Source organism: Muntiacus reevesi, chromosome X (assembly GCF_963930625.1).
Source record: "Muntiacus reevesi chromosome X, mMunRee1.1, whole genome shotgun sequence".
Taxonomy (NCBI): Eukaryota; Metazoa; Chordata; class Mammalia; order Artiodactyla; family Cervidae; genus Muntiacus; species Muntiacus reevesi.
Window position 1 is genome coordinate 48,048,222 of NC_089271.1, and position 72,089 is coordinate 48,120,310.

Consider the following 72,089-nt stretch of genomic DNA (forward strand, 5'->3'; position numbering starts at 1 on the left):
GGGTCACAAAGAGTCAGACACGACTCAGTGACTGAACATAACAGGGGCATTACAGTAAATATTATAAAAATTTTTTAAAGCTTATGAAAATGCAATGAAAAAATTGTATACAAATATATTAAATAATATAGATGATTGAATAAATTTCTTAAAACATAGAAACTACCACAATTGACTCAAGAAAAAACAGTCAATATAAATAAGCCTATAACAGGAAATTGAATCATTAGTCAAAAACCTCCCAACAAAAACTGAGCATCACATGGCTTTATATGTGAATTCTACCAAAATTTTAAAGAAAATTAATATCAATTCTTCTCAAATTCTTTCCAAAAAATTGAATAGAAAGGAAGACTTCCTAACTCATTCTATGAAGTCAGTATTCCTCTGATAACAAAGTCAGATAAACACATCAGTAGAAAATAAAAACTATAAACTAATATACTTTATGAATAATAATAGAAGAATCCTAAACAAAATACTAGCAAAGCAAATTTAGCAGCATATCAAAGAAATTGCAGATGAAGACAAAGTGGAGTTTCTCCCCAGAACACAATATTGAATCAAATACAAAATAAGTAAAAATGATCTTATATGCAAGACAGCAAAGGAGACACAGATGTAAAGAACAGAGTTTTAGACTATGTGGGAGAAGGTGAGGTGGGATGATCTGAGAGAATAGCATTGAAACATGTATATTACTATATGTAAAGAGATGACAATTATCCTCCAATTAAAATAAATTAATTAATTTTTAAAAATAAAAAATTAGACAGTAATATGCTGAAAAAAAATGGGTAGGTCGATGTGAAACAAACACAATCATCTCACTTGTTTCAGAAAAAATATTTGACAAAATTTAACACTCTTTCATAATAAAAACACGAAACAGATGATGAATGAAAGGAAACTTACTTAACATGATAAGGAAATTATATAAAAACACACAAGTAACCTCATAGTCAAAAACAAGATAAGAATCCCTAATTCTTCACTTCCACTAAACACAATATTGAAGTTCTAGCTGGATCACTTATGCAATAAAAGTAATAAAAGATATCCAAATTGGAAAGAAAGAAGTAAAAGTATATTCACTTAAGACATGATTTTGCAAAGAGAAAATCACAAAGATTTCACAAAAAGTTTAATACTGCTAATAAGTGAATTCAGAAAATGACACAAGATGTATACAGTAACAATGAAGAATCCAAAAATAAAGTTAAGATACAAGTCCTTTTAGAAACACAGAGAAAATAATAAAATACCTGCGAATAAACTTAACCAAGGAAGTGAAAGACTTGTGCACCTAAACATACAAAACATTGCTGAAAGAAATAAAGAAAACCTATATAAATAGGAAACACTCCATTCTTATGGATAAGAAGGTTTAATATTGTTAAGATGTCAATTATACCCCAAACTATCTGTAGATTAAAATTAATTCCTATTTGAACCAGTTCTAATGAGATGGATAAAACTGGAGCCCATTATACAGAGTGAAGTAAGCCAGAAAGATAAACACCAATATAGTATACTAACACATATATATGGAATTTAGAAAGATAGTAATGATAACCCTATATGCAAGACAGAAAAAGAGACACAGATGTATAGAACAGACTTCTGGACTCTATGGGAGAAGGCGAGGTTGGGATGACCTGAGAGAACAGCATCAAAACATGTATATTATCAAGTGTGAAACAGATCACCAGTACAGGTTGGATGCATGAGACAAGTGCTCAGGGCTGGTGCACTGGGATGAACCAGAGGGATGGGATGGGGAGGGAGGTGGGAGGGGGGTTCAGGATGGGGAACACATGTAGATCCATGGCTGACTCATGTCAATGTATGGCAAAAACCACTACAATATTGTAAAGTAATTAGCCTCCAACTAATAAAATAATTGGAAAAATAAATAAACAAAATTAATTCCTATAAAATTCCCAATGATGCCATCTTTGTGTATATTAAAAAAAACACATCCTAAAATTTATATGGAATCTCAGTCAGTTCAGTTCAGTCACTCAGTCGTGTCCAACTCTTTGCAACCCCACGAATCACAACACACCAGGCCTCCCTGTCCATCACAAACTCCCAGAGTTTACTCAAACTCATGCCCATCAAGTCGGTGATGCCATCCAGCCATCTCATCCTCTGACGTCCCCTTCCCCTCCTGTCCCCAATCCCTCCCACCATCAGGGTCTTTTCCAATGAGTCAACTCTTCGCATGAGGTAGCCAAAGTATTGGAGTTTCAGCTTCAGCATCAGTCCTTCCAATGAACACCCAGGTCTGATCTCCGTTAGGATGGACTGGTTGGATCTCCTTGCAGTCCAAGGGACTCTCAAGAGTCTTCTCCAACACCACAGTTCAAAAGCATCAATTTTTCGGCACGCAGTTTTCTTCACAGTTCAACTCTCACATCCATACATGACCACTGGAAAAACCATAGCCTTGACAAGATGGACCTTTATTGGCAAAATAATGTCTCTGCTTTTTAATATGCTATCTAGGTTGGTCATCACTTTCCTTCCAAGGAGTAAGCGTCTTTTAATTTCATGGTTGCAGTCACCATTCGCAGTGATTTTGGAGCCCCAAAAAATAAAGTATGACACTGTTTCCACTGTCTCCCCATCTATTTCCCATGAGGTGATGGGACCAGATGCCATGATCTTAGTTTTCTGAATGTTAAGCTTTAAGCCAACTTTTTCACTTTCCTCTCACTTTCATCAAGAGACTTTTCAGGATGTAGCAAAAGCAGTGCTAAGAGGGAAGTTTATAGCAATACAATCCTACCTCAGGAAACAAGAAAAACATAGACAACCTAAATTTTCACCTAAAACAACTGGAAAAAGAAGAACAAAAAACCCCAAAAATTAGTAGAAGGAAAGAAATCATAAAGATCCAAGCAGAAATAAATGAAATAAACAATAGTAAAGATTAATAAAACTAAAAGTTGGTTCTTTGAGAAGATAAACAAAATTGACAGAGATTTAGCCAGACTCATCAAGGAAAAAAGAGGGAAGAATCAAATCAACAAAATTAGAAATGAAAAAGGAGAGGCTACAACAGACAATGCAGAAATACAGAGGATTATGAGACTATTTTGAAGAACTATATGGCAATAAAATGGATAATCTGGAAGAAATCAACAGATTCTTAGAAAATTCAATCTTCCAAGACTGAACCAGGAAGAAATGGAAATTATGAACAACTCAATTACAACCACTGAAATCGAAGCTGTGATCAAAAATGTCCCAGAAAACAAAAACCCAGGACAAGATGGTTTCACGGGAGAATGCTACCAACCATTTAGAGAAGAGTTAATGCCTATCCTTCTAAAACTCTTTCCAAAAATTGCAGAGGAAGGAACACTTGCAAACTCATTCTACAAGGCCACCATCACCCTGATACCAAAACCAGACAAAGAAAACACAAAAAAAGAAACTTAGAGACCAATATGACTGATGAACATAGATGCAAATATCCTCAACAAAATTTTAGCAAACAGTATTCAACAATACATCAAAAAGCTCATACACCATGATTAAGCTGGGTTTATTCCAGGAATGCAAAGATTCTTCAATACATGCAAATCAAATAATGTGATACGCCACAAGTTGAAAGATAAAAATCATGTGATCATCTCAATAGATGCAGAAAAAGCCTTTGACAAAATTCAGCACCGATTTATGATTAAAACTCTTCAGAAAATCGGCATGAAGGAACCTACCTCAACATAGTAAAGGCCATATATGATAGTTTAGTTCAGTTCAGGCACTCAGTCGTGTCCGACATTTTTCGACCTCATGAACCACAGCACACCAGGCCTCCCTGTCCATCACCAACTCCCAGAGTTTACCTAAAATCGTGTCCATTGAGTCGGTGATGCCATCCAACCACCTCATCCTCTGTCATTCCCTTCTCTTCCTGCCTTCAATCTTTCCCAACATCAGGGTCTTTTCAAATGACTCAGCTCTTTGCATCAGGTGGCCAAAATATTAGAGTTTCAGCTTCAACATCAGTGCTTCCAATGAACATGCAGGACTGATTTCCTTTAGGATGGACTGGTTGGATCTCCTTGCAGTCCCAAGGGACTCTCAAGAGTCTTCTCCAACACCACAGTTCAAAAGCATCAATTCTCCCATGCTCAGCTTTCTTTGTAGTCCAACTCTCACATCCATACATGACTACTGGAAAAACCATAGCCTTGACTAGATGGACCTTTGTTGACAAAGTAATATCTCTGCTTTTTAATATGCTGTCTATGTTGGTCCTCACTTTCCTTCCCAGGAGTAAGCGTCTTTTAATTTCATGGCTGCATTCACCATCTGCAGTGATTTTGGAGCCCAAAAAATAAAATCAGCCACTGTTGCCCCATCTATTTTCCATGAAGTGATGGGACCAGATGCCATGATCTTAGTTTTCTGAATGTTGAGGTTCAAGCCAACTTTTTCACTTTCCTCTTTCACTTTCATCAAGAGGCTCTTTAGTTCTTCACTTTCTGCCATAAGAGTGGTGTCATCTGCATATCTGAGGTTATTGATATTTCTCCTGGCAATCTTGATTCCAGCTTGTGCTTCATCCAGCCCGGGTTTCTCATGATGTACTCTGCATATAAGTTAAATAAGTATGGTGACAACATACAGATTTGACGTACTCCTTTTCCTATTTGGAACCAGACTGTTGGTCCATGTCCAGTTCTAACTGTTGCTTCCTGACCTGAATACAGGTTTCTCAAGAGGCAGCCTACAGTAAACATTACTCTCAATGGTGAAAAACTGAAGGGATCCCCCCTAAGATCAGGAACAATACAATGGTGTCCACTTTTGCCACTATTATTCAACATAGTTCTGGAAGTCCTAGCTATAGCAATCAAAGAAAAAAAAGAAATAAAAGGAATCCAGATTGCAAAAGCAGTAAAACGCTCACCGTTTGCAGATGACATGATACTGTATATAGAAAACCCTAAAGAGAGTATCAGAAAATTACTAGAGTTAATCAGTGAATTTAAAAAAGTTGCAGGATATAAAATCAATACACATAAATCACTTGCATTTCTATATACCACCAATGAAAAGTCAGAAAGAGAAATTAAGGAATCAATCCCATTCACGATTGCAACATAAAGAATTAAATATCTAGGATAAACTTACCTAAGGGGACAAAAGAACTGTGCACAGAAAATTATAAGACACTGGTGAAAGAAATCAAAGACGACATCAACAGATGGAGAGGTATTCCATGTTCCTGGGTAGGAAGAGTCAATATTGTGAAAATGACTATACTACCAAATGCAATCTACAGATTCAATGTGACCCCTATCAAATTACCAATGTCATTTTTCACAGAACTAGAACAAAAAATTTCACAATTCATATGGAAACACAAAAGAACCTGAATAGTCAAAACAGTCTTGAGATAGAAGAATGGAGCTGGAGGAATCAACCTTCCTGATTTCAGATTATACTACAAAGTTACAGTCATCAAGACAGTATGGTACTGGCACAAAAACAGAAATATAGGCCAATGGAACAAGACAGAAAGACTAGAAATAAACCCGTGCACCTATGGGTACCTTATCTTTGACAAAGGAGGCAAGAATATACAATGGGGCAAAGACAGTCACTTCAAAAAATGGTGCTGGGAAAATTGGACACCTGCATGTAAAAGAATGAAATTGGAACACTTTGCAACAACATACACAAACTCAAAAAGGATTAAAGACCTAACTGTAAGATCAGACACTATAAAAATCTTAGAGGAAAACTTAGGGAGAACACTCGATGACATAAATCAAAGAAAGATCCTCTATGACTCACCTCTTAGAGTAATAGAAATAAAAACAAAAGTAAACAAGTGGGACCTGATTAAATTAAAATCTTTTACATGGAAAAGGAAACTATAAGTAAGGTGAAAAGACAACCCTCACAAAGGGAGAAAATAATAGTAAATGAAACGACTGAAAAATAATTAATTTCCAAATTATACAAGCAGCTCACACAACTCAATGCCAGAAAAACAAACAACCCAATCAAAAAATGGGATAAAGACCTAAACAGACATTTCTCCAAAGAAGATATACAGATGGCTAACAAACACATGAAAATACGTTTAACATCACTCATTATTAGAGAAATACAAGTCAAAACCACAATGAGATATCATCTCACACTGGTCAGAATGGCTATCATCAAAAAGTCTTCAAACAATAAAATGCTGGAGAGGGTGTGGAGAAAAGGAAATCCTCTTGCACTGTTGGTGGGAATGTAAACTGATACAGCTACTATGGAAGACAGTATGGAGATTCCTTAAAAAACTAGGAATAAAACCACCATATATCTCAGCAATCTCACTACTGGGCATATACCCTGAGGAAGCCAAAATTGAAAAGGAAACATGCATCTCATTGTTCATTGCAGCACTGTTTACAATAGCTAGAACACAGAATCAACCTAGATGTCCATCAACAGATGAATGGATAAAGAAATTGTGGTACATATACACAATGGAATATTACTCAGCCACAAAAAGGAACACATTTGAGTCAGTTCTGATGAGACAGATGAATCTAGAACCTATTATAAAGAGTGAAGTGAGTCAGAAAGAGAAAGATAAATATCATATTCTAACACACATATACGGAATCTAGAAAAATGGTACTGAAGAATTTATTTATAGGGCAGCAATAGAGAAACAGACATAGAGAATAGACTTATGGACATTGGGAGAGGGGAGGAGAGGGTGAGATGTATGGAAAGAGTAACATGGAAACTTACATTACCATATGTAAAATAGATAGCCAACAGGAATTTGCTGCATGACTCAGGAAACTCAAACAGGGGCTCTGTATCAAGCTAGAAGGGTAGTATGGGCAGGGCAATGGGAGTAAAAGGGAGGGGATAAATGTGTACCTATGGCTGATTCATGTTGAGGTTTGACAGAAAACAACAAAATTCTGTAAAGCATTTATCCTTCAGTAAAAAATAAAAAATAAAAAATTTTTAAAAATCCATTGAGGGGTAGAGTCATGATATGTGTATTTTTCTGTATGTATCTTATACCTCAGTTTAAATTGTGCCTAAATAAAGATTGTGAGTTACTTGAAATTGGAGTTTTATTAAGTTCTGAGTACATCATGTAAGATGCCAGGGTGGAAGAAACTCAAGCAGGAATCAAGATTTCTGGGAGAAATATTAACCACCTCAGATATGCAGATGGTAACACCCCTATGACAGAAAGTGAAGAGGAACTAAAGAATCTCTTGATAAAGGTGAAAGAGGAGAATGGTAAACCTGGCTTAAAACATTCAAAAAACAAAGATCATGCCATTCAGTCCCATTGCTTCATGGCAAATAGATGGGGGGAAAATGGAAACAGTGACAGACTTCATTTTCTTGGGCTCCAAAATCACTACAGACTGTGACTGCAGCCATGAAATTAAAAGATGCTTGTTCCTTGGAAGAAAAGCTGTGAGGAACCTAGACAGTGTATTAAAAAGCAGAGACAATACTTTGCCAACAAAGGTCTGTATAGTCAAAGATATGGTTTTTCCAGTAGTCATGTATTGAGGGAGTCATTTCCGAGGCAATTTGATATGAAGTCTAGGGGTCCCCATGGAGAGAGGAGTCTGGAATTCTCAAGGAGGAAGAAAGGACAAACTTCCCCCCCCCTCTATATTACTTAGGATTATATAACAATAATGTATCCTAAGAGAATTAAGCCCCAAGAGAATTAAACCTATACTAAATCATCCCTTACCTATGACTTTAAGACAATTGAGAGGATTTTTGGGAATCAGAGGTTACTGTCACATTTGGATTCTGGGTTATGGGGAACTTGCCCAGCCTTTATATAAACTTATAGCTGAAACTCAGCAGGCTCAAACCGAAAAACTGGTTTGGTCTCCAGATACTCAAAAGGCTTTTAAGGTTCTTCAGACTGCTCTCCTGCAAGCTCCCACTCTGAGCTTGCCCATAGGGTCATAATTTAATTTGTTTGTCACTGAAAGAAAAGGTGTGGCCTTGGGAGTTTTGACACAACCCTGAGGGCCTCACCAGCAATGTATTGCTTATCTAAGCAGAGAATTGGATATAGTTTCACTTGGGTGACCCCACTGCCTAAGAGTAATTGGGGCAGTGGCTTTATTAGCACCTGAAGCTTTAAAAATAATTAATGGACGAAAACTTACTGTACTGACTTCCCATGATGTGAATGGAATCTTAAATTCTAAGGTTAATATTTGAATGACAGAGAGTAGGCTTCTTAAATATCAGTCATTGTTGTTACAAGGACCAGTAACTAAGCTTAAAGTTTGTGGAAATTTAAATCCTTCCATGTTCCTTCCTGAGAGGAAAATGAAACACCTGATCATGATTGTTCCCAATCCCTAACTTTAAACTATGCAGCTTGGGAAGATCTAATGGATACCCCATAGGACAATCCTGACATGGAAATATTTACTGATGGCAGTTCTTTTGTTAGGGATGGAAAGTGTAAACCAGGTTACGCCGTGGTGACTGCTGAACAGGTTTCAGAAACAAAATCTCTCTCCCAGGGAACCAGTGCCCAGTTAGCAGAGCTTGTGGCTGTGGCTTATTTGACTTTACATGCTCATGCTGCAATATGGAAAGAAAGACAGCTTAAAACAGCAACAGGAGAGCCTATTAAACATTTCAGAAAGATTGAGAGACTTTTAACTGCTACATATTGTCCTAAAGAATTAGCTGTTATGCATTGCAAAGAACACAACAGGGATGGGAGTAAAGTAGCTGAAAGTAATCAGCTGGCTGACTGTCAAGCCAGAAAGGTGGCACTTTAAGAAACCTCCTCACTACTGACAATTTTGATCTGGACAGGTCCTGTGGAACAGGAAAAACCACAATATACTGAGGAAAAATTAGAAAGATATGAGAAAAGAGGAGCAAAGATTACTGATAAAGGATGGTTACAGTCTGAGAATGGGTGATTCCTAAAAGTGTTCAATGGAAAATTCTTAAGGGTTTACACCAGAGTTTTCATTTGGTTGCAGAGAGTACTTACCAGATGGCTTCTTGTTTGATTGAAGGTAAAAATGTAGTGAAAACTTTAAAGAACATTATCAAAAGGTGTGAGGTTTGTCAGAAAAATAACCCAAAGACTGAAAAGCTAGCAAAATCTGGATTACAACGAAGTGGATAAGAAGGTTATAAAGATTTTAATCCATGAAATTATCCCCAGGTTTGGGCTGCCATGGAGCCTTCAGAGTGACAATGGTTCCGCCTTTAAAGCTGCTGTAACTCAGGGGGTGTCTAAAGCTCTAGGAATAGAGTATCACTTATACTGTTCCTGGAGACCCCAATCCTCAGGAAAGGTCGAAAAAGCTAATGATGTTATCAAAAGACATCTGAGCAAATTAACTCAAGAGACGCTGGACAATTGGATTAAAGACCTACGCATAGATTTAATGAGGGCTCGAACTGCCCCAAAGAAGGAGGGACTGTCCGCCTTCGAATGTATTTATGGAAGGCCTTTCTTACACACAGACATTGTTATAGACCCTGAAGCCTTGGAATTAACTAATTATGTAACTCGGCTCTCAGCTTTTCAACAGGCATTAACAGAAACCGGGAGACGACTCCTGACCCAGACTCCGAGTCAAACAAGCCTCTATTTGAGCCAGGAACCAAGGTCTTCATAAAAACATTGGGATTTGGGGGCCCATCCCTTGAACCCCTCTGGGAAGGCACTTACCAGGTTATTCTTTCTTCTCCCACAGCTGTCAAAGTGCCAGGAATTGATTCGTGGGTACATCACACTCGAGTTAAGAGGTGGCACCCTGACCAGAACTAAGTGATTTCATTTTATGTCTTTACTTTCTATGCTCTGACTTTGTACATTTCAGGTGGGCCTGATAATCTATGTGAGCCTACTCCTGCTGACTCCAAAAGTCCTGAGTCTGCCGTTTGATCCTCAAGACAATTCCTTCCTGTCCTGGGCTCACTCCTATGCAGCATTTCACAATCAGTCTAACTGCTGCCTCTGTGGAGCACTCCCCTCTTCATCAGTGGAAGGCTTCCCGGGGTGGACATCTCCACTTCAAGGAACAGACTTTCTCCAAGTCTGTGAATACCTTCGAAAACAATAATATGTAATGCCTCTTCCTAAACTGATGACATCTAACATCCCTAAAATGGACTGATGCAACACGTTGTACTTTAACTATGGACATAATATGACTTTTAATTTTGATTATACATTGTCTCGGTTCAATGACTATTTTGCTACACATAAGGCAAATAGGTCTAGATCTAATGGGTTTTTACCTGAAGTTTATCAAATATGAGATGAGGTTATATGGTTAACTCCTGAAAAAGGACGTCTAATATCTACTGCCCCTATATGCTGGAAACAAATAGAGCCATCCCCAGAAGTTAGTCAACAACTTAATTATAGTGATTGGGAACACTTGGTATTTTTTGCCTCAGGAAATATGCAATGTAATCATTCCCGTGTTTTCCAACCCCAATTCAGGTCCTCCCTTTGTCTGGCCAGGCACTGATTGGGATTGCATATCTCAGTCACGCTGGCTTGCTCCAAACGAGACTTATTGGATATGTGGCTCTTAGCTATGGGCATGGCTTCCCCGTGGTTGGATAGGGAGAAGCACCCTGGGTCTAGCCTTTACTCACAGCTTTATATTTTCAGAGCTTCCAGAAAAGCCTGCTAATTTACCCCACCTTAAAACTCGGTGGGTAAGGTCTGTATTTCACTGGTATGATTATTTGGTTGCAGTGTTTGTTCCCTCTTTGGGAACTAGAAATGTTATGCTACGAGTGTATGCTTTGACTAATTTTACTCAACAGGCATTACAAGATTCTCAAAGTCTATTTCAGCTCTTAATGCTGAACAAGCACAAATTAGAAAGGTGGTCTTACAAAACAGATTAGCTTTAGATATTCTGACAGCTGCATAAGGATGAACCTGTGCCATTATTCATACCCAGTGTTGTACTTATATACCTGATATGAGCACTAATGTTACTCATTTTACTAAACACATGACCAAGATGATTGGGGCTATGGATACTCCTGAAGCCTCAATTGCCTCACTTTGAGAGACGTTAACTAGTTCCCCATGGTGGAAAACTATCTTAATTACAATAATTCTGATTGTTTTATTTTTGCTGTTTGCTCCCTGCATCTGTAACTGTGTAATTGGATTTGTTTCTAGTCACATGAAGGCTTTTAAGTTACAAATGGTTGTCCAAGCTCCTATGTATGCCACAGTCTCTTCCAAATATTACTTGGGGCCCCTGGATCAGAGACCCTCAATATGAGGGTTAGGAGAATATGTTGCCTTAACAATTTAGGGACCATGCCCCTAAACAGCAGGAAGTAGTTATGCAACAAAAACAATGCCCCTTTCCCTTGGCAACAAAATTCTCCTAAAAGAAAAGGGGGGAATGAGAGAGTCATTTCCTAGGTAGGTTGATAGGAAGTCTAGGGGTCCCCATAGAGAGAGGGGTCTGGAATTCTCGAGGAGGAAGAAAGGACAAACTTTTTTTTCCCCTCTGCATTCCTTAGGATTATATAACAATAATGCATCCTGCTTGAGGACAGTCTCTGGAAAAAAACCTTCTGGCTAATTCTGTTATCTCAAAATGTAAATTATGAGAGTAGGTCTGGTGAGGTTTTTACGACCTCCAGACATTCTTTTGATTCACTGTAATAACTAATTGGAGAGTATATAATTCCAGTGCTAAGACTAACAAGGGGGTGTACTCTTTCTGCCTCCTTCTGATGTCTATGTCAGAAGCTTTCTCTATCCCTTTTATACTTTAAAAACTATTGCACAAAAGCTCTGAGCGATCAAGCCTCAGCTCTGGCCCCGGATTGAAGTCTTCTCCTCCGGAGACCAAGAATCCCGGAGTCTTTTCATGGGTTCAGCAACAACCTTTCAGTATGGATATGAGAGTTAGGCCATAATGAAGGCTGAGCACTGAAGAATTGATGCTTTGGAACTGTGGGACTGGAGAAGACTCTTGACAGTCCCCTGGACAGCAAGGAGATCAAACCAGTCAATCCTAAAGGAAACCCGTCCTGAATATTTATTGGAAGGACTGATGCTGAAGCTCAAGCTCCAATACTCTGGCCACCTGATGGGAAAGGCTGACTCATTGGAAAACAACCTGATGCTGGGAAAGACTGATGCCAGGAGGAGAAAGGGGTGGCAGAGGATGAGATGGTTGGATGGCATCACCAATTCAATGGACATGAGTTTGAGCAAACTCTGGATGATAGTGAAGGACAGGGAAGCCTGGTGTGCTGCAGTGCATGGAGTCACATTACTGAGCAACTGAACAACAACAATAGAAAAAATTGAAGCATCAGGTGGGTGTTTTGAAAATATGATCTTTCATAGCCTAAGGAATCTGACTGTGAATTGTTTCAAGTCACTGACATAGCAAATATGACAGTTTGAAAAATTTAGGGTGAGATCTGCATGTCTTGGGGGCTTCCAAGGTGGTGCTAGTGGTAAAGACCCTGCCTGCCAATGCAGGAGGCATGAGAGATGTGGGTTTGATCCTTGGGTCAGGAAGAGCCCCTGAAGAAGGGTTGGCAACCCACTCCAGTATTCTTACCTGGAGAATCCCATGGACAGAGGGGCCTGGCAGGCTACAGTCCATTGGATCACACAGAGTCAGACACAACTGAATCAACTTAGCCCGCATACTGCATGTCTTTAGGAAAGAAAGGATAGTCGGCCTATTCCACAAGACTTCCCAGACTGACACTGTCTAGGTGAACTCACTGAGATCAAGAGTTTCTCCTCTCCATGTATATCTGAATATTTGATTGAATGAGTTAGTTCTTTAGGTTTCATGGTCCTCAGAAGTCTATCAAGCTGAGAGAAATTAGAGGATAGTGACATATTTACACTAGTACCCCAGTTTTCAAATTTACTACATGAAATATAGCTCACAGGGGGGCATCCTTATTGCCCCTATCCACTTAGTTAACTTTTTCTTAGTCTAAAAGATTCTTGGAGAGTATGAATTCAGAGGTAGGGGAGTGAATTTTATGATTTTAACATCTAACATCACTGGGATCTAATAGCATTAAACGTCAAAACAGAGATTTACAGGTAAAAGCATTTTCTTTGCTAATGGGCACCATCTCTTACCTCAGTTAATCTTTCTTTAATGTTTATTTGATTCACCAAACCATCTGATTGACATGTTATACATTCACTTTATAGAAATATTAAAGACTTCAGTTAATCGAAGCCTTGGAACCCATCCAATCTCATCTATTGTGTTTTGTTATTATAGCTTTATCTCTCAGGATAATTATTTCCTAACCAGGGAATTAGCCAGGTACTCTATGTAAAGAGTTGAGATCTTAGTGGCCAAAGTTGAGTAACATGAATTATCTATCCAACATGACCAGGAGTGTGATGAGTCAAGACCAAGGGAACATTACAAGCCAAACTGGGGATGCTACTTTCCTTCCTCAATAAAAAGAGGTTTTATAGGTGGGGGGGGGGGGGTGAACAACAAATTAACTCCCCAGTTTCTACTGGAAAGCAATATATAAGAATCCAAAAGAGAAAGGAAAAGTACATCTACTGAACTGTCGAAGGTAATAAATGAAGACAACACTAAAACATCCCGCTGATTCCCCTAAATGAGATGAGGGAGAGGTAGAAGACTGAGCGAGCTTACAGAACAACAGAGAACACTAAATTTGATGCCTAACAATATTTCTCCTATGCTCTCCCTCAGGCCCAGCAATGTTCTTCAAGAAAAGCTGAGATAGAGTCTCGACCAGAGGTTGGAAGAGAAAACATTTTACTAAGCAGGGACATGTTTCCATCTTAGAACTAGCCTAAGAATAAGAGGGACAAAGACAAAAATGTAATGACATGGATGACATCATTAAACATGTAGATCTCACATGTAGATCAGTGACAATGAAAGTGTCAGTCACTCAGTCATGTCCAACTATTTTTGACTCCATGGATTGTAGCCTGCCAGGCTCCTCTGTCCATGGGATTCTCCAGGCAAGAATACTGGAGTGGGTTGCCATGTCCTTCTCCAGGAGATTGTCCCATCCCAGGGATAGAACCCATGTCTCGTTTGTCTCCTGCTTTACCAGGTAGGTTCTTTACTATTAGCACCACCTGGGAAGCCAGATTAGAGTGGTTATCCATTCCCTTCTCCAGGGGAACTTCCCAACCCAGGGATCAAACCTGGGTTTTCCACATTACAGGCAGATTATTTACCATCTGAGCCACCAGGAAAGCTCCATGTAGATGAGTAGATCATGGTATACCCAAATTGGTCTCAATTATTTAGGTGAGGTTTGTCGCCTGATACTTCTCCCTAGACCAGTTGGCTGCATTTCTAGGAAGAAGAGAGGAGGGTTCTGAATACTGACTTTCATAATTTCTGAGTTTTCCATACGAGTTGTATACTAATCATTCTGGATGTATGAATACAAGTAATTGACAAAAATTCAGATATTTGAGAATTAAAAATTAAGCAAATAATTCTAACTGTACAAATTCTAAGTGAAATATTAGTGAATCAAATCCAGGAGCATACTTCAAGAATACACCATAGTGAAGTAGAGTTTAGGCCAAAAGCACAAGGATGAGTCAACATACCAATAATGTAAATCAATACATTTAGTATGTAAAAAAATGCCATATGATTATTCTGAGATCCCCAAAATAAACAATATTCAAGTTTTATCCTTGACTTGAAAAAAAATCTGAAATTAAAAAGACAAATTTCTTAACTTGATGAATAGCATTTTAAGAAGTTACCTGAAAGTATATTTAAAGATGATACATCAAATCCATTTCTAGTAAAGTCAGGAACAAGACCAGGTTGTCTCCTATTCTCACTATTATTCAACATTGTTTTGAAAGTTCAAACCCTAACAGTAAAAGTCCAATAAATATATAAAGTGCATTAAAAAACTTAACTGAGGTACACAAAGAAGGCAAATGGAGAAACTTAACACATTCCTCAGGTGAAAACCCAGTCCTGCAAAAATGTCAATTATCTTGATATCAATCTACATATCTAATATAATTCAAGAAAAAATGTAGAATTGCCCAGGAAGATTTAGCAGATGAACTGCTGAGAGGGCACTTCCCTTACCAGATGCTAAAGATAGTATCAAAATAATTACAACAGTCTCCATCTGGGAAGAAAAAAAAAACAGACAAAAATATCACTAAAACACAACAGAAACTGCAGAAACAGATGCACATATATAGGAATTCAATACAAGATGAATATGGGATTTCAAATTAGTGGGGAAAGGATAGGTTTTCCAATAAATGATGTTAGTAAAACTGACTATACATTTAAAACAAATATTAAATCCCTACCTCTCACTATACAAAATAAGAAAATATAGAATAAAAGAAAAATTTAAACATTAAAAAGCCTAAACTAAAATGATTTCTACAATTGGTAGTGGGAAGTGTTTAAAAATTGAAGCAACAACAACAAAAAGAAAGAACTAATATACTTAATTTATGAAGATCTCTATCAGTGCAAGAAAAAATCCCTTAATAGAAAAATGGGCTGAGTATGAACAGCTTATTCATAATATAAACAGTAATACAAATGGACATTAAACATATAGAAAATTCTTAACCTTACACATTATCAAAAACATGGAAAGTGAAACACCAAAGATGTATTTGTTTGCATATAAAATGGTCACTGATGAAAGCAGAGAAACTCTTGAGAAAGAAATTCTACGTTTTTGGTAGGGGTCTAAGTGGATACTGCTTTTCTGAAGGGCAGTATGGTATTATCTATGTATCTTTTAAATGTATGAACATTTTTTACCCAGTCATTCCACATCAAGCAAAATTAAATGTATGATAACCAGAGCAAGACTTATACAGAAAAATCGAGACCATCCTAAAGGCCCATTAACAAGAAATTAATAATGATGAAAAATGAAGTAAAACTCTATTTTCTGACTTGGAAATTTTTATATTCATAACATTTTATCAATATGAAAAAATAATATCCTAATAGGAAAATGGAATGTAAATATGGTGTGTATATATGTATATATATATATATACATATATATATAGTACATATCACATATATTAACTAAAATGTTAACACGTTTCCCCATATTCTTGTTGTCCTTAACCAACAAAGGTCCATATAGTCAAAACTATGGTTTTTCCAGTAGTCCTGTAAAGATTCAACAGTTGCAGCATAAAAATGACTGAGTACCAAAGAACTAACGTTTTCAAAATGTGGTGCTGGAGAAGACTCTTGAGAGTCCCTTGGACCATACGACAAACCAGTCAATCCTAAAGCAAATCAACCCTAAATATTCATTGGAAGGATGTTGCTGAAGCTATATCTCCAATACTTTGGCCACCTGATGGGAAGAGCCAACTCATTGGAAGAGACTCTGATGCTGGAAAAGATTGAAGGCAAAAGGAGAAAGGGGGCAGCAGAGGACGAGATGGTTAGATAGTATCACTGACTCAATGGTCATGAATTTGAGCAAACTCCAGGCAATACTGGAGGACAGAGGAGCTTGGCCATGAGGTTGCAAAGAGTAGGACAGGACTTAGTGACTGAACAGCAACAAAGGATAGGATTTTCTCATTTATTCAATTCTGAAACTGCTTTTGTTTTTATAAGAAATATAAGGCACTTTTAAAATTTAAAACTGAAAATCTGGGAATGAAAGAAAAAAATGTTTCTCACAATAAGCTAAATTTAAGATTTAAAAATTGTATTTATAGTATATCAAAAAGTTTACCTTCATTATATTTTACCTTTTAAATTTATTTTACAAGTATATATTTCTTTCATAATAAAGTGATTATTTTTTAAAGGTTAAAAGGTAAGTGTGAATTTGGAAAATGGGAGATCAGATGAAAGAGACTGTAAATGTTTATAGCAACTTTATTCATGATCATCATACCCAGAAGCAACCAATAAGTCTCCTTCAACAGGTAAATAGGTAAACAAACTCTAGAACACTAATACAATGGAATGTTATTCAGAGACTTAAAAAAAGTGAGGTATCAAGCCAAAAAGAGACATCAATGAATCTTAAATTATTAAATGCAAATTGCTAAGTGAAAGAAGTGACTCTGAAAAGGCTGCATACTGTATGATTACAATTATGTTATATATAGTGATACCAGAAACTATAAAACTCCTAGAGGAAAACATAGGCAGAACACTCTCTGACATAAATCACAGGAAGATCCTCTATGGCCCACCTCCCAGAATATTCGAAATAAAAGCAAAAATAAACAAATGGGACCTAATTAAACTTAAAAACTTTTGCACAACAAAGGAAACTATAAGCAAGGTGAAAAGACAACCTTCAGAATGGGAGAAATTAATAGCAAATGAAGCAACTGACAAAGAATTAATCTCAAAAATATACAAGCAGCTCATACAGCTCAATTCCAGAAAAATAAATGGCCCAATCAAAAAATGGGCCAAAGAACTAAACAGACATTTCTCCAAAGAAGACATACAGATGGCTAACAAACACATGAAAAGATGCTCAACATCACTCATCATCAGAGAAATGCAAATCAAAACGACAATGAGGTACCATCTCACACCAGTCAGAATGGCTGCTATCAAAAAGTTTACAAATAATAAAGGCTGGAGAGGGTACAGAGAAAAGGGAATCCTCTTACACTGTTAGTGGAAATGCAAACTAGTACACCCACTATGGAGAACAGTGTGGAGATTCCTTTAAAACCTGGAAATAGAACTACCAAAAGACCCAGCAATTCCACTGCTGGGCATACACACCAAGGAAACCAGAACTGAAAGAGACACGTGTACCCCAGTGTTCACTGCAGCAGTGTTTACAACAGCTAGGACATGGAAGCAACTGAGATGTCCATCGGTAGATGAATGGATAAGAAAGCTGTGGTACATATACACAATGGAATATTACTCAGCTATTAAAAAGAACACATTTGAGTCAGTTCTAATGAGGTGGATGAAACAGGAGCCTGTTTTACAGAATGAAGTAAGTCAGAAAGTAAAACACCAATACAGTATACTAACGCATATATGTGGAATTTAGAAAGATGGTAATGACAACCCTATATGCAAGACAGCAAAAGATACACAGATATAAAGAGCACACTTTTGGACTCTGGGAGAAGGCGAGGGTGGGATGATTCAAGAGAATAGCATTGAAACAAGTATATTACCATATGTGAAACAGATGAACAGTCCAAGTTTGATACATGAAACAGAGCACTCAAAGCCAGTGCACTGGGACAACCCAGAGGGATGGAATGGGGATGGGACACACATGTACACCCATGGCTGATTCATGTCAATGTATGGCAAAAACCACCACAATATTGTAAAGTAATTAGCCTCCAATTATAATAAATAAATTAATTTTTAAAAAGAGAATAAACAATGGGCCCAGTCAAGGGCAGGACAAGCTAATCTCTTTATAGCCAAAAAGGTTCATAAACCCTAACCTAGTGTCCCATTTATTTCGAGTAACATTTAGTACATAGAGTGTTTTTTTTTTTTTTCATTTATTTTTATTAGTTGGAGGCTAATTACTTTACAATATTGTAGTGGTTTTTGCCATACATTGACATGAATCAGTCATGGATTTACATGTGTTCCCCATCTGGATACCCCCTCCCACCTCCCTCTCCATCCCATCCCTGTGGGTCTTCCCAGTGCACCCGCCCTGAGCACTTGTCTCATGCATCCAACCTGGGCTGGTGATCTGTTTCACTCTCATAGAGTGTTTGAGTTGGGAGAACCCTTCTTTAAAGGCAGGATTTAGAAATATTAGGATTTCAAATATTAGGATAAAAGGTAAAGCTCATATTCAGTGGGGAAAAAAGTTCAATGGCTTCCAGGGACTCAAAGGACTGAATAGATGATGCACAGAGAATTTTTAGGGAAGGAAAACCATTCTACACTTTACTGTAATGGTAAATCTTAATGCATATAAATTTAAAAAATCATTTAGGAGATTGGGGCATGCCAGGATGGAATGTGGAATGTGACAAAACGATATAAACTCTATTAGAAATGTATGAAAAAACCTCACTGAAAGGTATGAGAGAATGGTGTTGTCTCAAGTAACTTTGAAAATAAGTAGCGTCTGTAAGATTAAAGGTAAAATAAGCTATATATAAGCACCTTATTCTAGCTAATAGTTGTTTCCCACTGGAGTAGGGGTTAACAATTTAGATAGTGATGTACATATATACAGGAATTAAACAACTGTGTAAATGTATGGCAGATGGTGGGAGCCAAGTTTCTCACTTTTGGAGTGGAATGTTACAGACAAGTAAGAGGAGGAGACTTGAATGATCCATATGGATTATTAATGTTCCTTTTAATGATGGATTATAATTGAAGATATCAGCAATATCTCATGTTTATCTTAATATAGATACAATTCTTACATATGAAACAAATATTTATAGATACATGTATATATGTGGTTTAGTATACACACGCTTATTTCTTTGCTCAGTCAGCTGAGAGGGCCTCAAAGCAATGAAGTCCTAGTAATAATGAGCACATCCAGCACTAATGTCTTGGCTTTAATATCATTCTCCAATAAATGGAACTATGGTTCCCAGAAGACGTTGAGCCAAGAAATATATAGTTGATCCTGGAGTGTCTTGAATGCCAGAAAGTAAGAAAATGCTCAAAAATAAAATGATGGAAGTATTTCAAAAGACCTTGAGTCAACAAAAGAGCATTCAATGGTCAAAGCTGTAACAATTTTGAGCAACGAGATAAAGTGGTATTGGATTATAATCCAAAGTATAAAATAAATATCCATGAGTCTGTACTGATATAAATACATTAGTTAATAAATAAATGAGGAGAGAGACAAATATCTCATGCAGAATAATTTCTGATAAACTGTGTAGATACTTCACCTTCAGAGAAGTGGAGCACAACTCTCCACTTCGTGTGGGTTGCACGTAATAAATTCCTTCCAAGTGTACAGTACTGAAGGGAGGGGGAAAGTATCTTTGCAGTGGATAGAACTGATACACATTACCTCAAGCTAGGTGATCAGGTCATATCAAAAATTATACATCATAATGATAATATGTATATTTGATATGATGTGATGAAAATGGTACTCTATTGCCATGATTTTCCTCTTCAAAATATTTAACTCTAGATTGATCATGAGGAAAATATTGGACAAATACCAATTGAGGGATACTCCACAAAATGCCTGTCTAGTACTCCTCATTCTATCAAGATCATCAAAAACAAGGAAAGTCTGAGATGTCAGAGGCAAGAGCAGCCTAAGGAAACAATGACTAAATGTAATGTGGTATCCTGGATGGGATAACTAGAGCAGAAAAAAGACATTATATAAAAACTAAGAAAATCTGAATGAAGTATGAACTTGAGTCAATAACAATGCTTCATCAATGTTTCATTAATTGTAACAAATATACCATACTATAAAATGTGAAAAATAGGGGACAGTTAGTCTGGGGTATATAAGAATTTTCTATATTGTCTTCCTAATTTTTCTGTAAATCAAAAACTATTTTTAAATAAAAAGTTTATTTAAAAACCATCTAGGCATAGGAATACATCCAGAAATGGAAGCAAGGGTGTAAGAGAAGCAAGAAGACCATGACAATTTTGCTATAGCCTCTGGTCACATGATATGTGGCTAACCCAAGTTAAGGCTCATGGAGAAGGCAAACATCTACATGGGGAATGCATCAGGAGAATATATCAGTAAAGGCATACGTGGATGGGACTTTGATTTAGCTGGCAAAAGAAGTATTATACACACACACACACACACATATTTGAGATTCAATTTACATCTGTTAAATAAGGAAATTGATGTGCTTCTAGTATAAAGATACTCTTTTCTAGACTCTTCGGAGTCCTAGGGTAAGTTATAAAGAATACAAAGCATAATAACTCAAAATCTTGATGTCGTTCATCTAATGGAATAAAATCCATGGTATCATGTAAAACATATCAGTACAAACGTTTTTTCTGCTCCAAAAGGATCAGTCTAACTAAAGAATTATACATGAAATTACATATACATATATATATATATACACACACACACACATATATATACACACATATATATATATATATATACACACACACAGATACACACACTGCTATCATTATCACATCTTACATACTAGTGTTAATTCCAACTTCCTCATATCACATTAACCACCATGGTGAATGACAAGGGTAGGAGAATATTATCAAGAGAAACAGGAGGACAGAATGCCACTGTAATCTTCATTTTCAAACCAGAATCCTTCAACTTCAGGCATCCACTCCTATTTCCTCCGCCCAAAGCTCTCAGCATGTTCCAACATTCATTTCAAGATTTTATTTGAGTACTTTTCCCATGGTAGCATCATGAAATAAAACAGTTTATCTAAATTTGTTGTCAACAAAGATGTGCTGTCTGATTTGTATTTATTAAAGTAGGAAATTCAGGATAGAATTTTGTAACATGACTTCATTCGAGAACAACTTTGACCTCAGACCTTGCAACTTCAGTGAGAAGCTGAAGAGTCCATTGGGAAAGTATTAGCTTTAGAAGGAATCTTGAAGGTCTTCTAATACATAGTTCTACCTAATGCATAAAACTATTCTTGAACATTTCCAGCAAATGGGCTTCCATTTAAACAGCTCCAGTGAAGAGGGTATCTTCAATTTTTGCTAGAAAGTTCCTAAAAGTAAGCCAAAAATCTGACTTATTGTAAAATCTGAAATGATTTGCCCTCTGGAGCTACCCAAGTAAATGTTACCCCTCTTCTATCTGACAAGGCCTTCAATTACTTAAAGAAAATATCCACAACCCCAGTCTTTAGACTAAAGCACTCTTGACACTTTTAATAATTGTTCTATTTGTAAATGAGTTACCATCTTGGTCACTTTCCATGTTATCTGTGTCCATCTTAATTGTGGCACTCTGAAATGATCCAAATCTCCTAACATGAATGATCAAGTACAGAATAAAACATTATGAAGGACTTCCCTTTGCTGGACACCATGCCTCTATTAATGAAGCCTGAGACTTTAGTACAATTGTGTGCTCAAATGGTGGGCTCATGTTAAACTTACAATAAATTAAAACCACTGAGTCTTCTTCACAAATGCTATTTTTAAGCTATATAATCCTTTTCCTTTATTAACTGAAGTTTTGATACAAGCACAGGTCTTTACATTTTATCCTATTCAATTTAATCCTGCTAAATTTGACTATATTTTTTCTTCAATCTACTAAGGACTTTTGGATCTTGTTAGTGACATCCAGTGCATTTATTCTCCCTTCTAATGCTATACTATTTGCCATGGGATGGGCAAGCTATACTTTCATACCTAGTCATAGAAAAATAACTTCAATGGGACAGAACTGAAGTTAGAAACCTCTTGTTTACATTGACACTTCATTTGACACTTTAAATTTACTAACCCATCTACTGGCCTGTTATTATCTAGCTCATGTTACTACATTTTTACTCTTAAGGGCATTTTGAGAAACTGCCAAATACCATGGTGAGGTACACAATGTTTACTGCCTTCTGAGGTCTCTGGGAGGCAGCTCAACAAAAAGGCAGGCATCCTCCAGAGCAGCTGAAGCACAAGTGGCCCATGTGATTGCCAATTTGGAGGCATACCATATGTATTAGGACACTGGAAAGATGTACTGAAGGATAGTCTCAAATATTAGCCATAACTCAAAAGTCAGAAAGCCAAACCTCCAAACTGCAGTTGTGATGACAGAGTTGATTATCACACATGCATTTTTATGTAACCTGTACCAGGGTGAACAACAACAGAGATGCTTCATTTAAAAACAACTAATGTTGCCACAACAACACCCAGGAGGCAAGTGAGTACATAATTTATAATAAATTCTCTTTTATAAATAGACTAGTATATTTTAATAGGTTCAGGGGAGAGCAAAAGTGTCAACTGGTTCAGTACACACTCTGGAATCTCAGAATTGGGTTCAAATTTTGACTCAATCACTTGATAGCAGTGAGACTCCAGAAAATTAATCTCTTTTAGTTTATTTCCTTATTTGTAAACTGGGGAAGATAATAGTAGTACTACCTTATAGGGTTGCTATGAAAATTGAACATAAGCATGAATATATTAGCTATTATTGTCCTTCTAATCTAATAGAAACAATCTTATGAAATCCATGCTGAAGTTGAGTAATCAAGCACATCAACAATTTTTTTAATAATAAATTACACAACATTTTCCCTGAAATTACCTTAAACTCGCTAATCCTCACATTGGGCTAAGAAGTTCTGAAGCTGAATTTTGGAAGTGTTTAGGGAATCCAAATCTGTGCATAGATATCTCAGTATAGCTGAAGCTATATGAGTCAATATATATCCATCTGATGAATAATGTTTTCTTTGTACATCAGGACAAACAATTCCTTATTTGAGAGTGGCTTACTCAAACTTTGGAGGTGTTGGTTTAGCATTAACTTTTGCCAATGGTAATTAATATCAAAATGTTCAAAGCCTTGGTAAGAAAGTACACCACCTGACAATATTGTTCTTTAAGGTGGCTTCAGTCTGATGTCTGCCAAATCATTTTTCTCCTTTCTATTTTTAGAACATTGTTTTTCCCCTAAGTTTCCTAACAGACTTCTGGGAAGATGGTAGCAATGGAACAGGTCCCCAATTCTTGCCCCCCTCCCACAAATCAATAGAAATTACCACAGGCAACATGGCTGATTCATGTCAACGTATGACAAAAACCACTACAATATTGTAAAGTAATTAGCCTCCAACTAATAAAAATAAATGAAAAAATTAAAAAAAATTGAGCAAAACCTGTACAAACAACAAGGGCATTAGAATTCTCAAGGAAATTTCTTTAAGACATGATGCTGATGGGGCCATATTGAAAGATATCACCCATCTGAAGTTCTGTAATATATTTACAAATCAAGAAAATCATGGCAGAAAACCACTAATACAATCTAGTTTAAAGGAGCAAGGATTGAAGGTGGGGGGCAGGCAGTGAAAAAATTGGAATGGGAATCACTCATCAATTGAGGCAAGCCTGAGTAACTTCCTTTATCTATGTCTCCCAATGCATTCTTTAATAAAATAATGCCAAGTTGGGAATATAAAAATTGCCACATAGTTTTAAGTTTATATTTACTAAATTAAGCTGTATTATGAACATTTTCTATCAGGTCAGTCTTAGTTGTATGGTTAGAATAATAAATTCATTTGAGAATAATGTTAAAATTCTGAATTTGAGGTATTCTTGTGGACATGAAACACAGGCCAAAGGGCTCTCCTAGTACCCTAACCCCAATCCTTGGGCTAAGCTCTGACAGGAATTACTCCTTTTGTTGCTATTTTGACATTGTACATGAAGAGATTTTGGAGCAGGTTGCCTCTTCTCAGAAGGCAAATTCAGCGTCTCTGACCATGGTATATCATTAAACAAGATGGTCTCAACCTGATGTGAGTCCTCATTAATAAACCAGCAGGACTTCTTTCAATGTTGTATATCCATTCCCTGACCCCATCCCCAACTGGCCACACACAAGTGGTGACTATACATGGCATCACACACCTGAAGTAGAGGCCAAAAGAACAAATGAGGAATGCGATCTTAAGGTGAACCTCTCCTGCTGGGATTGCCCCTGAGCCTAGCTCCCTCCCCACTTCATCCTGCTGGATCACCAAGTCAGTACTATAAACTTACACCATTTTGCCATCCAGTGTAAGCTTAGGGAGGGGGTGACAACCACTTAAATAATGAAAGCATAAGATAATTACCCCACTCTTATTGGAGGGACAGACAGCAGGTTAGGATATACCCTTCTTAGTCAATGAAGAATACATGGATAAATTATGAATTAATAGTAAATACAGAAACCACCCCCCCCAAAAAAAAACAGAGCCTATAAAATGAACTTGTAAGATAATAAGAAGAAATTACATCATGTAAGAGATGGAGGAAGAACAGTATAAAAAATTTTTTAAAAGAGGGAGTAGAAAACCCCCCCCCCAAAAAAAAAAAACAGAGCCTATAAAATGAACTTGTAAGATAATAAGAGGAAATTACATCATGTAAGAGATGGAGGAAGAACAGTATAAAAATTTTTTTAAAAGAGGGAGTAGAGCTACAAATAAGAATCAACAAGCTTAATTCATTTTAGTCATTTAGTCATTCATTTAGTCATTTTTAATGCATTTTCCCTGTGCACAAGAGAAATAACTGATGGAGTCAAAAGATACAGTTTTCTTTATACACAGCAGTTAAAAGTAATGCAAATATCACATGACACTTTCAGTGAAAGTTACATTTCCAATTACAAATCAAATTAACAAGCTTAATTCTTATTTGTAGCTCTACTCCCTCTTTTAAAAAAATTTTTATACTGTTCTTCCTCCATCTCTTACATGATGTAATTTCCTCTTATTATCTTACAAGTTCATTTTATAGGCTCTGTTTTTTTTTTTGGGGGGGGGTTTCTGTATTTACTATTAATTCATAATTTATGGAAAGCAAAAATACAACAAAAATAGCATTAGTAAATTAAAGACGTGGACTTTTTCAGGGAGAAAACAAAACGTACTAAAAGGCAGAGAAACATTTGGCAAGAGTAATTCCTTCAATGTCTGAAAGAATTTTACCTGCTAAATTGTCTGAGCCAGGCCTCAGAAAACATCCATCCACTTTTCCCTATGACTATTGATTTATTGCTATTTTCTATGTTACTGGCTTATTTTTGTACTGATATGATTTGATGTACAAAATCACTCATGTCATAAAAATTCTTAAATTCACTGTGGAAGAATTTGTTATTATAATTACCATAAACACACAGCTTCATACAACAGTGAAATAATAAAACACCATTTCCTAAGTTGGTGTTCTAAGCAATATTGATATGCCAAATGTTATTGTGTTTAAAAGGGGAAAAGTAGTTCTTTATTCAAGTAAGTTTAGGCAATGTTGAGTTAAGTAAAAGTTTAAATAGTTTTTACTCTTTTAAACTGAAGAACATACTCCTTTTAAGAAAATAATACTAGTCAAAATTTACTACATAATTACTGTCCAAGAGGGGCTACAGTATATAGCATTTTGCAAACTTATTAGATCATGTCCCAGAGAAATGGCTTTTCAAAAATATAATTTAGAATTGCTGCAGCAAACATAGTCTGGTTAAAATGAGAAATAAGAATGTTACTGCCACTAATTTTTTCTTTAGCAGGAATTATTTAACCCACGCTGTTAGAATCTATGTTATAAATTTTGAAAATAATCTATCATTATAACTTTACCATTGGTATGATTGATTACTAGGAAACACTCAAAAGGATCAACTGAAAACCTTTGATTTAGTAGATTTCAGTAAACTGTCAACTTAAAACTAATCTGTGAAAATACATTCTTCCCTTATATAGAAAAAATGCACAACATGGGTAACACACTAAGAACTCCCAATTGGAGAATTGTTTCCTATATATCTGTATTACTAGGAATAAATTTATTACAAATTATATGGGGCTTAAATAAATAAAACTCTTGAAGGATGTAAAGCTTTTTTTTTAATGAGGCAATATATCATGTTTATGGAAAGCATTGTAATTCTGTACTTCTCACTATCTTATCAATTTAAGACAATCCTAACCAAATTACCAATTTACTGGGGGAGTGGGGTGGTTATCTAGTTCATCTGGTAAAATAAACATGTTGGAATCAGTAGAAAATTATGAAAAATAAAAGAGATCAAAAGGAGGATGTGCCCTAAAGAGATACAAAATTATATTTCTAACTCAATAACTACGGGCTGGTGTACTGGGGCTACAATGTTCAGTGGTATTAAAAAGAATTCAAACAGAATAAAGTGTGTGTGTGTGTGTGTGTGTGTGTGTGTGTGTGTGTGTGACATTTCAAATGGAGGGGGAATGTGGACAATGAAATAAATACTAAGTAACAACTGTCTAAACTTGATGGAAAAATGGTAAAATACCTAAATCTGTACACCAAAATAATTCCAGACAGGGCAAAGGTACTTTTTAAATAAAAAACTAAACCATTAAAATTAGAGAAATACAGGACAAGATTTATATAATCCTAGGGTGGTGCAATCCTTCCAAACATGATCCTATGGACAGAAGGCAAAAAGAAAAAAATTTATTCATTTTTTATTTTTTTAGTCATTTTTAATGCATTTTCCCTGTGCACAAGAGAAATAACTGATGGAGTCAAAAGATACAGTTTTCTTTATACACAGCAGTTAAAAGTAATGCAAACATCACATGACACTTTCAGTGAAAGTTACATTTCCAATTACAAATCAAAATGCGTATTAGGATCTCTTTATGGGAGAAGCTGAGAAGGAAATCTTAAAAAAAGCACTTTCCTGGCATTACTATACTGATCCTTCAGGCTGCACTAAGATTAAGATCATATACAATCAATTTGCAAATGTTGACACATCACACTGTTTTCTGTACAATTAAATGTATACTTAGAGATACCAGGATAAACATTTCTACTATATTTTAACTGAACTTACCTAATCAACATTTTCACTGAGAAGTTTATCAAAGATGCTGTAAGATTCTACAAAATTGTGAGATATACCGAGCTCCAGAAATATTTCTTATATTCTTTCTCATTTTGGTTATACATATCTGCTCAGAGATTCTGCTGCAATTTATCGAGATGTACAGTCCCAATTGTGCTTACTGTACTGTGTATAAATATATCAAAAAAGATCAAATAGTATAAATCTTACAGCATTTTGCTAGCAAAAATACATGCCAAAGTCACAATAAGCAATATTGTACCACAAATTAGAGAGCTTCAATTAATCTGTTTCTGTTTTTAATATTTTCAGTCTACATTAAATTACTATCATAGGCTAATGTTTAAAATGCAAATAAATTGGACATCTGTAGGACAAAACTTGTTCACCCAACTGTAAAGGTTGATATCTGTTTCCAAAAATCACAATAAATGTAGAGTAAAGAAGTGTTTGCATGCAACACCTTTGAGTAAAACAGCATTGATTCTCATCATTCAAAACAGAGGAAGGGAGGGAAGGAAGGAAAGAGGGAGGGAGGAAACAAAGAGGGAGGAAAGGACTCCACCTTAAAATGCATATTAACTTTATAACTAGACAGAGTTGAAAGAATCAAACTGAAAGTAAAGCACAATTTTGTGTGTGTTTAAAGATTTAAGAGCCATTATCAAAAATAAGATACATTTTTTTCAAGGTACAGAAATGTAATTACGATGGCTGGGAGCCCAGCAGCCTCTCAATGGCTGCATTGATGTCGCCTCCTGTTGCTATTAGAGCCTGCAAGTTTGCTTCCCGGTTTAAGAAGCCCATTGCGTTGAGCTGTTCCAGTTGTTGTTGAAATCTGACTTCTGGATTTGGCAGCTGCGGAGGATTTGCACCAGCCAGAGCCTGCACCATTTGCTGAATGAACTGCTGGTTGGGTCCAGATTCCGATATTGGGCTCGTGGTTTCACTGGGTGCAGAGCTAGACACAGTAGGCCCAGGGGGGGCGCCTGTGCCAGTGGAGCCAGGGGGACCTGCAGGGCCAGTGGGTCCTATGGGTCCAATGGGGCCTATGGGAGTAAACGGGACTATGGGGCCAATGGGGCCTAAGGGTGTGACTGGGCCTACAGGGCCTATAGCCGTTCCCAGCACCCCCACCCCCACACCTGGAGTGAAGCTTGGAATGAGGCCAGGAGCTTCAGTGGCTAATGTCTGTAGCCCCTGCTGGATCTGCATTAAAGCCTGCATTGCTCTTGGGTTTGACATGGCCGAAAGCGTGTCTGGATTCTGCATCTGCTGCAGGAAAGCAGGGAGCTGTGGACGCATCTGCTCCTGCAGCTGAGGATTTGTAGTAAACACCGGGCTATTCAGCATCATCTGTGCAGCCAAATCTGGATTCTGGCTCAGAGACTGCATCATGCTTCTCATATATGGTGCAGACAGCATATTCTGGATCAGCTGGGGGTTTTCAGTTATCTGTTGCAGCAAGCTCTGCATTCCTGGGGTGCTGAAGATACTGGCGACATAATTGGCTGCAGCCACTGTGTTTCCGGTAGCACTGCTGGAGCTACTGCCAGATCCACTGCCACTGCTAGTTGTTGTGCTAGTGGTCGCAGAACTCTGGGTAGCCGGTGGTGGCGCCCATGGATTGGGTAGTGGATCACGATTTTCTGTGCGGGAAGGTTGTGTACCTTCCCCAGAGGAGGAACTGCTCCCCACCGAGGCAAATGGATTACCCCCAAACTGCTCTTGTGCGGCATTCAGCATGGGTTCTTGAATGTCAGTGTACATGCGCCGTAAAGCATTGTAGCCACCTGGGATGCTTTCAAGATTGCTGAGAGCCAGGTCTTGATTTCTCATCATTTCCTGCATCATAGCTGGATTCCTGGCGATTTCGAGGGTCTGCCTCATTATATCTGGGTTGTTTAGCAGGTGACTGATTTCTGGGTTTCTTTGAATCAACTGCTGCATCTGTGGATTGGCCATAATGAGCTGCCTCATCAGATCAGGATTTGAAAGCATGCTCTGAACAAAGGGATTTTCCATGATTTGGATCATCATCTCAGGGCTGGATAGAAGCTGCTGCTGCATTTGGTTCTGGAGCTCAGAGAAGTTAGTCGAGCTCAAGCCGAGGCTGCTAAGGCCTGCAAGTCCTCCACGGCTCCCCAACCCAAACGGGTTGCTATTTGTGGAAATAGGTGTGGAGTTACTCCTGGGAGTCGACGCGGTGGTAGTATTAGTTCCCGCGGCATTACTAGGCTGTGTGGACTGGCCCTGAGGTCGGTTCTGGCTTTTGATGACAAGGTGAACAGTCAGTCCATCATGGATGCCATGTTGGATCAAGGTATCTTGATCTTTTAAGATTTTTCCGGCAAAAATCAGCACTAACTGATCCGTTTGGGATTTGAAGCGTTTCGAAATCGCTTCCTTAAACTGCTGGACTGAGCTGTTCTCGGGCACTGCGAACTCCTCTTTCTCTTTGGGGGTCTTCACAGTGACTTTGATGATTTTGGGCTCGGCCTGGGTAGCGGCTGGGCCTTGGGCCGCAGCAGAGCCGCGGGAGGGGCGCGGGGGGCCGCTGCTCTCGCCGTTCTCAGCCATGGCGGCCGCGGTGACGCAGGCAGTCAGGGAAGGCGCCGGCAGGCGAGAGAAAGAGAGGAAAGAAGGAAGGAGGCACTGCCACTGCAGGTTGGGCCGGACCGGGCGGGGAGCGCGGAGCACGGTACCTCTGTGTTGAAGACTGCAGATCCCTGGTCCTCCGGTGAAAAGAAGGCTCCGTGTAGGCCGCGAGCCGCGGTCTTGGCGCTCCGGTCTCTGGGCCGCCGCCGCCGCCGTCGCCGCCGGGCCGCCGTGTGATCCCACCGCGCGCTCTCCCAGCAGCTTCTGCAACTGCTCCGCCCGCTCCTCCCCGCCCCTTCCCCTCCTCCAGCTCCGCTCTCTCCTCCCCGCTCCCCCACCCCCCAACTGAGGCGGCGCCAGGCCCAGAATGATAGATGCAACTTGGTCAAAATTAAAAACTTATGTAGTAAAAAAAGAAAATGAGGGAGAGAAACAGAGAGAGACAGATACAGAGAGAAAGAAACGAAAGGACAACAGCAGACAAGCGAAAAGAGAGGGAAAGACAGAGGAAGGGAAGCCAGCTTCTATAAAGGACATTAAAAGCTAATGAAAAAATATATATATACATATATTCCACTAGGCAGTAAGGTGAACAGGTGAAAGCCTGAATCGAACCGAACCCAATTAAAAGATCAAAAATGAAAAATAAATAACACTGACAAAGCAGAAAGGGAAAGGTGAATACCACCCTTAGAAGGGAAGAGGACTGGACAGGAGCCTGCATTTTACAAAAGAAATGCAAATGGCCAATGGGCATATAAAAAAATGATTAAGCTCACTGGCAGTCAAAGAAATTCAAATGAAAACAATGATATTCTTCTTCTGTCTTATATTGGAAAAGATGAAAAATAATAATAAGCCTTATCTTCAGGAGAGAGAGAGAACTGAGAAAATGTCCTCTTATGTTAATTTTGAAGTGTAGGTTGTTTTAAGGCAATTTTAACATATATGTCAATATTTTAAATATTTCCACCTTTATTTGAAAGTGCCTCATTTAGAGACCTCACCTATGAAAATAATTGGATAAGGATGCAAAAATACATATGTAAAAAAATGTACATGCATTACAGCATTCAAAAAATTATTTTAAAAGATAATCAGTATATCTTTACACAGGATTGGGCAGAGATATTATATTACCATACAAATATGCACTGTTTAAAAAATAGGTGGTTATTTGTTATTTGTATGATACAAAGTGTACATGAAATAAAGAGTTACAGGGAAAGTACATAGTATTTTCACTGACAGCTTTATATTTATATTTCTGTACAGTTAGAATCATTATGTCTCGATACCAAAAAATATAGCAAGTATATTTTTATTTTAAAACTATTTCTAAGCAGTTAGTATGTGTAAACTGTCTTTAAAGATGGTGAATGTGTAAAAAGAACCCTGAAACACTATACACCAGTATGCTAATGGTGGTTATTACTTGGTACTGAAATTATGAATAATTTTTCCTTTTTAAAAATTAAAGTATTAATTTTCTGACGGCTTTTATAAGTATGCTCTGCCTTTGCAATTTTTAAAAGTGAGAAGTTATTTTGGTGGGAAGTTATAAGTAGAAATTGACAGGCAAACAATAGTAGTGGCAGCTATTAACATATTTATCTAACTTAATTACAGATTAAGTAGAAGAAATAAAGATCTAGCACGTGAATAATAGAACAAATAACTTCAAATTTATGTATAAATTTCTAATTCTGGTTTATACCATGCAAAAAAGTACTTTTCCCCGAGGTTTCTGCCAGCATTTAATAGCATTTGAAGCATTAGGCCACAAATACTTTAGTAACCCTCAAGAAAAAAAAAATAGGTATGTGATGTCTGTCAAGAGGGGAATGTATTAATATAGTGTGATTAATATTGGAATACAGAAGATAAAAGGAATGAACTAGATCTAAAAAAATTCATATATGTAGATCTCAAAAACCTAATTAAATAGCACAACACTCTCTCTCTATATATATATATATGAAGCTATTGAAAATATACTAGAATGATTCATACCATTCTATGAACCAATTTCTGATTCATACCATAAATTTGTACCCATGAGGAAGAGGGAATCAAATAGGACACAGAACAGTAATTAAAAGGAAATTTAATTAAATCTCTAAAAATGTATTTCCTCTTTTATATAAAAGCAAATATGGCAAAAAAGCAAGAGTTAATTCTAGGTGATAGGGATTTTTTTTTTATTAAACTGTTGTGTTTTTTAGATTTTTAATTTTCAAAAAAAAAAAGAAAAAAATAAGCAAATATCACAGGTCATCTTCTTTGATCTCAGTAGACTAAAACTAGACATTAATGAAAGTGTGAATGAAAAACTCAACCACTTGAAAATTAAAACAGAATTAAACACTTTTGGGACAAAGTACAAGTGAAAGTTCTTAGAGTGAATCTAGGAAAATAATAGTAATAAAATAATAGTAATGAGAACATAAATGTTCCTAATATGATGAGATTTCCCTATATGTGATCTGAGAATCTCATTAAAAAATACAGATTTCTAGGCCCCACTTCAAACCTACCAAAATATAAATGGCGCTCAGGAATATGCATTCTTATCAAGCTTCAGTTTAATGGTATTTGATTTACTGGGTACTATGTAAATGAGCTCAAAGATACACTCAAAGATCTTAACTACCAAAGAATAGAAAGAAAATAATTAGATATTCAAATAGAGAGAACAACAAAAAAGAAAAGAGAGTAGCAGGGTGATGGTTACAAAGTGATAAAATCAAACATTAATGAATTAATAAACTCAAAAAATAAAATGTGTTAAGAAAATCTAAGAAGTTCTTTGAAGAACAAGTTAAATAGATAAACTACTATAATTAAGTGATTCTCTTAGAAGTCTCTCACCAAAGAATATAGCAAAACATAGGAGCAAAAAATAGGAGCAGAAACATACTCTCTTCTTGAATGCTCTTAAAAGCATATTTCTTTTTTTTTTCCTACTGTAAACTTTTATTAGAGAGCAGAAATAATGATAAATAGCTAAATATCAATCATCCTGAGTTCTTCCATAGAGGGTAGTATCTGAGAAGTTGAAAGACTTAGTCAAAGAGATTCTCCCCATAGGAGATGGAGATGGACCACAGTTTGGGCTCAGTAGATACAGATTTAGTGTTATTTTGGTCATTGTTTTCTCCCTGCACCTCAGATTCATTGAGATATAATTGATATATAACAATATGTAAATTTAAAGTGTACAACTCATTGATTTGATATACGTATATAATGAAAAATGATTACCATTGCAGCATTATCAGATAGATCTCAGGTGGTTGAACGGCTTGAAGTGAGTCTTTGGTTCTCAGATGGAGACTGATATTGGGTTACAGTAGTGAGAGCACAGAATCCCTAGCCACTGGACCAGTCGTCAGTGACAAGGTCCTGGCTCTTTGGAATTGCTAAAAAGAATTTCCACAAGGACAGAAAGTAGTGAAACTAAAGTGCTTAGGTAGACGGAAAAAAGAATACAGTACATGTGTATAGACACACAGGCAGACTCCAAGAGAGAAAGAATTGCAGAGTCTTTCATGATGGTGTGGATAGTTTTTATGGGGCATTTCTTCTGGGTTACCTTTGGCCACTGATTTTGATTTGCCTGGTTCAAAGTCCATATTTGGTATACCTCGGGATCCTCCCATGTGTGCACATGCATTGCTTATACAAGATGGATTCCACCAAAGAAGCCTATAAGTAGCTTGACATCACTCCTCTTTTGAACTCCAAGAAGCTTTTCAGTGAATGTATAGTCAGTGAGATCTCATGACTTGAAGAATGAGAAATATGTGGTCTCTTATCTTCTATCTGGGCAAGGTCCAGCCTCCTCTCTAAATTGTCCTGCTACTGATATTTTGGAGTTTTGGTTCACAGGGAATGAATCTCCAATCACTTTACCCTGGTGTAGGGGCAGCTACTTCTTGCCTCAAATCCCCCTTGAGAGACATAGATGCCATGAAATATTTATTGGGAAGATGAAGAGTGAAAGTCTATCTTCTGTAGCTTCTTCAGACTGGCCAGGGACTCATAGATCCTACCTAGCTGGGGTCACAGAGCTCTCACCCTGTCTCTTTAAATTGGCCCCAAAGTGATTTCTATTGTTATTTCAGCAGGATCTGCTGTGGGGAGTTGCTGGAGTCCCTGCATCACCATTGTCTTGTGATGTCCTAGAGAAAACAAACTAAATAATTAGATTAGAGAAGCTGGGGCTGAAGACTGGTTAAAAACTATTATAACCAGAGGCTCAAGCAAGGGTAGGAATCTGGTTATACAAGGTCAGCATATCTTTGTTAATCTCAGGCTTAAAACTTAGTGTATTTCTCTATTTCTAAAATGTAACGTCTGAACCTATTTGTCTCAGACCTCTTTCTTGGACTGAAAAGTATTAGTTGAAGATTTGCAATAGTATGGAAGACAAGAAAGCACTAGGCAAAATATAACATAAAGCAATATGGCTGAGAAAAGGAAGGTTATAAGAAAATGGAAACCTCCCATAAGAAAGTTTTTAATACCTTATGGGATCCAGGAGAACAAGTTAGAGAACCAGTTTTCAATTTCCTAGCCCATACTGAATTGCGAGGATTGATGGTTAATTGTTGAAGCCAGGTGGTTTGTTGAATTTTCTCAGTGTCCGTCTCTACCTAGAAAGAGGTGTTAAGGTATGTGCAACAAGAAGTGTTGGCAATCGTACATACTCCTCCCTGTTCTGCCAACAGATAATCCAGGGCCAGATGGTTGTCAACTGTCACCTTGACCAGACAATCTACAGACTTCTCTAAATTAGTAAGAATATTAGCAGTATTAGTTATAGCAGTAAGAGTGAGAGATACGTTTTGAAGAACATGTTGGTGGGCAGCTACCCCCTACCATTGTAACAAGATGTACCCAAAGAAATAAACACCTCTGTCTGGGATGCCACCAGGTTAATTGAGTAAACAGTTTTATTGAACTTGCCCAGTGCTTGGATTCATTTAAGGAGTGGATTAAGAAAAAAGTAATCAAGTTTCCCAGCATACACTGTGTGGGAGTGGAGTTATTGCATAGGCAATTATTTGCCATGGTTTCTCATCTATCTGACATATGAACATGTATCCTAGTGGAGCAAAACAGACTAACTCACCCGAGGTTTTAAAATCTAGCCATTCAATGCTATAGTTATGAAAGTGTTCTTCAACCACATACTGAAAACTTTCCACCCATGTCCGTCCTGATAACTGTTCCTTAAATGTGGATCCTTCTTTCATTGGGTAGCAAGTTAGAGTTTGAGCACAAATAGGTAACTATAATTCTTGTTTATGAGGGGCCATTATTACACTCTAGGATGTTTAAATGCCAATTCTTCATCCTTCCAATTTGACTTCATATCCTCCTTCTGTTGCCAAGGAGAGGGTTAGGCAAGAGACATTAGAGTTTTCTTCAGTAGGAAAATGAACAATTCTGACGCTACATTACTGTTCCTGAGCCTTGGGTTCTTGGTAGAAAACCATTTTCCATTAGGAACTTGTTTAAAATTCCTTATGGGATGGAAAATGGGGTCGCTATGAGCCATAATGGTCTTACCTCGGGGTAACAAATCCAGCATTCTGTCAACCAAGTGGTGGAAGCAAGAGTTTGTGCAATGCAAACCAGAGAGTTGTCTACCCATCCTGTGACTAAAGGAAGTCTGCATAGAAAAGCTAAGGCAATTAATAGATTCATAGTAACATCAATCATGTTCATATTTAAATCACCTAGCATGAGCAGAGAAGTTCAGTGAATTCAAAGAGAAAGGGTGAGAGCAAAGAAGACAGTAGTTATCTAAATCTACCAGAGCATGGGCATCGCAGGAGGCACTAGTGGTAAAGAACCAGGCTGCCAACACAGGAGACATAAGAGACGCGGATTTGATCCCTGGGTTGGGAATATTCCCTGGAGGAGGGCATAGCAACCCACTCCAGTATTCTTGACTGGAGAATCTCATTGACAGAGGAGCCTGGTGGGCTACAGTCCATATGGTCGCAGAGTCAGACATGACTGAAGTGAGTTAGTATGCATGCACCAGAGCATGTCAATTATTCTGTAAGTTAATTAAAGTACTTGTAAGCAAAAGGAAAATAGTAGCTATGGGTACTTAGCCTAGGGTCTAAGAAGGTGTTTTTTTTCCCCCCTTTTGTCTTTTTTAATAGGAGCTTCAGGTCTTGTAGTGACTCAGCTGGGAATTTTCAGGCTGTCCTGTGACTTCCGTGTCCTGTAGAGACTCAGAGGAAGGGATGGACTCACAGAAATGGCTGGAATGTGGAACTTCAGGTTCCTGTAACATATCAGTGGAGACAGGTTTAATCCTGGGCAGAAGAACCCAGCTAGTGACTCCTTGGAGTTTAACTTCTATAGGGGTGCTCAACAGGACATAGTAAGGACCTTTCTATTTTGGGAGTAGCTTTCCACCAGGTCTTTAAAAATACCTAGTCTCCAGGGTTTTTAACTGGGACTGTCATCTAGAGCAGGCTGTATTCTCTTGCCATATTCTTGTATAGCTTTCTGGACTTGGCCTAGGTTTAATTTCTACAAAATCCTAACATGTCCAAAAGGTATGGAGATGCTTGTATTTGGGTTGCTTGGGTCTAACATAGCGTGTTTTCTATTTGGAGATAACTGTTTACTTCCAGGGTTTATAATATATCCCAGATATTTAACTCACTGCCTTGAGATTTGTGCCTCTGGCTGAGAGGCTCTGTAACCCTGAGTCCCAAGGAAATTAAGTACTTCAAAGGTATTTTGATCTGAGGTCTCTATGGAGGGACTAAATATTGAAATATCATCTGTAGACTGTAGAATAGCTCTTTCTTTTAGGTGTATTTCACTTTGTTCCTTTCCTAGGGCCTGGGTTAACAAGTGTGGGGCTGTCCCAAAAGATCTGAGGCAATACTGTCCAGGTATATTGTTGCATTTGGCTTAAGTTGGGGTTAGTCCACTTGAAAGCAAACAGACATTGTGATAAGAAATGAAGTTGGATGCAAAAGAAGACACCCTTGAGGTTGAGTAGAGTAAATCATTTAGCATCCTCAGGGATTTGGGTTAATATGCTATAAGGATTGGCCATGAGGGAATGTATAGGGACCACTGCATTCACTGCTCTAAGGTCTTGAACCATCCTAAGTAATCCATTTGGCTTAACAACTGGCAGAATAAGAGAATTGCATGGAGACTGGCAGGGCACTAAGAGGCCATGCCTTAAGAATTTATCTATGAGGGGTTGTAAACCCTTTTTCACTTCCAAATTTATAGGATATTGTCTCCTCTTAGGTTAAGCATTCTTTGGCTAAGACTAATTCTTACAGTTTGGGCATTTATGGCCTTTACAGGGATTTCTTTGTCCCATACTGAAAGGTTCACTGCTTGTAGAATATGGCTAGGAATAAGACCTTGCTTTTCCAGCTGGTCTGTTTTAGTCAGAGTCAAGATGAGGGGCTTGCTTAGAGCCTCCTAACCAGAGTATGGCCCTGAGGGATCTCAGAAGGTCTCTCCCCAGTAGTAGGGTGGGTTACTCAGGTATGGCTAAAAATGCATGTGAAATCAACCTCTGCTCAAATTGGCAAGTGAGAGGGCAAGTAAAATGATGGGTGTGAGGCTTTCCATTGACGCCAGTCACAGTACAGCTTTTGGAGAAGAAAGGTCCAGCGTGAGAAATTAAGTCAGGGTAAGCAGGTTCCGTATCAATTAAAAAATCAATTTTTTCACTTGCTACATCAAAGATTACCCAGAACTCCTTGATGGAAATAGACATCTTGTTACGGGAAGCTGCCAGAATCCCTGGGCAGCCTCAGTAGTCCAGCATGGCCATCTCAGGGGTGAGGGCAAGGCCTCTTGCAACAACCTATTTGTTTGCAGGCTGGGCATAGCCTGGGGAGTTCTTTCTGGCAATCTCAGACCAAGTGGCCTATTCACTTGCATTAGTAGCATTCCCTCTTGTTGGGCTTACCCCCATACAGATAGCCGGATGCTCTTGGCTCCCTCAGGTTATTCTGAGATCACAAAGTATGGCTGACAGCAACAGCTATCAGCTTTTCATTAGTCTTAGCCTATCTTTCCTCACATTGGGTTCTCTCTTCCTGCTGAGCTTGGTCTCAATTATTGAATACCCCAAAGGCGACATTTAGGAATTGGGGCATGGGCGTTTGGGTGCTAAACTATAATTTTTGGAGTTTTTGCCTAATATCAGGGGAAGATTGACTAATAAAGTGCTGTCCCAGTAGGGCACTGACCTTTGGAAGTGAAGAGATCTATGTTACTATATTTCCTAAAGGCCTGCACAAGCCACCCATGAAAAAGGACTGGATTGTCTTTTTCTTCTTGGGTCGTTCCTTTAACCTTTTCATAGTTAACTAACTTTTTCATGCACTTTCTCATTCCTTCTAATACACATATGATCATGTACTTCCTGGCTTCTGTTCCCTCCAGGGAATTATAATTTCAAAGTAATTCCTATTTGGGACTGCATCTCCACCCATAGCATAACATTTGGGTTATCTCTGGCAAGCTTCCCCTGAGCAGATTCTCTGTTTTTCCTCATAGGTGAAATGAGTAGGTAGAACTACTTGAACATCCTTCCAAATTAAATCATAGACCAGAGTTAGGGCCTGAAACCCTTCACAAACTTATTAGAGTCTTCAGAAATTTTCCCCAATATCTGTTTGCTTTGGGCTAAGTTGGTCACAGATATTACTCTGCCAACAATGGTCCATCTAGTCAAAGCTATGTTTTTTCCAGTGGTCATGTATGGATGTGAGTGTTGGACTGTGAAGAAAGCTGAGCACTGAAGAATTGATGCTTTTGAATTGTGGTATTGAAGAAGACTCTTGAGAGTCCCTTGGACTGCAAGGAGATTCAACCAGTCCATCCCAAAGGAGATCAGTCCTGGGTGTTCATTGGAAGGACTGATGTTGAAGCTGAAACTCCAATACTTTGGCCATCTCATGTGAAGAGTTGACTCATTGGAAAAGACCCTGATGCTGGGAGGGATTGGGGGCAGGAGGAGAAGGGGATGACAGAGGATGAGATGGCTGGATCGCATCACTGACTCGATGGACATAAATTTGAGTAAACTCCGGGAGTTGGTGATGGACAGGGAGGCTGGGCGTGGTGCTGCGATTCATGGGGTCGCAAAGAGTCAGACATGACTGAGCGACTGAACTGAACTAAAGTTGGTCAAAGAGAAAGGCTATTGTTGTTCAGTCTCTCAGTTGTTTCTGACTCTTTACACCCCATGTACTGTACATCAGACTCCTCTGTCCATGGGATTTCCCAGGCAAGAATACTGGCGTGGGTTTCCATTTCCTTCTCCAGGAGATCTTCTCAGCCCAGGGGTCAAACCTGAGTCTCCTGCATTGGCAGTCAGATTTGTACCACTGAGTCACCAGGGAAGCCCCTAAAGACAAGGACACATACATTCTAGTTTCTTTTCATCATGCAATTACCTTTTCTTGTTTGTGGAGAGAACACTTAGGATCTACTCTCTTAGTAACTTTCACATATACAATACAGCATTATTAACCATAATCACCATGGTGTAAATTAGATCCATGGAACTTGTAAGTTCATACCCTTTGATCAATATCTCCCCATCTCCCCTCATCTGCCAGCCTCTGGTAACCGTTATTCTAACTCTGTTTCAACACATTTGGCCAAAAGCACATATTCTTGAGTTCTCTTCCTTAACTTAACTATCATGGGGTTTTTTTGGGGGGCATTTTATTCCAAAATCTATTTATTTTAATGTTTTAAATTACAACTAAATAAAATTAACATTTCAGCAGTTAAATGAGCATGCCTCGGTTACTGAGAAGTTCAGCATTAATTAGTTGAAACTTAAGAAAGGAGCAGCAAGATAACATGAACTCTAGAATTCCATAAGTTGCTTTAATTATAAGGGTATATTTGTGAAAATTATGAGGCCATCAGTTCAGTTCAGTCACCCAGTCATGCCCAACTCTTTGCGAACCCATGGAAGAACACCAGGCTTCCCTGTCCATCACCAACTTCCTGAGCTTGCTCAAACTCATGTCCATCGAGTCTGTGATGCCATCCAACCATCTCATCCTCTGTCATCCCCTTCTCCTCCTGCTTTCAATCTTTCCCAGCATTAGGGTCTTTTCCAATGAGTCAGTTCTTTGCATCAGGTGGCCAAAGTATTGGAGCTTGAGCTTCAGCATCAGTCCTTCCAATGAACATTCAGGACTGATTTCCTTTAGGATTGACTGGTTTGAAATTATTGTGCTCCAAGAGACTCTCAAGAGTCTTTTCCAATACCACAGTTTAAAGGCATCTATTCTTCGTTGGTCAGCATCTTTTATTGTCCAGCTCTCACATGCATACATGACTACTGGAAAAACCATAGCTTTGACTAGATGGACTATTGTTGACAAAGAAATGTCTCTGCTTTCTAACATGCTGTCTAGGTTGGTCATTACTTTTCTTCCAAAGAGCAAGTGTCTTTTAATTTCATGGCTGCAATAAACATCTGCCGTGATTTTAGAGCCCCCCAAAATAAAATCTGTCACTGTTTCACCATCTATTTGCCATGAAGTGATGGGACCGGATGCCATGATCTTAGTTTTCTGAATGTTGAGTTTTAAGTCAACTTTTTCACTCTCCTCTTTCGCTTTCGTCAAGAGGCACTTTAGTTCTTCACTTTCTGCCATAAGGGTGGTATCATCTGCATATCTGTGGTTATTGATATTTCTCCAGACAATCTTGATTCCAACTTGTGCCTAATTCAGTCCCACATTTCTCATGATGTACTCTGCATATAAGTTAAATAAGCAGGGTGACAATATACAGCCTTGATGAACTCCTTTCCCAATTGGGAACCAGTCTGTTTTCCATGTCCAGTTCTAACTGTTGCTTCTTGACCGGCATACAGATTTCTCAGGAGGCAGGTCAGGTGGTCTGGTATTCCCACCTCTTGAAGAATTTTCTAGTTTGTTGTGATCCACACAGTCACAGGCTTTGGCATAGTCAATAAAGCAGAAGTAGAGCAATTACCTTCCAATTACAAGTAAATTTTAAAGAAGACTGTGGGCATTTACTTTTAAATAGCCTAAAGTCTTCAGACTGCTATCTGTAGATGACATTTATTGGTGAATTTTAATGTCGCGGTCAAAAATCCATCAGTTACTGAAAATGTTACAGGAAAGAGAAAATTATGACTCCATGTTGGATCTGTTTGTTTTACTTTAATCTTTGTTTTCTGTTGTTTTTGTTCATAAAAGGATATCGTCCATACATAATGGCCTGCCTCTGTTACCCTCTTTCTCTGTTTGAATGTTAAACCAAAATGGCTTTTTTCAGGAACCTGTCAACCTGTGAATGGCTACTGGAAAGGAGAAATTAACACATCCATCCCGGAGAATTGCCATTCCAGGAGATATTTGCAAGATTAATGGCGTTTTTATTTGCTTCCTCACCTTCCCACCACCCACCACTCTGTTCTATAAAAGAACCTGGCATGCAGACTCAGACAAGATGGTTATTTTGAGACATTAGTCTGACATCTTCTGGGTTGGCTGGCCTTTAGAATAAAGTCTTATTTCTTGCTTTAATGCTTCCCTTCTCGGTTAATTGGCCTGTTGTGTGGTGAGCAGAGCAAGCTTGAACTTGGTAACACAACTTTGCAAGTACAAATCAAGGAGAATGCAATGATTATAGGAAAAGATTGTGGCCTGTAGATGGTTGGAGGATAAAACAAAGATACTACAGTTAAGGTGAACTCTTGCAAAAGTATGTCAATTTTTGATGGTTTAGCCAAAACTTGGCCTCCATACTCCGGTATCGTTTATCTCAGAGACAGTTTTAAGTGAAGTAGAAAAGAATAACTTTATTGCTTTGCCAGGCAAATGGAGACAACAATGAACTAATGCTCTCAAAACTGTGTCCCAATCTGGAGGAGGTAGTGAGGAGCGTTATAGTAATGGTTCAAAGAGGAGGGCACAGTCAATTCATAGACATTCTTCTAGTTGGTTGGTTGTGAGGAGCTCTGGAGTCAGCATCATCAACCTAATTCCAACTGGTCTGGAGTCTGTGTGCTTGTGGGCAGCATACTTCATCCATCTGGCAGGGGTTTCAGTACCTGTAAAATATCTCAGGTATACTGTTATGTATATCTCTTTAGGGAAACTAAGACTCTGCCTCAGGACTGCATATCGTTCCTTAACTGCTTCTCCCTTGTCTCTACATCCTCTCCTTTCCCAGATTAGCATCTGTTTGAATCAACACTTTGGAACTCAAGGGAGTTCATGGAGGTGGAATGAAGCCTATTTTCTACAAAAAAGGAAACAGGGGACACAAAAAGGCTTTTGTGATCAGGAGCCCAAAAGGATTCTACTTGATTTCAACGGTAAAAATCAGTTGTGACAGCAGATATAGTAGTGGTAGCAGTATTATCTATGGCAAGGCTTCAAATTGAGTTTGGCTACAAAAATTCTTTTCAAGTAGTAGGAGATTAAAGACAGCAGTTTAAAGAGAATCAATTTCTAGATACTCAATTTCCATATAGTTTCTTTCCTAAAATTGATCTGCCAGAAATGCCCCTATTAAATGCATTTCCTTTTCTGCAATTTACCTGTTCCCACTTTATAAATTAAAGGCATATTCCTATCATGCATCTAAGATTTGACAATATTGAATTACCTCTGGGGATGAAAACCTTGAGTTTATTTACAAAGGGGAAATTTGAAATATATTGGTATCCATGTTGAGAAGGTGAATGATTCTAAACACTCGGTAATAAATTGTTTTGCGAGTCTGTAATTTCCAATTCTTTATCTTGGACAAAGTTGAAGGAAGACTGAACTGAATTGTCAGTTGATAAGTGAGTAAAGTTATTTATGAAGATGAATCATTATGTGATTTTTGGCATATTATCTACCACTCTATGTCTTTTTGGGTTGGAGAATTCAGTCCATTGACACTTAAGGTAACTATTGACACATATGTATTTATTGACATTTCAAACCTTGTTTTCCTGGTTGATTTTTTGTTTCTTCTTTGCTCCTTTATCTCCTTTTTGTGGTTTAATGATTTCCTTTTTGGCTCAGATGGTAAAGTGTCTGCTTGCAGTGTGGGAGACCCGGGTTCGATCCCTGAGGTGGGAAGATCCCCTGGAGAAGGAAATGGCAACCCACTCCAGTACTCTTGCCTGGAAAATTCCATGGATTGAGGAGCCTGGGCTGCAGTCCATGGGGTCGCAAAGAGTTGGACACGACTGAGCAACTTCGCTTTCACTTCTATTTTATGCTTGTGTTCTCTTCTTTGTAGGTTTTGTGAATCTATTGTATGTTTTGTGTTTGCCCTGTTTTTCAAGTATGTTAACACCTTCCTGTATCTGCTTGCTTTCGATTGATAGTCATACAGGTTCAAACACATTCTAAAAAGAAAAAAGAAAAATTCTTTGACTTTTCCTTACCCTTCTTCCCCATATATTATGATTTTGATGTCCCATTTTATGTCTTCATGTTTATCCTCTTTCTTTTCCTTGTGTTCATTATTGTTTTCACAAATAGTTTCTTCTTCTTCTTTTTTTTTTTTAATCTGTATACTGGCTAATTTAAGTGACTTACTTTCCTATTGTGATTTCCTCTTTCTTATATCTTCTTGATTCTTTTCTATTTAGAGATAACCTAGTATTGCTCTTTTCTTTTTGTTTCTGCTTTTCTGAGAAATCCTTTATTTATCTATCTAATCTAAATGACAATCTTTCTGGTTAGAGTATTCTAGGTTGCAGATTTTTCTCTTTTAAGACAAAGGACTAAGGCTTTGAGTATATTTTGACACTCCTTTCTGGTCTGTTGTGTTTCTCTAGAGAAATCAGCTGATAGCCTTATGAAAGTTCCCTTATAATTAACTCTTTGTTTTTCTCTTGCTGCCTTTAGAATCCTCTCCTTATTTTTAACTTTTTCCATTTTTATTATGATGTATTTTGGTGTAGACTCATTTGGTTTCATTTTGTCTGAGGCCTTCTATGCTTCTTGTATCTGGATAACTGTTTCCTTCCTTAAGTTTGAGAAATTTTCAGCCGTAATTTCTTCAAGTACATTTTCAATCCCCTTTTATCTTTATTCTCCTTCTGGAATCCCTATTATACATAAATAGGTCCACTTTATATTATCTCGTATATCTCCTATTGTTGTCATTTTTCATTTGTCTTTCAGTCTGCTGTTTTGACTGAGTAATGTCTATTATTCTATCTTCCAGGTTACTTATTCTTTCTTCTGTATTATTCTTTCTACTATTCATTGCCTTGAGCTAAGCTTTCATCTCAGCAAATACATTTTAAAAATTTTCTTGACTCTTCCTTATAGTTTCTAGTTCATTTTTACAGTAATTTGTATTTCTGTCAATAGCCTTTTTAAAATTCCTTCAGTATTTTCATTTTTAATTACCTCCTTTTAAAAATTGATATGTGTTAGAACCTCTTGATGAGGGTGAAAGAGGAGAGTGAAAAAGCTGACTTAAAACTCAACAATATAAAACTAAGATTATGGCATCCAGTCTCATCACTTCATGGCAAATAGGAGGGGAAAAAGTAGAAGCAGTGACAGATTTTATCTTCTTGGGCAGCAAAGATGGTGACTGCAGCCTTGAAATTAAAAGATGCTTGCTCCCCAAGGAGCCTTCCAAAAGGAAAGCTATGACAAACTTAGACAGTATATTAAAAAGCAGAGACATTACTTTGCCAACAAAGGTCCATATAGTCGAACTATGATTTTTCCAGTTTTCATGTATGCAAGTGAGAGTTGGACTAGAAAAAGAGCTGAGCACCAAAGAACTGATGTTTTTGAACTATTGTGCTGGAGAAGACCCTGGAAAGTCACTTGGATTGCAAGGAGATCAAATCAGTCAATACAAAAGGAAGTCAACCTTGAATATCTGTTGGAAGGACTGATGCTCACACTGAAGCTCCAATACTTTGGCCATGTGATGTAAAGCGTCAATCATTGGAAAAGACCCTGATAACTGGGAAAGATTGAAGGCAAATGGAGAAGGGAGGCAACACAAGATATCATTGTAGAGCATCACCAATTCGACGGACATGAATTTGAGCAAACTCCAGGGGATAGTGAAGGATAGGGAAGCCTGGCACACTGCAGTCAATGAGGTTGCAAAGAACTGGACACAAGTTAGTGGCTGAACAACTACAACATCTGTTAGATTGAAGAGGTCTGTTTTGTTGTTTGTTCCTTCAGGGGAATTCTTTTGGTCTTTTAACTAAGAGTGATTCCTCTACTTTTTTTTATTTTGCTTATATTTCTCCTACTCTGTGAGTTTTGGAGAAACAAACATTGACTGTAGTCTGAAGGGCTATTTGTATGTGTGAGTATCCCTGCATAGCTTGTGTGAGTTTAATATTAATATTTTTTGACATGGGGGCTCTTTTTGGTTTGGATGCTTGCCATCCCTTTCCTCAGCATGTGTTAGCCATTATCCCCTTAATAGTGGGTGTGCAGGTACATGGTCAGAACACATGCTCCCAGGAAGGTACTGGTAGCAGTTGGCTGCTGGTCGAGTGTCCCTAGGTAGAGGTAGCTGGCTGCACATACTCCTGGGCAGGTGGGAGCAGAGGTTGGCACCGGGTCACAGGACCCTTGATTTTGGCCATCTATGCACACTCCTGGGACGGTGAAGACTGTGACCTGTACCTGCTCACAGGACCCTCAGTGGTGGTAGCATTCCTTGTCACCTCTGGAGTCTGAGATGGCAACAGTGGCTCATGCTCTCCCCATAGTTCATGCAGGCAGTGCCCTGCCACAAAAGAAGCTCCTATGATGGTCCTGCCCATCTCCTCATGTGCCCCTCAACAACAGTACCTTGCATCTCTGGTGGACTCAGGATTCTTCCCAGAGCTCTCTCTGAACAGCCAATCCTAGTTCTCTCCCCTCACCTACCATCTGAAGCCCCAGTCTCACTACCCAGCTTGCCCTGCCCCAACAGACCAGCATCTCAGGCTGGGGAGTGCCAGTCAGCACTGAATCCTCTGTTAAGTCTTTCTTTGCTTCACTTTCCGTAAACCTGTTACTGTGCTCTCTTCTGAGGCTACAAAATACACGCCCCCATCCTGACTGACCTCCCCACCAGTGAGGGGACTTCCCTGTGTGTAGACATCTTTCCTCTTTCACAGTTACCTCTCAGGGGCACAGGTGGCATTGCAATTTCTTTTTCTTTCATTTTTCTTTTGTCCTATCCATCTACATGGAGATTTTCTTGCCCTTTCAGAGGTCTGAGGTCTTCTGCCAGTATTCACTAGATGTTCTGTGAGAGTCATTTCACATGTAGATGTATTTCTGATGTATCTGTGGGGAGTAGGTGAGTTTCAAATTCTACTCCTCCACCTTCTTGATCTACGTCAATGATCACTAAATTGTTAATAGTCACTTTTGTAATTAATATAGCTAAGGTCCAAATGCTCAACCCATCATCAAGGCTGATCTGTTTGATAGTAAAAACAATCTCTTTTCAAAAATATCAATTTAGCTGTTAAAATGTTACATCTGCCATATGACCCAGCAATACCACTTCTGGGCATACACACCGAGGAAACCAGATCTGAAAGAGACACATGCACCCCAATGTTCATTGCAGCACTGTTTATAATAGCCAGGACATGGAAGCAACCTAGATGCCCATCAGCAGATGAATGGATAAGGAAGCTGTGGTACATATACACCATGGAATATTACCCAGCCGTTAAAAAGAATTCATTTCAATCAGTTCTAATGAGATGGATGAAACTGGAGCCCATTATACAGAGTGAAGTAAGCCAGAAAGATAAAGAACATTACAGCATACTAACACATATCTATGGAATTTAGAAAGATGGTAACGATAGCCCTATATGCAAAACAGAAAAAGAGACACAGAATTACAGAACAGACTTTTGAACTCTGTGGGAGAAGGTGAGGGGGGATGTTTCAAAAGAACGGCATGTATATTATCTATGGTGAAACAGATCACTAGCCCAGGTGAGATGCATGAGACAAGTGCTCGGGCCTGGTGCACTGGGAGGACCCAGAAGAGTCAGGTGGAGAGGGAGGTGGGAGGGGGGATCGGGATGGGGAATACGTGTAACTCTATGGCTGATTCATGTCAATGTATGACAAAACCCACTGAAATGTTGTGAAGTAATTAGCCTCCAACTAATAAAATAAAATTAAAAAAAAATAAAGCACATTCGAATGGAAAAAAAAAATGTTACATCTGAATGGTAAAATCTCTAAGCCTTACGAAAAAAAATGTTACATCTGAATGGTAAAATCTCTAAGCCTTACGTGTTCTGTTTCTCTGAAGTGCTCAGGACCATCTGGGGATCCATGAACATAATCACAGGTTGCAGCAAGTTGTCTATAGTAATTTCATCTTTATGTATTTTTATTCTAATAATATAGCTTTATAAACTCACATTCTGGACCATCTGGTTGACCACCTCACAAACCAATACTGCCATCAATTTTGAAATCTGTTTTATACATGTTATTTTAATTATATATTCCAGTATATTAATAGTAGAATAAAATTAGAATGGCAGTGAAGTGAATATGTAGATGATGACATATTCTCACCAAGGCAAGACTAAATGGCATCATAGCTGGCTATACAAGTAATAGTGTCGCAATAGCTGGAATAGAAAAATATGGTGGGAAAATATAGCTTCAGTGGTGCAGTGGTACAGGGATTAACATTAAAGTAACATGCCTCATAATAGTAATATATTCATCTTGAAAATAGTAAATTATTTGTAAATAAAAATAACATTGTTATTTTGAATTTTACTAACTGTGTAGGCTTTGTTTAATTGAGAAATATATTTGGTTTATAGTTTTGGAACTAAAAGCATAAAGAGTTTGTGTATAGTTTCATGTTTGTATCCTTAAATACTGTTATACTAAAAATAATTTAAGTCAACTGTGGTGTTATAATATTTTTTTCATTTAATAGGGTCCAGATATTATTTAAGTTTGGGAGACATTGCCCTTGGATGTCTGAAAGTCACATGGAAGTGTTTGAAAAAAAAAAAAGTTTTGACATAATCTAGCTAGGCCTTTGCGTTTCAAACGGGAGCTGTGATACTGACTTAAGTTTTTTAGAAAATATGAGAGTGTGCAATAGAAAAGTCTAGACTTGTGAACAGGATTCTTCAAATATTTCTACCTCATGGACAAACCAAGTGATGTGTATAACTGCAATTGTGTGCTTAAAAGCAGTTTGAAGGTCCACAACATTTCCCACCAAACTCTTCCCTTCATTTAACAATTTACTAAGATCGCTACTATATACTAGGCATTGGCTAACCATGGGAATACAGTGGTGAATAAAAGACTCACACTGCTCTCATGGAATACACATTGCATAAGTACTTACACAAATACACACTTCCAAGTTATAATCAGTATATCAAGATAAGACAAATCAGTGCCTTGCTTCTCTGGCAGGCTCAGAATTCTTCCTGGTCACTAAGTTAGTTGCACAGTTGTGTCCGACTCTTTGTGATCCCATGGACTGTAGCCCACCAGGCTCCTCTGTCCTTGGAATTCTCCACGCAAGAGTACTGCAGTGGTTTGCCATTTCCTTCTCTACCTGGACACTAAGGATATATTTAAAGTGAGATATGAATGACGAGCAAGAGATAGCCAGGTAAAAAAATGAGGAAGAACATTCCAAAAAGAACATACAGTTAATGAAAAGATTCCAAAGCATGTATAAACTGGTATAATTTTAAACGGCAATAAGGTCCTAGGGGAGGGAAGTAGGGAAGACCCAGAAGGATGGGGTGGGGAGGGAGGCGGGAGGGGGGATCGGGATGGGGAACACATGTAAATCCATGGCTAATGCATGTCAATGTATGGCAAAAACCACTACAATATCGTAAAGTAATTAGCCTCCAACTAATAAAAATAAATTAAAAAAAAAAGTAGTGAGTAAAATGTTAAGAAGTTTGGATATTTTTCTAAAGAGGAGCAGAAGCTAGTGATAGGTTTTAAGTATAGGGGTGAGAAAATCCAGTTGGCATTTTTAAATGATCAGTCTGTTGTTGGCAAAATAGAGTGGAGCAAAAATAGGGCTAGGATAGCAAAGATGAAGGCAAAAATTAATGGACAAATATTAATTAAGATGTATCCTTGAGGTATAGCTGACAAGATGTATCTAGTCACAATGAAACAATTGTACTAATCCAAATTGAAAATTATTTTGCAAAACAACTATGTGGTCTCTTAAAAAATGTTAATATTATGAAAGACAATAAAAGTCAGGTGATGCTATTTTATATTAAAGGAAATTAAAGAAACACCACAGCTTGAAACCAGATCTGGGGTTAACACAATAGAGGAAGAGTTATAAATTCAGGCTGCCTTTGAGCAGAGCCACAGAAGACTACACAGGTGGCACATAGGTCTTCTGTGAGTGCACAGATCCCACTTGCTTAAGCAATAATTTCCCTGAAGTAGGGCACCCACTTAGGGAGTGAAGCCTGGTTGAATCCAACATGCAGGGCTTCCACTCCAGCAGCTGGGGCACTGGCTTCACCGTGACAGTGCTGCAATGGCCATGAAGCAGAGAAGTCCAACCACACAACTTACACAGGCATTCGATTCCTCAACACCAACCACATCCCCTATCAAGATGATAATGGTCAGCATATTATGAGTTGTGACTGGCATCCATATCAAAACCAGCCCTCACACCAAAAACATTGGACACACACAGTGTACACAGGAGTATTCCCACATAAAAACATCCCTTCAAGACCACAATGGATAACCATTTCTCCAAAATTCATAGAAACAGAGAAAGTTAAGTAAAATGAAAAGGCAGAGCAATTATTCCCAATTAAAAGAGCAAAAGAAATCCCCTGAAAGGACAAATACTGAAACAGTGCTCACCAGTCCACTGGACCCCAAGTTCAAAAGGTGGTAATAAAAATGCTAAATGAATTAAGAAAGATTATTGATATAAAGGCAGATCACTGTAGCAAGGAACAAGAAACAATAAATAGGAGCCAAACTATACATAATTTAATTTCAGAGGCAAAAATCAATCTAGAAACAATGAATAGCTGACTAAATTACACAAAAGAGAAAATAAGTGATCTAAAATAATAATGAAAATCACAGAATCAAAAGAGCAGACAGAATGACAAGTAAAAAATGAGTGTAAGAAATGGAATCTCTGTGATAATATTAAATATGCATAATAGGGGTTCCAGAAGGAGAAGAGAGAAAGAAGTGAGCTGAAAATGTATTTGAACAAATTATGGTTATGAGATACAAGAGACTCAGAGAGTCCTTCCAAAATTAACCCAAACAGACTCAACCAAGACATATCATAATTAAAATGGAAAAATTTAAAGAAAGGATACGAAACTCAGTAAGAGAGGGAGAAATCAACATGGGGAATAAGAGGGTGTGGAATTTGTCTCTCCTCACAAATACATCAAGAATACATCTATAAGTGGAATAGTTCTCACAGAGCACCTGCTAAATACTAGTGGAAGACTTTGGACATCTAAAAGGACAAGAAAAATTGCCTCACAACCAGGTATGGTAAAAGAAAGAAAAGAAAGGAGAGAGGAATAAAAAAAAGGGACTAGCAAACCTGGAAAGAGCTAAAGGTGAGGAGAGGTTCTTGCACTCAGAAAAACCCGTCTCATGGTGGGGAAATCAACTGGGACAGAAAATGACCTTCAGGGGATTGAAAGGGAACACAGTGGATAGTCCGTTGAAGGCAGGACAAAATAAGAACTGTGCATGTGATCCACTGCAAAGACTGGCACACCCCAGCCAGAGTCATGTGTCTCCTGTTGCAGATGGGACTGGCTGCTGGAAAATGGGATTTGGAGCACAGAACCAGGGTGGAAACAGCTGTTGGCTCCGAAAAGACAACTGGAAGGGATAGAAGTAAGAAGCTCCATAACAGGTAATATTTGCAAATGGAGCCTGGGACACCACAGAAGCAAGTGGTCATTGTTGAATAGTGTGCAATGGGTGGTGCTGCCATTGCAATCCCCTTCTCCACCTGCCCACTTCTGCTTCTGTTGGCACTGAGAGGGGCACCCATCTGAGTAAGCTTGTCCACCCTTCAAGCCAAGGACTCCTCTGCTCACATAAGCTTTGGGGCCCTGAGTATTGCCCATGCCAAAGCCTCCTCAGGAATCTGTCTCAGGCACTCCTGCCTGAGATGGGACTTTGCTAATACTGACAGGGTCTGAGTGCTAAAGTGTGGGATTAAGAGAGTGGATCTGAGAAGAAGACCACTGCTTGATCTGAATATATAACAGAGGGGACCAGAATGAGGGCTCCATGGCCCCAGAGTTCCCCTAGAGGAAGTGGGGTCTGGCTAGGAAATAAGGTGACACTGTTTAGTGGTGTACAAGGGATGGTGCCACTCCCACCCTCACACACCAGCTCTTGCCTCCATAGGCACTGAGAAAAACTACCAGAGGGAGCACCCCTCTGTCTGTCGAAACTGCCTGTTTGCCTCTGCAGCTGCAGGCACTTGGTGGACACCCCAGTTGTGACCACTGTACCCCTACTCAGCCTGAGTGAGTAAATGTGCCTCAGTCAGACCCACTTTGACCCCCTCTGCCCAAAGCAGGGAACAGATGCTAGAGGGTGGCACACATGCAAAGATGGGGTCAAAAATCAAAGTTAAGTCCCTGGGTGGTATAACTGAGGAAGAGGAATAAAAATCTCTTTATATTTCTGCATGAACTGTGGCTTAAATTTCTGTGATCACGACCCCACTACCCCATGGATTGTAGCCCGTCAGGCTTCCCTGTCCATGGGATTCTCCAGGCAAAAATACTGGAGTGGGTAGCTGTTCCCTTCTCTAGGGGATCTTTCCAGCCCAGGGATTGAACCCAGGTCTCCCACATTGAAGGCAGATTTTTTGCCATATGAGCCACCAGGGAAGCCCAAAGGTATGAGGAACCATCATAAAACAGAAATACAGAAACTCAAAAAATAGATAGCAAGGTAACAGGAAGATGTGAAATAGAATCTGAAAAAAAAAATTCTGTGATCAGTTTGCTAAATCCTGTGTCTGTGAATATCTGAATAGATAACAAGTGTTGCCAAATCTGAGACAGGTCTAGCTTTAGTAGCAATGGATGCTGGGGAAGTAGTACACTCAGGAGATGGGCCAGGCCAAAGTCTGAGCTACTGCCCAGTGTCCACAACAGATCCAGAGTCCTAACCAGTGTTGTTATCTTTATCATTTATTATTTTAAAAAGGTTTTCTTAATATATATTTTGTTATTTTTCTACTTTTATTTACTTTTTTATTATCTTCCTGTTTTTGATATCTGCTTTGTAGAAAAATCTCTACAGGCAAGAAGAGTGGAGGCATATATTTAAAGTGATAAAAGGGATAAAACCTACAACCAAGATTACTTTACCCAGCAAGGATCTCATTTAGATTTGATAGAGAAATCAATAGCTTTAAAGACAAGCAAAATCTAAGAGATTCAGGATCACCAAATCAGTTTTACAAAAAATGCTAAGGTAACATTTCTAGGCAAAAAATATAAGAGAAAAAAATCTAAAAAACAACCCCTCCCAAAATTAACAAAATGGTAATAGGAACATACATATTGACAATTAACTTAAATTTAAAAGATATAAATGCTCCAACCAAAACACACAGACTGGCTGAATGGATGCAAAAACAAGGCCCCAATTTCTGCTGTCTACAAGAGACCTACTTCAGAACTAGGGACAAACACAGATTGAAAATGAAAGACTGGAAAAAGACATTCCATGCAAACGAAAATCAAAAGAAGGCTGCAGTAACAAAACACATATCAGACAAAAAAATTTAAGCAATTTTACAAGAGACAATGAAGGACACTACATAATGATAAATGGATCAATCCAAGAATAATATATACTAATTATAAATACTTATGCACCCAACAAAGGAGCACCTTCATACATCAGACAAATGCTAAAAGCCATAAAAGGGGAAAACAACAGTAACACTATAATAATGGGAGACTTTAGCACTCCACTTATACCAATGGATAGATCATTAAGACAGAAAACTAATAAGGAAGCACAAGTCTTAAATAACACAATAGACCAAACAGACAATTGATATTTTTTTCAAGGAACAAAGATATTTATTCACTCCTCTGATATTACTGAAGGCAGGATTTTTTTGCTGCTTTTCTTTGTTTTTAAAATTAATTTATATTCCATCTGAAAGCATCTGAATACACTTTGTTTTCAAGTGCATATGGAATATTCTCGAGGATAGAACACATGTTGGGTCAGAAATCAAGCTTTGGTAAATTTAAGAAAATTTAGAACATATCAAGCATCTTTTATGAGCACAACACTATGATATTAGAAATCAATTAAGGGAAACACAAATGTAAAAAATCACAAACACATGGAGGCTAATCAATATGCTACCAAAAAGTGAAGAGATCACTGAATAAATCAAAGAGGAAATTTTAAAAAATACCTAGAAACAAATGACAATGAAAAATTGATGATCCAAAACCTATGAAATGCAGCAAAAGTAGTTCTAAGAGGGAAATTTATAGCAATGTAATTCTACTTCAGGAAACAAACAAACAAAAAATCTCAATAAACAACCTAACATTAAACCTAAAGCAACTGTGGAAAGAACAACAAAATTCCCAAAATTGAGTAGACAGAAAGAAATCATAAGGATCAGAGAAGAAAATTTTTAAAAAATTATAGTAACGATAACCCTATACGCAAAACAGAAAAAGAGACACAGAAGTACAGAACAGACTTTTGAACTCTGTGGGAGAAGGTGGGGGTGGGATGTTTCGAAAGAACAGCATGTATATTATCTGTGGTGAAACAGACCACCAGCCCAGGTGGGATGCATGAGGCAAGTGCTCGGGCCTGGTGCATTGGGAAGACCCAGAGGAATCGGGTGGAGAAGGAGGGGGGATGGGGGACCGGGATGGGAAATACGTGTAACTCTATGGCTGATTCATATCAATGTATGACAAAACCCACTGAAAAATAAAAAATAAAAAAATTTAAAAAATAAAATAAATAAATAAATAAATAAAATTATAGAAACAAAGGAAATAATAGAAAAGATCAAATAAACTAAAAGTGGATTCTTTGAGAAGATAAAAAAATTAATAAACATTTAGCCAGACTCATCAAGAAAAAAAGAGATAATTCAGCTCAATAAAGTTAGAAATAAAAAAGAATTACAACTGACTCCACAGAAATACGAAGAAGTAAAGGAGACCTACAAGCAACTATATGCCAATAAAATGAACAGCCTGATAGTAACAGACAAATTCTTAGAAAAGTACAACCTTCCAAGATTGAAACAGAAATAAATAGAAAATATTGACAGATCAATCACAGGTATTGAAATTGAAAATATGATAAAAAAAAATCTTCCAACAAACAAGGCAAATGCAAATGTTATTCAACATCTAGACGAAAGCTAACAGCCATCCTTATCAAACTCTTTCAAAAAATTCCAGAGGGAGGAACACCTCCCAAGGTCACTCTACTAGGCCACCTTCACCCTTACACTGAAACCAAAGATATCACACACAAAAATTACAGACAATATCTGATGAACATTGACTCAAAAATCCTTGACATAATACTGGCAAACAAAATTCAATAACACATTATAAGGATCATACACGATGATTAGGTGGGATTTATCCCTGAAATGCAGGATTTTATTTTCAGTGGGTTTTGTCATACATTGACATGAATCAGCCATAGAGTTACACGTATTCCCCATCCCGATCCCCCCTCCCACCTCCCTCTCCACCCGACTCCTCTGGGTCCTCCCAGTGCACCAGGCCCGAGCACTTGTCTCATGCATCCCACCTGGGCTGGTGATCTATTTCACCATAGATAATATACATGCTGTTCTTTTGAAACATCCCACCCTCACCAGGATTTTTTATTATATACAAATCAATCAAAGTGATGTATAATATTAACAATTTGAAGAATAAAAGCCATATGATCATTTCAATACATGCATAAAATTTCTGATAAAATTCAATATCCATTTATAAAAAAAAAAAAGAAAACCTCTCCAGAAAGTGGTCATAGACAGAGCATACCTCCACATAATAAAGGCCATATACGACAAACCCACAACAAATATCATTCTCAATGTGAAGAGCAGAAAGCATTTTCTCAAAGATAAAAAGCAATACAAATGTGTCCACTCTCAACACTGTTATTCAATATAATTTTGTAAGTTCCAGCCATGACAATCAGAGAACCAAAAGCAATTCAAACTGGAAACAAAAAGAGAAGTAAAACTGTCACTATTTTCAGATACGTAGAAAAGCCTAAAGATGCCACCAAAAAACTACTGCGGTTAATCAATGAATGTAACAAAGTTGCAGGATACTTACTTGGGATTGGTCTTGATCACTGCTTCCTGTACAATGTCAAGAACCTCCATCCATATTTCTTCAGGCACTCTGTCTATCATATATAATCCCTTGAATATATTTGTCACTTCCATTGTATAATTGTATGGGATTTGATTTGGGTCATTCCTGAATGGTCTAGTTGTTTTTCCATACTTTCTTCAATATTAGTCTGAATTTGGCAATAAAGAGTTCATGATCTGAGCAACAGTCAGCTCCAGGTCTTGTTTTTGCTGACTGTAAAGTGCTTCTCCATCTTTGGCTTCATGGAATAGAACCAATCTGATTTAGGTATTGAACATCTGGTGACGTTGATGTGTAGAGTCATCTCTTATGTTGTTGGAAGAGGCTATTTGCTATGACCAGTGAGTTCTCTTGCAAAACTCTGTTATCCTTTGTCCTGCTTCATTCTGTACTCCTTGGCCAAACTTGCCTGTTACTCCAGGTATTTCTTGACTTCCTTCTTTTGCATTCCAGTCCCCTATGATGAAAAAGCCACCTTTTTTTTTTTTTTTTTTTTTTTTGTATGTTAGTTCTAGAAGGTCTTGTAAGTCTTCATAGAACTGTTAACGTTCAGCTTCTTCAGTACTACTGCTTGGGACATAGACTTAGATTACCATGATATTGAATGATTTGCCTTGGAAATGAACAGAGATCATTCTGTAATTTTTGAGATTGCACCCAAGTACTGCATTTTGGACTTCTTTGCTGACTGTGAGGGCTATTCTGTTTTTTCTAAGGGCTTCTTGCCTACAGAAGTACATATGATGGTCATGTGAATTAAATTTGCCCACTCCAGTCCATTTTAGTTCACTGATTACCAAAACGTTGATGTTCACTCTTTCCATCTCCTGTTTGACCGCTTTCAATTTACTTTGATTCATGGACCTAACATTCCAGATTCCAATACAATATTGCTCTTTACAGCATTGGACTTTACTTCCATCACCAGTCACATCCATAACTGGGGATTGTTTTCACTTTGTCTCAGCCTCTTCATTCTTTCTGGAGTTATTTCTCCACTTTTCTCCAGTAGCATACTGGACACCTACCGACCTGGGGAATTCATCTTTCAGTGTCATATCTTTTTGCCTTTTCATATTGTTTATAAGGTTCTCAAGGCAAGAATACTGAAGTGGTCTGCCATTCCCTTTCCCAGTGAACCACATTTTGTCAAAATTCTCCACCATGGCCCGTCCATTTTGAGTGGCCCTACATGGCATGACTCATAGTTTCATTAAGTTAGACAAGGCTGTGATCCACGTGATCAGTTTGATTAGTTTTCTGGGATTGTGGTTTTCATTCTGTCTGAAGGATAAAGATAAGAGGCTCATGGAAGCTTCCTGATGGGAGAGACTGACTGTGGGGGAAACTGGGTCTTGTTCTGATGGGCGGGATATTGCTCATCAAATCTTTAATCTAATTTTCTGTTGATGGTTGGGGCTGTGTTCCCTCCTTGTTGTTTGACCAGAGAGCAAATTATGGTGGAGATAATGAACATAATGGCGACCTCCTCCAAAATGTCCACTGCGTGCATTGCCGCACTCAGTGCTCCCAACCATGAAGCAGGCCACTACTGACCCATGCTTCTGCTGGAGACTACTGGACACCCAAAGGCAAGTTTGGGTCAGTCTCTTGTGGGCTCACTGTTCCTTTCTCCTGTGTCTTTGTGGGCATAAGATTTTGTTTGTGCCCTCTGAAAGTCTGTTTCCCCAGTCCTGTGTAAGTTCTGTAATCAAATCCCATTGACCTCCAAAGTCAAATTCCCTGGGGGTTCTTAGTCCCTTGCCAGATCCCCAGGATGGGAGATCTGTTGTGGGTACTAAATCTTTTTTAACAGTGTGAGAATTTGTTTGGTATAATTGTTCATCGGTTTGTGAGTCATCTGCTCGGTGACTCTATCGTGGGGTTAATGGCAACCTCTTCCAAGAGGGCTTATGCCACAGGCTGTGTGACCCAGGTTTACTGCAGCCAGAGCCCCCACCCTGTGGAAGGCCACTGCTGACCCATATCTCTGTAGGAGGCACTTAAACACTCAAAGGCAGGAGGATTAATTAGATAAATCTTAAGGTTTCTACTGCTCTGAAATTATGGTTCAATAGTCCAAAGGAATATAAAACCATTAATATATCATAGTATTTCAAATTGAATATAATTACACAGTTGGAACTTCAAATCTGAATGGGATATTTGGGAATATGCAGTTTTCCGACCCCCTACCTCTATCATTTTAGGGTGTAGTAACTTGTAGGCTCAGCCTCCTATTTTATGATTTTTTTGTTCCTCTAAAGATTCTAGGGGGAAATGATCACACTTTCCCTTTTTGCTTCACCTAGGACAAACTTCAAAGTATGCATAAAGCATCCATAAATTTAAAAAAAAATTTTTTTTTATTAGTTGGAGGCTAATTACTTCACAACATTTCAGTGGGTTTTGTCATACATTGACATGAATCAGCCATAGAGTTGTCTTCAGAAAACACTATTTGTTATTTCAAAATTTGACATGTCAGAAGTCTAGGCACAGAGTGACTTGTCTGGTTTCTCTGCTCCTGGTCTCACAGGCCAAAATCAAGGTATTGGCTAGCTTTGGTTCTTGTTTGGAGGATTAAGAGTAGAATTCCTTTCAATGCATGTTCATTAAGTTGGCCAAATTAAATTCCATATAGTTTCCATTTCCTTGCCTGATGTTGGTTGGACATTGTTCTCAGCCTCTAGAGACCACCTGCATTCTTTGGCTCTTTCTCTATTACTAAAGATGGTACCAGAAATGTGAGTTTTTATCATTCAAATTTCTCCAAACTCTCTTTATATCTCATCTTTCATCTCTCCTTCTTCCCATTTCTTCCAACTCTCTCTGATGGACTCTTTGGCCTTCTTCTTTTAAAGACCCATTGGGGTCACTCAAATAGTCCAAGATAATTTCTATTTTAGAAAGCAACTGATTAGTAACCTTAATTACATCTGCTTTCACAGAAGAACCTACATTAGGGTTTAAATGAATGCTGGGAATGGAAATATTATTTCCTCTTCCTTTTTTATTTTTTTAAATTATAAAAGTATACACACATTTACAGGAGACTTGGAAGATACAGAACAAAGTTACATATAATTTCACTATATATTGCAATTATTTTTAAAATAGGTAAGTTAAGATTTTTAGTTTGTGTTTCAATACCAAACTCTCAAAATTAATAAAATGACTATACAGAAAAATAGGATACAGTAGACCTAAAAAGCACTATGAACAAATTCAACATAATTAAGATTTATACAATTTTTCACACAACAATAGGATACAATTTCCATTCAAGTTCCCATAGACTATAAACTAGGAGACACTGGACCATATCTAAGGACATAAAACAGGGTGCAAAAATTTCATGGTGTATAGGTATTGAAATCATAGAATTTGTTCTCTTTTCACTGTGAAATTATGTTAGAAATCCATATCAAAAGATATTTCAAAATAGCCCACATATTTTCAAGTGCAATGTGACATTTACCAAGAGAGACCTTTGACTTAGTCATAGAAAGCTTCAATAAAGTTAGAAAGTCTGAAAAAGCTCAGAGGGTGATTGCAAAGAAGAAAACATGTGATATATTAATATCAAAATAAGAAATTAATATCAAAAATACTTTAAAAATCTGATGTATTTGGAAATTGAACGTCCACTTTTAAATGATGAGTGTGTATCTAAGAAACCATAATAAGGAAAATTAGAAAATATTTTTAACAAAATAAAAATGAAAAGAAAATTTACCAGAATTTGTTGCATACAGCTGAAGTTACTCAATGCAACTAAATACAATGTGAGATCTTGAATAAGGCACAGAAACAAATAATGAATACTAGCATAACATTTTATAAAATTTGAACAAAATCTGTACTTTAGTTAATAATATCATATCATGTTGATTTCTTTTTTTTTTTTTTTTTTTTACAGCATAGTATTTTTTTATATTCTCAGAATTGGATAGAAGTTTCAAGCCTCATTTAAATTTATTTTTAAATCACTAAGATAACAAATTTTCTAGACTTTTAGCAATAATACTAGCTGCTAAAATGCATGGAGTTGTATCAAAGTTTTAAGTGAGTATAAATTAGAAATCCAGAATTATATCATAATAAGACAAATATGTGGAATCAAAATGTCATAAATTTTTTTCGCTAGGCAAAAATTCTTGATTTTTCTAAAATATATTTATTAGATTATACATACTATATATATTTACACACTGTGTGTGTGTGTGTGTGTGTGTGTGTGTGTGTGTGTGTACATGAGAAGTCGCTTCAGTCATGTCCACATCTTTGCAACCGTATGGACTGTAGCCCACCAGGAACCACTGTCCTTTGTATTTTTCAGGCAAGAATCCTGCAGTGGGTTGCCATGCCCTCTTCCATGGTATCTTCCCAACCCAGGGATCGAATCTGCATCTCCTGTGACTCCTGCATTGCAGGTGGATTCTTAACCACTGAGCCACCAGGGAAGCCTATGTGTGTGTGTGTGTGTGTGTGTGCACGTGCGTGCATGTGCATGTTAGCTGTTCAGTCGTGTCTGACTTTCTGTAACCACATGAACTGTAGGCCACCAGGTTCCCCATCCATGGGATTTTCCAGAAAAGAATACTGGGGTGAATTGCCATTTTCTTCTCATACACACACACACACACACACACAAGCTTTCCTACTATGCTTGATAAAGGCTTGAGAAAGAACAGTGAAAAATGAGACAGAGAAATTGGAAAACACAAGCTAAATGAAATGGGAGCACTGAATATGAAATAGGAAAAGTGTGTGAAGAGATAGCCCAAGGGGACGTGAGGGAAAAGCTCACAACAGGGAATTGCCTTGGAGAGGAAAGCTGGGCAGCCATGGGGGCAGGGCGATACTGCTGAGTCATGTGCAGGGGCAGAGCCTCTCCCTCTCCCCACATAGCTGACCAATAGAGAAAGACTCAAGAGGGTGGCCTTTTGAGTGCCTGATTCACTGAGCAACAGGGAAGGACTCCAGTCAAGGGGGGCCCTTTGAGCACCTGCTATGCCAAGCAAAGGTTCTAATGGTGCATTATCTATTGCACTCATGGCCACCGGCCTCTCTGCACATCTGGCACTGCAAGACTTCTCATGATTTAAGCAGCTGCACCACCTCCATGCCTGGTCTTCACTGGGGCAGAGCTGCCAGAGGCTAGAAAAAACCCTAATAGTGCCATATCTCCTTCACCTGTGACTGTTGGCATCCCTGCACACATGACAGTGCCAAGGTCCCCATGATCAAAGAGTTGGCCACCTTCACACATGGCCTGCACTGGAGCACTCAAATTCTCCAGAGTAGCCTCAGGAGCAAATTCATGTGGATGATCCACATGCAGAGGTGGAGATAAAACTGCAATTGAACACCAGAGGCAGAGTGGCTAAAGAAGAGGATCAAACCTTTCCACCAGCTGTACATGCTGCAGCTTAAATCCACACAATTAACTAAGTAGACTCTGTGTCTATGGAATGTATAAAAGGACAATGAGTGTTCACACAGTAGGAAAAGTCCTAGCTCTGGCAACTATGGATATTGGAGGCAAGAAGGACATTGGAGTAGGACCAGATTAGAGTATGAACTGGTCAGAAAACAATCCAGTGTTTGAGGGCCTCCTAGGGTGGCAGAGGTGAAGCTATCATTCTATATACATTTTCCTCCCTTTTCTTCCTTTTTTCTTTCCCATATTGTTCTCATAGTCTTTCTCTTATTCTTTTAATTTTTATTTTTATAGCGTACTCTCCATTTTAAAACATCTTAGTTTAGAATAAATTCATTTTAATTTTTTCCTGTTTACACCACTATTTAGATATTTGCATTTTTTTCTATGTTTCTGATTTATAGTTTTGCTAATCTAGTATTTAGTATGCATTTTCACTTAGGGGTTGTTGGCTTGAGTGCTCTTTTCTTTTTTTGACTCTTGATTTTATTCTTTCAGTTTTTTTTTTTCATATTCTCTCCTTATAATTCGTTTAATTCATATTTTTAAAAGCTTGCTTTCTTCATTTTTAACCCATCTTATTTTAAGTAGATTTAATTTTTCCATATTTTACAGTACTATTTAATTGTATTGCATTTTCTCACATTTTTGATTTTGTATTTTTGCTAGTCTAGCTTTTAGTATTCATTTTCACTTAAGGTTTTGTTTACTGGCTTGATTGTTCTCTTCTTTTTGACTCTGGTTTCTATCCCTCCCCCCCCCACCCCTGTATTCTCTCTCTTTGTTTCTCTCTTAAGTGTGTGAGTTTCTCTGGTGCTATTGAGTGTTGCTTTCACCATTAGTCTTGGGGCTTTGTGTTCTGTGCTATGAGGCCTGTGAAGTCCTAGTGCTGCAGTAAGGGGTCAGGCCTGTACCCCCAAGGTGGAGATCAGAATCAAGGACTTTGGAGCACTGGAGAACTCCTGGGTCCATAGAACATTAATTGAAAAGAGCTCTCACAAAGGCCTCCATTTCAACACTAAGATCAAGCCCTATCCAAAGACCAGAAAGCTCCAGTACCAGGTGCCTCATGCCAAACCATTAGCAAAACAGGAATATAGACCCCTGCCCATCAGCAGAAAAGCTGCACAAAGCCATACCAAGTGCATAGACACCCCAAAACATACTACTGGAAATAGCACTGCCCTTCAGAGAGAAAAGATCTAGCTTTATCGACAAGAACACAAGCATAAGACATCCCAACCAGGAAACCTACACAAGGCACTGGTCCAATCCCACCCATGGGGAACAGATCCCACAATTAAGAGGAAATGGAAACAGTGACAGACCTTATTTTCTTGGGCTCCAAAATCACTGTGGACAGTGAATGCAGCCATGAAATTAAAAGATGCTTACTCCTTGGAAGGGGGGAGGCTATGACAATCCTAGACAGTGTGCTAAAAAGCAGAGACATCACTTTGCTGACAAAGGTCTGTCTAGTCAAAGCTATGGTTTTTAAAGAAGTCATGTACAGATGTGAGTGTTGGACCATAGAGAAGGCTGAGTGCCAAAGAATTAATGCTTTCAAACTGTGGTGCTGGAGGACTTGTGACAGTCCCTTGGACTGCAAGAAGATACAATCAGTCAATCCTAACGGAAATCCAGCCTGAATATACATTGGAAGGACTGATGCTGAAACTGAAGCTCAAATACTTTGGCCAGCTGATGCAAAGAGCCAACTCATTGGAAAAGACTCTAATGCTATGAAAGATTAAGGTCAGGAGGAGAAGAGCACAACAGAGGATGAGTAGGTCGGATGTCATCATCAACTCAATGGACATGAATCTGAGCAAACTTTGGAGGGAGACTGGAGGACAGGGAAGCCTAGCATGCTGAAGTCCATGGGGTCTCAAATAGTCAGACATGACTGAGCAACTGAACAACAACAATGACCCTTCACTCTGCAGAAGGGAGACCTCAAACACAGTAAATTAAACAAAATGAAAAGACAGAGAACAGAGAAGCATGCATAAGATGAAGAAACACAGTAAAAAAAAAAAAAAAAAAAAAAACCCACAAGATCAAACAAATGATCCAAAATCTTGTAAATAAATGGAGGCACAGATAAATAGACTGGAGGCACAAATTGAGAAGATACAAGAAATGATTGACAAAGACCTAGAAGAATTAAAGAATAGAAAATCATCAATGAAAAACACTATAACTCAGATTAAAAATACACTAGAGTGAACCAATAGCAAACTATCTGAGGCAGAAGAATTGATAAGTAAGCTGGAAGTGAGCTGTTGGAAATAATGCAGAGCAGAATAAAGAAAGAAGAATAAAAAGAAATGAGTTTTGTCTCAAAGATCCAGGGACAACATTAAGTGTACAAATATTAGAATCATAGAAGTCACAAAAGAAGAAGGCAATAAGAAAGGGTATGATTTCAGGGGAAATGCTTTCAACTTTTTCACCATTGAGGATAATGTTTGCTGTGGGTTTGTCATATATAGCTTTTATTATGTTGAGGTATGTTCCTTCTATTTCTGCTTCCTGAGAGTTTTTATCATAAATGGATGTTGAGTTTTGTCAAAGGCTTTTTCTGCATCTATTGAGATAATCATATGGTTTTTATCTTTCAATTTGTTAATGTGGTGTATTACATTGATTGATTTGTGGATATTACAGAATCCTTGCATTCCTGGGATAAAGCCCACTTGGTCATGATGTATGATCTTTTTAATATGTTGTTGGATTCTGTTTGCTAGAATTTTGTTAAGGATTTTTGCATCTATGTTCATCAGTGATATTGGCCTGTAGTTTTCATTTTTTGTGGCATCCTTGTCTGGTTTTGGTATTAGGGTGATGGTGGCTTCATAGAATGAGTTTGGAAGTTTATCTTCTTCTGCAATTTTCTGGAAGAGTTTGAGCATGATAGGTGTTAGCTCTTCTCTAAATTTTTGGTAGAATTCAGCTATGAAGCCATCTGATCCTGGGCTTTTGTTTGATGGAAGATTTCTGATTACAGTTTCAATTTCCGTGCTTGTGATGGGTCTGTTAAGATCTGCTATTTCTTCCTCATTCAGTTTTGGAAAGTTATACTTTTCTAAGAACTTGTCCACTTCTTCCAAGTTGTCCATTTTATTGGCATAGAGCTGCTGGTAGTAGTCTCTTATGATCCTTTGTATTCCAGTGTTGTCTGTTGTGATCTCTCCATTTTCATTTCTAATTTTGTTAATTTGCTTCTTCTCCCTTTGTTTCTTGATGAGTCTGACTAATGGTTTGTCAATTTTGTTTATCTTTTCAAAAAACCAGCTTTTAGTTTTGTTGATCTTTGCTATGGTCTCTTTTGTTTCTTTTGCATTTTTTTCTGCCCTAATTTTTAAGATTTCTTTCCTTCTACTAACCCTGGGGTTCTTCATTTCTTCCTTCTCTAGTTGATTTAGGTGTAGAGTTAGGTTACTTATTTGACTTTTTTCTTGTTTCTTGAGGTAAGCCTGTATTGCTATGAACCTTCCCCTTAGCACTGCTTATACAGTGTCCTATAGGTTTGGGTTGTTGTGTTTTCATTTTCATTCATTTCTATGCATGTTTTGATTTCTTTTTTTATTTCTTCAGTGATTTGTTGGTTATTAAGAAGTGTGTTCTTTAGCCTCCATATGTTTGAATTTTTAATAGTTTTTTTTTTCCTGTAATTGAGATCTAATCTTACTGCATTGTGGTCAGAAAAGATGACTGGAATGATTTCAGCTTTTTTAAAAATTTACTAAGGCAAGATTTACGGCCCACGATGTGATCTATTCTGGAGGAGATTCCGTGTGCATTTCAGAAAAAGGTGAAATTGATTGTTTTGGGGTGAAATGTCCCACAGATATCAATTAGGTGTAGCTGGTCCATTGTGTCATTTAAAGTTTGTGTTTCTTTGTTAATTTTCTGTTTAGTTGATCTATCCATAGGTGTGAGTGGGATATTAAAGTCTCCCACTTTTATTGTGTTATTGTTCATTTTCCCTTTCATAGTCAGAACAGAAACTCTGCAGTTTCAACAGAAACTCTGCAGGCCAGAAGGGAATGGCAGGATAAACTTAAAGTGATGAGAATGAAAAACCTACAACCAAGCTTATCTATCCAGCAAAGATCTCATTCAGATTCGAGAAAGAAATCAAAAGGTTTACAGAGAAGCAAAAGCTAAGAGAACTCAGCACCACCAAACCACCTTTAAAACAAATACTAAAGGATTTTCTCTAGACAGGAAACAAAAGAGAAAGAAAAAGCCTGCAAAGGCAAACCCAATACAACAAAGCAAATTGTAATAGTATCCTACTTATCAATAATTACCTTGTTATAGAAAACTATAAAACACTGATGAAAAAAAATTTTAAATGACACAAATAGATGGAGAAATATACCAAGTTCCTGGGTCGCAAGTATCAATACAAAGAAAATGAGTATACTACTCAAAGCAATCTATAGATTCAACTCAATCCCTATCAAGCTATCAATGGTATTTTTCAGAGAACTAGAACAAATAATTTCACAGTTTGTATGGAAATACAAAAAACCTCAAATAGCCAAAGCAACCTTGAGAAAGAAGAATGGAACTGGAGGAATTAATCTGCCTCACTTCAGACTAAGCTACAGTCATCAAGACAGTATGGTACTGGCGCAAAGACAGAAACATAGCTCAATGGAACAAAATAGAAAACCCAGAGATGAATCCATGCACCTATGGACACGTTATCTTTGACAAAGGAGGCAAAAATATACAATGGAGTAAATACAATCTCTTTAACAAGTGGTATTGGGAAACCTGGTCAACCACCTGTAAAAGACTGAAACTAGAAGACTTTCCAACACCATCCACAAAAATAAACTCAAAATGGATTAAAGATCTAAATGTAAGACCAGAAACTATAAAACTGCTAGAGTAAAGCATAGGCAAAACACTCTCTGGCATAAATCATAGCAAGATCCTCTATGACCCACCTACCTCCCAGAGTAATGGAAATAAAGGCAAAAATAAATAAATAGGACCTACTTAAACTTAAAGTCTTTTGCACAACAAAGGAAGCTATGAGCAAGGTGAAAACATAGTCTTCAGAATGGGAGAAAATAATGGCAAATGAAACAACTGACAAAGAATTAAGCTCAAAAATATACAAGCAGCTCATGCAACTCAATTCCAGAAAAAAACAAATGAGCTAATCAAAAAATGGGCCAAAGAACAAAACTAACATTTCTCCAAAGAAGGCATACATATGGCTAACAAACACATGAAAAAATGCTAAACATCACTCATTATCAGAGAAATGCAAATCAGAACCATAATGAGGCACCATCTCACACTGGTCAGAATTCATGCCATCAAAAAGTCTACAAACAATAAATGGTGGAGAGGGTGCAGAGAAAAGGGAACTCTCTTACACTGTTGGTGGGAATGCAAACTAGTACGGCCTCTATGGAGAACAGTGTGGAGATTCCTTAAAAAACTGGAAATAGAATTGCCATACGACCCAGCAATCCCCCTGCTGGGCATACACACCGTGGAAACCAGAATTGAAAGAGACATGGGTATCCCAATGCTTATTGCAGCACTGTTTACAGTAGCTAGGACATGGAATCAACCTAGATGTCCATCGGCAGAGGAATGGATAAGAAAGGTGTGGTACATATACACAGTGGAATATTGCTCAGCTATTAAAAAGAATGCATTTGAATCAGTTCTAATGAGGTGGATGAAACAGGAGCCTGTTTTACAGAGTGAAGTAAGTCAGAAAGTAAAAAACCAATACAGTATATTAATGCATATGTATGGAATTTAGAAAGATAGTAAAGATGACTCTATATGCAAGACAGAAAAAGAGATACAGATGTAAAGAAGAAACTCTTGAACTCGGTGGGAGAAGGTGAGTGTGGGATGATTTGAGAGAAAAGCATTGAAACATGTATATTACCATATGTGAAATAGATTACCAGTCCATATTAATGCATGACACAGGGCACTCAAAGCCGGTGCACTGAGAAAACACTGAGGGATGGGATGAGGAGGGAGTTGGGAGGGGGTTCAGGATGGGAAACACATGTGCCCCCATGGCTGATTCATGTCAATGCATGGCAAAAACCACTACAATATTGTAAAGTAATCAGCCTCCAATTAAAATTAATTAATTAATTAATTAAAAATGTAATAGTTACCTTAAATGTAAATGGGCTAAGTGCTCCAACCAAAAGACACATGTTGGCTGAATGGATATAAAAACAAGACTCTTACATATGCTGTCTACAAGAGACCAGCCTCAATCCTAGGAACACATACAGATTGAAAATGAAGGGCTGGAAAAAGATGTTCCATGCAAAATGAAATCAAAAGAAAGGAGGATTTGCAATATTCATATCACATAAAATAGACTTTAAAATAAATATCATTACAGAAGACAAAGAAGAACATTACATAACAATCAAAAGATTAATAAAAGAAGAAGACATAGCAATTATAAATATATATGCATCTAACATAGGAGCACCTTAATACATAAGGCAAATGCTAGCAACTATTTAAGTGCCATAATAATAGTAGGAGACTTAAATAACCCACTCACACCAATGGACAGATAAACCTACCTTAAAAGACAAAAGACCTGTATGCAGAAAAATATAAAACACTGAAGAAAGAAATCAAAGACAGCACAAACAGATGGAGAGATATACCATGTTCCTAGATTGGAAGAATCAATATTGTGAAAATGACTACTCTGCAGAAAGCAATCTATAGATTCAATGCAATCCTTATCAAACTATCAATGGTATTTTTCACAGAATTATAACATCACAAATTCTATGCAAACCCCAAAGACCCCAAATAGCCAAAGCAAATTTCAGAAAGAAAAACAGGTCTGAAGGAATCAAGCTGCCTGACTTCAGACCATGCTACAAACTACAGTCGTCAATAGAGTATGGTAAAAAATATAGACCAATGGACCAAGATAGAAAGCCCCAAGACAAGCCCAATGTGCACCTTGTGTTTGACAAAGGAAGCAAGAATAAACAATGCAGAAAACACAGTCTCTTCAATAAATGGTGCTGGGGAAACTGAACAGCTTTGCCTGATAGAATTAAGTTAGAACACTCCCTAACACTATACACAAAAATAAACTCAAAATGGCTTAAAGACCTATATTTGAGACCAGGAACTATGAAACCCTTAGAGGTAAACATAGGCAGAACACTCTGACATAAATCACAGCAACATCCTCTATGATCCAACTTCTACAGTAATGGAAATAAAAACTGTAATAACAACTGGGATCTAAAGGAAGCAACTGACAAAGGTTAGTCTCCAAAATATACAGGCAGCTTATTCAGCTCAATACCAGAAAAACAAACAACCCAGGGGAAAAGTGGGAAGAATACCTGAACAGACATTTCTCCCAAGATGAAATACAGATGGCTAATAAACACATATAAAGATGCTCAGCATCACTCAATAATAGAGAAATGAAAATCAGTGTGAGGTATCACTTCATATTAGTCAGAATGGCCATCATCAAAAAATCTACAAACAATGTACACTGGAGAGAGTGTGGAGAAAAAGGAACCCACTTTCACTGTTGGTTGGGGAGGTGGATAGATACAGCCACTATGGAGGACAGTATGGAGAGTCCTTAAAAAACTAGAAATAGACTACCATATGATCCAGTACCCCAATGTTCATCTCAGCACTATTTATAATAGCTATGACCTGGAAGCAATGTAGATGTCCATTGACAGATGAATGGGTAAATAAAATGTGGTACATATACACAGTGGAATACTACTCAGCCATAAAAAGGAATGCATTTGATTCTGTTCTAATAAGATGGATGAATCTAGAGCCTAGACTTTTTACTCATACAGAGTAAAGTAAGTCATAAAGAGAAAAATAAATTTCATATATTAATTCATTTATATATGTAAAATTAGATAGCCAGTGGAAATTCACTGCATAATGCAGGGAGTTAAAATCCAGTGCTTTGTGACAAACTAGAGGGGTGATATGGAGTGGGAAATGACAGGGATGTTCAACAGGAAGGGGACATATGTATACCTATGACTGATTCATGCTCATATATGGTTGAAACCAACAAAATATTGTAAAGCAATTATTTCTCAATTAAAAACAAATATTTAAAAAAAAATAAAAATAAACCAAAAAAAAAAAAAAAAAAACAGAAATAGAAAAAGTGAAACAAACTAGATACAAGAAAAAGATCATCATATAGCCCAGTTGTTTTTAAACATGAATGTTCATTAGAAAAAAATCTGGAGCTTTGGAGAAAATACAGTAACACTTAGGCATTTGTATTTTTCAAAAAATTCTTAGTTATTTCTGATATCCATCTGGATTTTTTAAAGTGATTACAGGTTTTTCTATTAAAAGGTAGTTTTAGTGATATAAAATTATAATATTTACTGCTGATCAATCCTGATACAGTGGTATTAACTGAATAATAGTTTTATTATCACAATAGTTCAGTTCAGTTCAGTCACTCAGTCGTGTCCGACTCTTTGAGACCCCATGAATCACAGCAAGTCAGGCCTCCCTGACCATCACCAACTCCCGGAGTCTACCCAAACCTATGCCCATTGAGGCGGTGATGCCATCCAGCCATCTCATCCTCTGTCGTCCCCTTTTCCTCCTGCCCCCAATCCATCCCGCATCAGTGTCTTTTCCAATGAGTCAACTCTTTGCATGAGGTGGCCAAAGTACTGGAGTTGCAGCTTCAGCACCAGTCCTTCCAATGAACACCCAGGACTGATCTCCTTTAGGATGGACTGGTTGGATCTCCTTGCCGTCCAAGGGACTCTCAAGAGTCTTCTCCAACACCACAGTTCAAAAGCATCAATTTTTTGGTGCTCAGCTTTCTTCACAGTCCAACTCTCACATCCATACATGACCACTGGAAATATCATAGCCTTGACCAGACGGACCTTTGTTGGCAAAGTAATGTCTTTGCTTTTTGATATGCTGTCTAGGTTGGTCATAAGTTTCCTTCCAAGGAATAAGTGTCTTGTAATTTATTGGCTGCAGTCACCATCTGCAGTGATTTTGAAGCTGAAAAAAATAAATTCTGACACTGTTTCCACTGTCTCCCCATCTATTTCCCATAAGGTGATGGGACCAGATGCCATGGTCTTAGTTTTCTGAATGTTAAGCTTTAACACAACTTTTTCACTCTCCTCTTTCACTTTCATCAAGAGGCTTTTTAGTTCCTCTTCACTCTCTGCCATAAGGGTGGTGTCATCTGCATATCTGAGGTTATTGATATTTTCCTCCGGCAAACTTGATTCCAGCTAGTGCTTTCTCCAGCCCAGCGTTTCTCATGATGTACTCTGCATGTAAGTTAAATAAGCAGGGTGACAATATACACAATAGTAAATGGTGTTTATCAGTTTTCACAATCAATATCCAGACAAAAAAATAAAGCCTAATTACAATTGCAAGCCATAATGGAAACATGATTAACCTAACAATTTAAAATAATGACATACAATTTGGGGGGTTAAGTGGAGTCATGTGGTAAATGAAAGTGATTGCAAGCCATAATGGAAACATGATTAACCTAACAATTTAAAATAATGACATATAATTTGGGGGGTTAAGTGGAGTGATGTGGTAAGTGAAAGTGTATAAATGAACATGTTTTCATCCAACCAGCCAATCTATGTCTTTTGGTTGATAACCCATTTACATTTATGATAATTTTCAATATGTATAATCCTATTCTCATTTTCTTATATTTTTTGGGTTTGTGAAGGTCATTTCCTTCTCTTGCACTTCCTGCCTAGAAAAGTTCCTTTAGCATTTGTTGTAAAGCTGGTTTCATGATGCTGAATTCTCTTAATTTTTGCTTGTCTTGAAAGCTTTAAATTTCTCTATCAACTCCAAATGAGACCCTTGCTAAGTAGAGTATTCTTGGTTATAGCTCTTCCCTTTCACCATTTAAATATATCATGATTTTTCCTTCTTGCTAATAGTTTCTGTTAAGATAGCAGCTGATAACCTTATGGGAGTTCCCTTATGTGTTATTTGTCTTTTTCCCCTTATTGCTTTTAATATTTTATCTTTGTCTTCAATTTTTGTCATTTTGATTACTATGTGTCTCAGGGGGTCCTTCCTTGGGTTTGTCCGGCTTGGGACTCTCTGCGCTTCCTGGACTTGGTTGACTATTTCCTTTCCTATGTTAGGGAAATTTTCAGCTATTATCTTTTCAAGTATTTTCTTAGATCATTTCTGTCTCTCTTCTCTTTCTGGGACTGCTATAATGCAAATATTGGTGTGTTTAATGTTGTCCCAGAGATCTCTTAGGCTGTCTTCATTTTTTTTGTTTCATTCTTTCTTCTATATTCTCTTCTGTGGCAGTGATTTCCACCATTCTTTCAGGCCATTTATCTGTTCTTCTGCCTCAGTTGTTCTGCTATTGTTTCCTTGTTGTGTACTGCTCATCTCCTTTTGTTTGTTCCTTAGGTCTTCGAGGTCTTTAGGTAACATTCCTTAATATCTTCTCCATTCTTTTCCTGAGGTCCTGAATCAACTTCACTAGCATTGTTCTGAATTATTTTTCTGGAAGATTGCCTATCTGTACTTCATTTAGTTGTTTTGGGGAGTTTTATCTTGTCCCTTCTTCTGGGACACAACACTCTGCTTTTTCATCCTGATTAACTTCCTATGATGTGGTTTCTGTTCTAGCCACTGTGATATTGTGGTTCTTCTTGCTTCTTCTGTTTGCTCTCTGTTGGAAGAGGCTAACAGGCTTGTGTAAGCTTCATGGAAGGGACTGGTGGTAGGAAAAATTGGGTCTTGCTTTGGTGGGCAGGGCTGTGCTCAATAAAAAAAATTTAATCCAATTATCTGCTGATATGGGGGGTTGCACTCTCTCTGTGCTAGTTGTTTGGCCTGAGGTGCTCAGCTCTAGGGTTTATGATAGCATTAATGGCAACCTCCAAG

The 72,089-nt window shown here is 37.9% G+C and overlaps 1 protein-coding gene and 1 pseudogene across 1 annotated transcript; one reads left to right on the forward strand and one right to left on the reverse strand.

Moving 5' to 3' along the window:
• The first annotated feature begins 8,447 nt into the window (after window positions 1-8,447).
• LOC136154455 (endogenous retrovirus group PABLB member 1 Env polyprotein-like) lies at window positions 8,448-11,315 on the forward strand (annotated as a pseudogene).
• Window positions 11,316-27,192: 15,877 nt separating this feature from the next.
• On the reverse strand, window positions 27,193-30,457 carry UBQLN2 (ubiquilin 2). The gene has a single exon (XM_065915829.1). It carries the CDS (start codon window positions 30,187-30,189, stop codon window positions 28,315-28,317), a length of 1,875 nt encoding a protein of 624 aa, XP_065771901.1. The 5' UTR covers window positions 30,190-30,457; the 3' UTR covers window positions 27,193-28,314.
• Between the last annotated feature and the right edge of the window lie 41,632 nt (window positions 30,458-72,089).

Excerpts from the sequence above, each read along its gene's own strand:
- UBQLN2 (XM_065915829.1), bottom strand. The coding sequence starts at position 30,189 with ATGGCTGAGAACGGCGAGAGCAGCGGCCCCCCGCGCCCCTCCCGCGGC.